General features: G+C 43.1%; 3 protein-coding genes across 3 annotated transcripts in view; all 3 read right to left on the bottom strand.

Moving 5' to 3' along the window:
- VSTM5 (V-set and transmembrane domain containing 5) overlaps positions 1-680 on the bottom strand; it is a 14,721-nt gene extending 14,041 nt beyond the window's left edge. Inside the window, exon 1 of the mRNA XM_026052936.1 lies at positions 602-680. Within this exon, the coding sequence (XP_025908721.1) occupies positions 602-680 (79 nt within the window). The remainder of the gene's footprint in view (positions 1-601) is intronic.
- A 12,643-nt stretch (positions 681-13,323) lies between these two features.
- On the bottom strand, positions 13,324-21,416 carry LOC112959008 (high affinity choline transporter 1-like). Its single transcript, XM_026052957.1, has 8 exons — positions 21,239-21,416; positions 20,069-20,182; positions 18,438-18,593; positions 17,525-17,673; positions 16,879-17,022; positions 16,145-16,298; positions 14,346-14,563; positions 13,324-13,845 (listed from the first exon to the last, which is right to left on the bottom strand). The coding sequence occupies exons 1-8, from the start codon at positions 21,414-21,416 to the stop codon at positions 13,324-13,326; spliced, it is 1,635 nt and encodes a 544-aa protein (XP_025908742.1).
- A 3,735-nt stretch (positions 21,417-25,151) lies between these two features.
- Positions 25,152-40,707, bottom strand: LOC112958984 (transmembrane 4 L6 family member 1-like). Its single transcript, XM_026052932.1, has 6 exons — positions 40,643-40,707; positions 37,571-37,750; positions 33,553-33,618; positions 27,959-28,104; positions 26,985-27,171; positions 25,152-26,800 (listed from the first exon to the last, which is right to left on the bottom strand). Exons 2-6 carry the CDS (start codon positions 37,739-37,741, stop codon positions 26,780-26,782), a joined length of 591 nt encoding a protein of 196 aa, XP_025908717.1. The 5' UTR covers positions 37,742-37,750; positions 40,643-40,707; the 3' UTR covers positions 25,152-26,779.
- Positions 40,708-65,823: the final 25,116 nt, after the last annotated feature.

Below are 65,823 nucleotides of genomic sequence, written 5' to 3'. Positions count from 1 at the left end.
GGGAAGGAGGACACGGGGCAGCGTGTCCCGTTGTGCGGCCGCGGGAAGGAGGACACGGGGCAGCGTGTCCCGTCGTGCGGCCGTGGGAAGGAGGACACGGGGCAGCGCGTCCCTCCGGCCAGCCCCGCACCCCCGTCCCCGTACGGGTGCTGGAGGCGGCTCCCTGGACGCTGCCGTGGCCAGGATCTGCAGCGAGCTGTCCCTGGCAGGAGCTGCCCCTGGCAGGAGCTGTCGCTCCGCATGCCCACCCGCTCCCACCCTCCCTCCCTGCTCGCTGCGGCCACGTTTCTCGGCTCGCCCGGAGCCGCCCGAACGGGCTCTCTCCGCGCTGCTCCTCCTCACTCCCTGCGGGTGCTGCAGGACGGGGGACACCCGCTCCCCGCGACGCCGTCCCCACAGCCCCCGCACACCCGCAGCCCGCGGGGAGCAGCAGGGCGGGCGCCGTGTCCCCAGGCGCACGCGTGGGGGCCGCTCGCCGGGCCCCAGGGCGCGGAGCTCCCACCCAGCAGCGCCGCCCGAGGCCCCGCAGCCTCCGAGGCGGCTCCCCCGCCACGGCCGTGGCCACGGCCACGGACAGGGACGCGCAGGGCCCCGCACTCACCCTGCAGGGCGCAGCCGGCCGCCAGGCAGAGCGCCACGGTGCCCACGAGCGCGGCGCGGCAGCCCCGCAGCGGCCTCATGCRCGGCGCGCCGGGCCCCGCGGGGCCGCACGCCGGGCCTCCTCCTCCTCCTCTTCCTCCTCCTGCTCCTCCTCGCCCAGCGCCTCCCTCCCTCCCTTCCCGCCAGCCTCCGGGGCCCATTGGATGAGAAGGGATCCCCTGCGCTCCCTGGAGATGCTGCCCAGGGTCCTGTCCCACTTGTGCTGCTCTGTCTGCAATTCCCTTGTGCCTTCCTGCCCGGATKTCCTGGTGGGCCAAAGGAGCTGGGACTCCATGAGGATTAGGTGTCCGCAGAGGGAGGCGAGGGCAGCTCCCGGGCGGGAGGAGGGCTGCGGGATGCAGCGTCCCGCTTGCTGGAGGCACTCGGAGAGGCTCCGGGATGCATTTCTRCATGCAGGACAGCGTTTCCCACCTGCAAGGAGACACCAGGGAAAGGGGAGCTGGAGGCAGGCAAATTGCAGGGGCTCTAATGGCCCCAAGTGGGCTCTGAGCTGGAGTGGGGCTGGGCTCACCCGTGGGTGCGAGGGTCCCGTGAGGCTGCCACCAGCACAGGGCAGAGGGACCCCTGCTTACCCCGTACCCTTCCTCAGACCCACACTGAGCTGCTCCCGTGGGGCGACCCAGCAGCTGTGACACTATCATGGGTGCCAGGAGAAAACTCTGGGGTRGAGCTTGTAAGATTTGGGTTTCTTATCCACACAGCTCGGTGGCGGTTCAAGGGAGTTAGTCCAGGCTTGGGAAGGCTGCATGGACCTCAGAGCCCTTCCTCATTCAAGATGCAGTAAAATCCCCAGCTCCCAGCAGTCTGTTTTGGAACAGGCTGCCCAGGGAGGTTGTGGATCTGCAGATYTCCCAAAGGCGCCTGGCTGCCACCCTGTGCCCCGTGCTCTGGGTGTCCCTGCTGGAGCAGGGGGGTAGGAATRGATGGTCTCTAGAGGGTGGGATCTAGATCATCTCTAGAGGTCCCTTCCAACCTCAACCATTCTCTGATTCYCCCAGTTTCTGGTGGGTCYCTTGAGCAAGGGGAATCAGCTGGAGATATGGGGGAGAAAGAAGCCAATGAAGACCTATTACCCAAATATTTGCCTTTAAATAAGTTTTGCAGCCCACACTGATTTGGGCACTTAGTGCTGGGGACATCTGGACATCTGGTGACACTTCATCCATAAAGGCAGCGTTGGGGGAGTTCCCTGGTGCACCGATCTGCTTGATCCCATTCCTGTGGTTTGCCAGGTCCCTCTTGTGCAGTCCATGTGCCCTTGCTGAGAATGAAATTACAGAAAAAAAAGAGTCCTTCCCCCAAAGGACTTTATGGTGACTTAATTCCTCGAAGTGTTAAAGAAGATCTCATGGTAGTGTGTCATTTTCCTTCTTCATTTTTTGAAGTGATATTATTATATTATTGTTTGGAGCTCTTGGCTCTGTAGCCTGCTTTGGCAGCACAGCACATGGGGCATATGCTTGTGCAAAATTAATTTAACTTTGAGTAATTTAAAATGTATCTCACTGGTTCCATTGTTTTAATCTGCTCTGCTGGAAGGACAGATGTTGCTCATGAAATTCAAATTTCAAGCTCTTCCAGAAACAGTGGCTTTGCGGTATAGGTCAAATGTTTAGTCTTAGGCTACATGTTTTTTAAGCACCAGTGTACATTTGGCAAAGAAGGGTCCCTTCTGTTTAGAAGCAAAACTGTAAAATATCTAGAGCAGCTCAATTAGCCACGTTATTAGTTAGCAGTTCACCGATGTGTGTTGGCTGGTGGAGCCCCTACTTGGCCTTGGATGCCCAAGAGCCTCATCCRAGTGCCCCGGGTGGGCTCAGCCCTGGAGCTCTGCACCTCGGAGCGTCCCCAGCACGTGTCTGCCTCGCCATTCCCGAAATGTCCCTGTGGGATGTGGAACAAAACGTGCAAGAGTTTGGCAGTGGGCTTCCCCRCATCACAAGGGAGTGAGTGGAGCATCCCCTGCCCAGCTCTTCCACAGCAGGGTTGTTTCGGCCACGCATTTAGAGGAATTTCACAGAAAATGCGTGTGACAGTGTTAGCTGTGCGATTGCTCACCCCAGCTTCATCCYGATGTATTTTCCTAAAAAAATTCCCTCTGGAAATCCCATCCTTACGTGATGAGGGGAGACAAATGACACTCTGYTGTGGACATTTTGTGCGCTGCTCTTGCCCTGACATTTTCCTTTTCTCTTCAGAGCCAGCAAATAGGAGCATATCAAACCACAAAGTACAGCCYGGAGAGAATTAGTTTTCCTTTTTTAATTACAAAGTGCCTGGAAACCAGCAGGAGAGATTTACAAGCTTTATAAAAGAGTCATTTTGCCATCCACACAGTGCTACAGGGGACTGGAAATTTTTATTGCTACATGCTTCGTTTCAGTATTTTAAGGGTTTTTCTGCCTTCTCTTTGCTGCCTGCGATCCTCTCAAGTTTGGCAGGCCCGATTTCTCTTTCTGGAGTCATTAATAATGGAAGGAAACCACATTAACAACAGCAGCAACAGCCAGACAGGAGCCAAGAAGCTCCTTTTGCTCTTTAATATGCTGCACGAGTACCTTTAAATGCTTTGTACRAAGTATTCTAGTTTTTCTTGCCCTTTCCTTTGATCTTTTTTGATTTCTTTTTCCCAGAAACAAATGCTTGACCTTGTCTTTTGCTAAAGAGAAGAAAAATTACGCCCAAGTTAAAATTCACAGAGATTCCAACCCCCTATCCAGCAACCTGCAGTAGCATTTTAGGGGCAAACACACCTTGAGAGAAACCTTGGGAGAAAATACAGAGGAGAAATGTTAACAGAGATTTCAGGGCATTTCATCTGCAAGGCCCAGGGGGTTCAGTGACTAAGCAGCCTCTTTGCCAGATGCTTTTGGTAGCTGCAGGCTGCCCAAGTGACTACCCAAACGCAGGCAAAGAGGTAGAAGAAGAAAGCAGGTAACATCAGGCACGGAGCAGCCCAATCCTGCCTTATTCCCCCCCCCAAAAAGCCTCAGGAGGATGAGGAGGATTTCACTGTGTTTAAAAAGTCCTTTTCAGCATTTAACAAGACTTTTTCAGCATCTGAAGTGGGAAGCGGCCAAAATCCTGCGCTTTGTCGGTGGTTTCTTCCTAGCTTTTAACTTTTTGGCAAGGGCACRGTACAAGGTGTCCTTTATCTTATCCCAAACTGATCGATGTTTCCAAGAGGAGTGATTATGGGACATCCTGGTTTGTCTGCATTCCTCCGCTTTTTGAGCTATCCGTAGTCTCYGAGTCTCTGTGGTTTCAGGTTTGTGGTTTTGGGGTATTAGGAAAAAAGGAGGGAAAAAAAGAATGAAGAGAAATGCAGCTTTCAAAAGCACAGAAATGTGTATCTGGGGGGGCTTAGTATAAGCAGAAGTGGAATAAATTTTAATAGATGAGAGATATAGCTCATATGCTGCCAATAACACCCAAAAACAGCTTTACCCCAGCAAGTACCCAGTGCACCAGTCAGCACTGGTGTGATAAACATGAAAACAYACCCAAACTCTCCAAAATGAGAGGGATATGGCTGCAAAAACCTCTGGAAATGAAGGTCTTCCCGGGGACAAGGGAAGGCATTAATGCAGCCGTGGGTCACGTTTGCTGAGGCTGGCGGGGATCTCCAGCCTCCTGCAGTCCCTGTGGGTCTCTGGGGACCTTGGAGACGTGGTGCTTAATGGCACAAGCAGACAGTGTCTCCCAGAAAGCTGCACAAGTGTCACTTYCCAGAACTTCCCAAGTTCTGTAGCCCAGCTCTAAAATATCAGAAAGGTTTAAAGAATATCAGGAGTCACCCAGGAGAATATCAGAATCTAGCTTTGTTTGACCTAAAGCTTTCCATTAATTTAAACATAATTTGCTAAACATTTTCAGAGTTCTCCTCCTCCAGGACAGATGGTGAACCCCCCTCATGGGCCTTTGGGTAGATCCCAAAAGGGATCTTGGGATTTGGGTAGATCCCAAAGGCCCATGAGAGGGGGTCACCATATGTCCTGTCCCGTCTTGTCTTTTATTTTGTAGTTCAGTCTTTGAACACCCCAACTCAGGAAATGGGAGACTCAGTTCAAGCACGGGCACTTCTTTGGGATGGAGATGTGAGATGGAGGAGAGTAACTGGATACCTGTTTTCTTCACCTGAAAAATTAACCTCAAAAGACAAGGTAGGTTTTTATTTCAGAAAAGAAAAACAAAGTTACACCAAGTTAAAAAAAAAAAAAATAAATTTCAATATTTCAATTAAATAAATTATTTATGTTCCAGTTTAGCTATGATATCAGAAGGTACGTTGCTGATATAACCCTTCAGCTGACATGAATGCATCTTTGGAAGAATAAAATCTGACATTGTTATGTGTTGCCTGGGGATTGTCTCTATGAAAGTGGGTCTCCAGAAAGGGGCTGCAGTGTTGCACCATATAAAGGAAAGATAAGGAAGCAGCTCTTATTATCACTTTTAGGAACTTATTTAAGCATTTTCCAGGATACTCCTAGTGCTGGTCATGGCACTTTGTATATTCATTATTAAGAGTATAATGATTTGCAAATGCAGAATTCATCAAAGTATGCAGCATGAAATAAGTCTCAAAAAGGGGCAAATACACAAATGAATCCTTGTTTTCCCTCTTCTCCCTGTAATTTGCCATTTCCCCTCCTCGTTTCCAATGTAGCACAAGGTTTTGTCATGACCAATACCAGGATGTTGAGGAGAATGACCATACCTCTCCTTTCTAATTGTGCCAATGCAGGAGGAGAGATATGCTCAGATTGGGGTCAAGAACTTCATTGCAATTAAGCTAGACCTATAATTAAGCCAGGCAATAATTAAGCATGATTAAGCTGGTTTAAATGGACCATTTAAGTATCTTCACCATAGTCTCAATTGCTCTTTTTATGTCAATCACCTAGTACCTCTCCAGTGCATTCAGTGTAAATTTGGTGCAAAGAATTTCCTTCTATGTGCCCCGTTAGCACCTCTGTGTCCTGTCAGCACCTCTGTGTCCTYGCTTGGTCGGATGGAGCCATGGAAGCCAGGAACCTCTTCCCCTGAGGCTGCTTTGGGCTTCCTCCAAGCTTGCCGAAGGGTTGAGCAGGTGTCGTTGGAGCGGGATGCTCTGGAGACCCACATCCATGAGGGGCAGCTCCCCTCTCCTGACCTCGTGCTCCAGGTTCTCCAGATTGATCCTAGTACTGCAGCATCGGTGGACCTTCAAAGAGACCACATCGCTGGTAGCACAAGACCGCCCAGAAAGACTAGTGGACGTGCCTGGACCATGGGGACYCGGCAAGGGCGGCAGGGTGCCCTAGTGGAGCCTGGAGGACACCTGGCACTTTGGGAGATGGATTTCTGACAAGCAAGTGGCAGAAGATGGTGCCTGGTGTCCGCAGACAGACACATGGGAGGATGTTAGAAGGCTGCGAGTGGGAGGCAGGGAATGACGCGCTCCCAAGCGCTGATTTGTGTTACTGGGAGCTGGGGTTAGGTGGTGCTAGAGGGTAAATAATTCAAAATTCTCCAATTTGGTGCCTGAAATGGGAGCTGGGGGGAATGTGTCCCAAAAACATTTTGTGAAGAGCTGTAGGAAGATTGATTCACAGAATCACAGAATCACAGAATCAGAGAGGGTCGAGGTTGGAAGATCCAGCACTGCAGCGGTCACATCAGGCACAACTCACAGGCCATGCCAGGCTGGCAGCATTTAAGGAAAAAATCTTAGTTTATTTGATCTCCTTAGTGCTTTCTCAAAACCTAGTTTGAAGAAAGAGAATATTTTTTTTGTCACTAGTTTTAACAAGTGTCAAAATCCCTGACTGACCCTCCCACTAGAGGGTTGTTTAGAGTGGTGCAGTCCAAATAAAAAGGAAAACTCCAAACCTTGGCTTACACATTCACCCCGAAGACTGCAGCCGGGAGGAGCAGAGAGCACAGCCTCTACCATAGTGCTGAGACACATCACTTTTCTTCCAAATTTCCAAGAAACTTGATTCCTCTTTCTTGCCTTGCAAATCAGAATTGTCACTATGGGTTTGCCMTGCAAGTCACGCAAGGGAGATAAGGGCTGGCTAGTGTGGCATCCCTAGAGCACACGTGGACTGCTYTGATACCCAATTCACCTGCAGGAATTTGGACTGAGTGAGTTCTAGTATCTCATGTGTGTGTTGAAGCTAAGCACCCTTCCCCACATGGGCTTTTTATGGTCCTATTCACAGCCTTCAGGTGAGGGCTCTAGGATTTTCTGAAACATGGTACTTGCCTAATTAAAAATGTTTAGGATCCAGGATTTGTCCCTTCCTAGCAGAAGGGCTGGCACATGGTGCTGTTGGACCCAATAGTGAAAGTACAGCCAGAAATTTCACATTTTATTATAACTGATTTAGGACTGACCTTTATCTCCCTGAGTGATTAAAAAGAAGGGGTAGCAGGCGAGTCTGGGATTGAGACATCAATGTTGAACAAATTAAATTCTTTCTGAATATCAGATGGCACTAGTTTTTTTACATATATATATGTCCTTTGTGAATAACTTGTGCATATTTTCCTGTGCATAAAGTGYATTTTATGCTTAGAATTACTAATCAGATAGTGGGTCTGAAAAATTAAAGAATCCTCCAAGCCAATTTCAATATGTAAAAGAGTCCTCTTTCCATTATTTCTATTTCACTTTTTTCAGATGCCTGGGTGGTGGACAGGCCTCACCAATGTGGCCATCACAGACACCAACTCCTGCCAAGCAGGCAGGAGAGTCTCCAGGACTCCCCAGGAAAGCGCAGGACATAGTGCTCCCTGGTGACACAATGGCAGCTGCGTGCATAAAAAATTAAAGGTCTGTGTCTGCGTGATATTTGAGTATATTGGAAAGCATAATGGTTCTCCTTCACTATCCATGAGCTTTCTCATCCTAAAAGCCAGTTCTCCTTTAATTAGCAATTGCTAATTAATTGAAGCTGAGAGGTGAATTTGTGCAACACAGACTATTCACCGGTGTCGGGTTTGGAAAAAGGTGTGTGTTAATGGTAGCTGAACGTCTGGCTATTTGTCACTTTAAGCATTTCCTAGGTGGACATTTTTCCACACGGCAGAGAAGAGTGGGCATTTTTCCACACAGCTCACATCTAGCACTCTGTCTGTGACTCTCCTGTGTGCTTTCCTCAGTCCAGTGTTTCCTCATTCCAATGTTCCCTTTGTRTTTCTCTCTCCTTACTGCCTTCTGCTGTGGCTCGGCCTGTGACTCTTCTGCTTTTTCCTCCCGTTTCCTTCCCTATAGCAATGGCTGCTTTCATACAGGCAGGATTCCTTACCGGTCCCTTCTTAATCTGCTCTAAGAAGATAATCACCAATTAAAGAGTTAATGTTTTCAATTAATTATCGTAGTTGGTCTTGAAAATTTAGTATGATTAAGGGAGGTGCAGGGAAGTCACCTCTTTTAGATACCATTTCAAACTATCCCATTCTGTTCTATATCAATCCTCAATATATCTCATCACACTATGATTCTAGTTCTTCCCACAGGTGCATTATGCAATATACAGCATGTACACAGAACACTGTGTGAGTTCACCAGAATTGTTAAAGTAAGGAAAAATTGGGATTTTTTCTTTTCTTTCTTTTTTTTTTTTTTTTTCTAGTTCTATGGTGTAAATTCTCTCTCACATCATGTAATCATATCAAGGTCTGTTATTCCTGAGTTGAAAGAGAATGGCTGAACTCTAGAAGAAAACAAATACCTTGTGTGTATTCAACAAAACTCTCTGTCCTGTGAGGATATTGTGGGATACAGAGTCCAAAGCCTCACTAAAGACAACCAACATACACTGGTTAAGGATTATGAATTAAACGTAAGAGGAAGACTGTACTCCAGACAGGGACAGAACTTCTCATCTCRTGTGTTAAACTGGTACTCTCTGTACAAAATGGAGCTTCTAAAAATCTCAAAATCCTTCTTGGAGTCAGCTGCCCAAGACTAAACCATAAAAATGAGTCAAAAGAGTATCCCTGCAAGGTCTAACCTGTCCAKCAGTACCTCTATGGACAGGAGAGGAGAGCTGCTGTGGGGAAACTAGAGGAGAAAACCAAGAGGCTCTGCCAAGACACATCCTGTATTACTTCTAGACAACCACCAAAACATCAAAAATAAAAAATTTGGCCAAAGAACTGAAACAGAGTACTGGTTGTTCTTGAAGTTACTTAATGTTGAAAGAAGACATTTAAGAGCAGACTTAGAGAAAACCTTAGCTTGGAGCTTGTTACAAAGGAAAACAGGTTAAGACACAGCTCACCTTTGGGAGTGCTCACATTTCTGCAGGTGATAGTGGAAACCTCACTCTGGCTCATGTTTTTCACCTGCTTTTGATGATTCCAAGCAGCCCAGACCCSGGTCACCGGCATCGTCCTGGCCCTCACTGGGAGGCTGCATGCTGAGCAGTGTTGCCCTYCTTGGGGTGAAGGCAAAGCTCAGCAGTGCTGCCTTCCTCTCCTGCTCCCTGCTCACAGTCACAGATGTCCTGTTGGTGGGGCCATGCCTGGGGATTGGGTTCTTCCTRTGTTATAGGGACACGAAGAGCAGAGGTGGCCTAGGGCAGGAGAAATTATTGCAAGAGCTGAGGTCTCTGTTAGCTGAGCTAGTGTATTCTCCAACAGCTTATGCTAAGGCTGAGTTTTGCAAGGGAAGATTTCTGTGAGGATAAAAGTAGGAGTGTGGCATTTGTGTAGAGGTCATGAAAGCATCATGCTGGTCCCAAACAACATAAAACCTAGGGGAAGCATCTTCCAGGCACTTTCAGAAATGTCTGACAGATCTATGAGAGTTATTCTTTGCTCCCTTACTGGAGCAGAGCTCCAACTCCCAGCTGTTAATCTAGTGAGGACACACTTAGGAAACCCTAAAATGGAGCATAAGGGCAGAGAGGAGGATATATAGGGTTCCCTTCAGGAAGTGCCATGTTCCTGTCTTTTCTTATCTATGTATCCTAGTCATCCAAATGTGCCCGGTGAGGAATTAGTGAGATGCTGAGAGCTCACTCAAGCCAAATGTTTCCCAGATTGCATATTTTGACATATATATTCATATKTATTATATATTTATATATTCATATTTRTTATAGGAATACATATCTATTTTTATAAATGTATCTATATAGAGACATAAATGTATAAACATAGATATATAACTATAGCTACAGCTATCTATATTTTTAATTTATTTTTAATTAGGCATAGCAGGGTATTTCTAACCTCAAAAATGCCAGAAATATGTAGCATCTGTACAGACTGAGAAATTAAAAACAAATGTCCCAGTCATGGATGTATGTAKGGGACAAAGGAGGTAAAGCACCAAGTAGAAAGGTACAGTAGAGCCCTTGAGTGCCTGATCACATTTTTTTGATAGAAAAGGGTCCAGGAAAAAAATATGTRTACAGAACTGGAAGATAAATGTTTTCATGAGACCTGTGTCATTATCCACCGGGCTTTGGGTGTGCTGGGCTGGAAGAACTAGGCATTTTGTCGTTAACTATAGGCTAGAACTACTTTTATTTATTTTACTTGCAACTAATTGTTTCCAAAACTTTACCTGACCTTGACAAATGTTTTCTTTCTGAGCTTGCTGGGGAATGTTCTGAAGTAGAGTCATGTGGGGATGGAAAATAGCAGCTGTTCTCTGGAATTGCAGTAATTGCTTCTTTGCCATTTTAGTCTCTTCACACAAGGTAGAAAATATTTCAGTGGTAGGAAATTCATAGAAGATGTGTAAGGACAAACTGTCCCTGTTGGGTATGGCAGATACCCCTTACAGCACTAAAGCCCTCRTATTTGAAGTGTTCTGCGGTGACGCCAGGTGGTGACGTGGTTGTGGTGGTGACACTCCTCAGCAATGTTCTACCCCAGAGAGCGGCACTTTGAAGTTGTCATGGGAAGCCATGAATCTGCTGCCTGCTGGGCTAAATATGTGAAGTGCTGAAAAGTTTTAACATGAAAATTTGGGGCTACGAAGCAGAACATCAGAGGACGCTGGGCCTAGTGGTATGTAGTAAAGGCCTGTTCACATGCGGTCATTTGCCCTCTGGAGCCCTTGGCAGGAAGGTCTGGGGGCTGGGTGCTGACCTTCACATGAGGAAAGTGGAATTCCGTCTCGTCTGTGCCATGGAGCAAGCCTGCGCCCTTGCACAAGCGAGTTCTATAAGCTCAGATCTACCCACATGGAGCTGCACAGGTATTCAAACCAGGTCATCCCCAAATCCGACGGGGAAATTTAGCTCAGTCAGCACATACAAAGAGCCTAGCTAGTGCAAGGATGGTGCTGGGGTCTCCCGTGTCTCCCTGAGCTAAGTGGTACCTCACATGTTCCCACTTGGATTACAGGCAGGTCAGAGACTTCAGCGGGTGACAGCCTGGGCCTGTAGATAATGATAATGCTTTTCATCTTCAAAACAGCTGAAGAGATACCCTGGACACAATTTCTGATTTAACAAAGGCAAATCTGTGAACTGGGAGTGAAGTAAGTCCAATAATTTTAGTAACATTGAAGCAAAGTAGAAGGTTACCTGTTTTTTAATATTTATTTATTCATTTATGTATTTATCTTTTCCTGGATGTATTTATTATGTATTTATCTTTACCAGGATGATTAAGGGAATGGAACATCTCTCRTATGAAGAGAGGCTGAGTGAGCTGGGCCTKTTTTCTCTGGAGAAGAGACGGCTCAGAGGGGATATGATTAATATGTATAAGTTCAGGAAGGGAGAATGCAGGGAGGAAGGGGACAGGCTGTTCTCACTGGTGGCCAGCRATAGGACGAGGGGTAATGGCCACAAGCTGAARCACAAGAAGTTCCGTCTCCAGGTGAGGAGCAACTTCTTTACTGTTAGGGTRACAGAGCAGTGGAACAGGCTGYCCAGGGAGGTTGTGGAGTCTCCTACTCTGGAGGTCTTCAAAACCCGCCTGGATGCCACCCTGTGCCACATGCTCTAGGTGTGCCTGCTTGAGCAGGAAGGTTGGACTAGATGATCTCTAGAGGTCCCTTCCAACCTTAAATATTCTGTGAATCTGTGAATCTGTGAATCTGGTGAGAAGCAGACTCTCCACCTGGCTGAGGATGATGCTGGGGAATGGATTTGAGAGGGGACGGCTGGAGGCAGGATTATCAGAGCTGTATCTAGGGCTCAGGGCTTCCAGTCCTCTTTGGAGCCATGACAGCTCATCCCGCTGCAGTTCGGAGTGACAAGTGGCTCCCCACCGGGTGTGCTGGGGACACTCTGTCATCTGCAGCTCACCCGGCCACCAGGGCTGCTCTGCTCAGGGGTATTTTGGGCAYGTAGGTGGGTATCTTCCCTCCAAGGTGCTTCCATGCATGGTGGCTCCTACCATTGGGTGCTAAAGGGCAGCCCTGAGCGCGTTTCCTGACGGCCGTTGCAGGTGGATGGTGACTAACCCTCAGAAACCAATGCACAGCTGCTGAGGAAATTTAAAATAGCAGCCAATTTCAGGCTTACTTGTGGTATATATGTTCACTTTCTGTATCTTTGCTTCAACTCCTGCCTCACACCTGAGGGATGATGTCTGTCTGAGGAGCACGGATGAGCTGAGCTGCTGCAGTCAGCTTCTGCTGCAGTTCATTTTTGTGGCTTTTCTCCCCCTGCCACTGACCTAGTAGGGTTTTTTTGCAGTCAAGGTACCTGGCCTTTTCTGTGAAGGCCTTTTAGCTGGAATTTTTTGGGATCTCATTCTCAGGATTTAGCGTCCTTACAGGCAGATTTAGTATCACTTTCCAGCACCTTGCAGTCATTGCAGTCTTCTGAGGTCTCACGCATCTGCTTAGGTATTTGTCTCACAGCATCCCACAGTTCTGCTGGGGTGATACTTTCACACGAGCAATCTAACCAGGTGCATTCAAGAACCTCTTGAGTATCTCATTTTTTTCCATCTGATCCTGGTTTTGTAAATGGTGGCTGTGTATTTTTTTCTTTAATCCTGTAAWTAAGGGATGATGCAACCTCTCATTCCTATCATATAATCTGTTAGGGCAGAAGTGTATGGGGATGTTCTCTCCTCAGGCACATGCTGGCAGACTGGCTGCGTGGCTGGGGAGAAGTATGTTCAAAAGGTTTGGGAAGGTCAAGAAAAGCTCTAAAGTATACAAAAAATGGTATAWAAATGATATTATTTTTGTATTGTGATTGTGTTACATTCAGTAATCTATACATATTTTTTACAGATCTCAAGGCCTACCTCGCAAAGTCTATGGTAAAGCTCTACCTACTGCAATGCAAACAGGTTTGCTCTACTTTTTTTTTTTTTTTAAATTAAATACCCCCAAATATTAACTTGTCTCCTTTGTGGTGGGAGCAGCATGGGCTTTGACAATGTCATAAATGCTGAAACATGAACTTGCCTTCTGGTGGGACAGCAGAAACCCCCCAAAGCAAATCCTGCTGGGACCCAGGATACCCCTTGGTCATCATTAGAATGACACCAAGCTCCATCCCCACCCACCTTTAATCACCGCAGACTTTGAGCTCACTCATTCTCCTGGCATAATTGGACTGTGTCTTTGTTACTCTAAGGGCTTTATAATATTCATTACTGGAGAAAGAAAAGGGAACAGCAGTGCTGTTTGTGCCAGACCTTAATTGCAGAACGTACCGTGTCCTTTCAAATGAGGCCCCACATTTAATCATGATGCTCTTCTAGTGCAATCATTTGCAAACCCATCTGTTTCTCCATCTGCTGCAGGGGAATGAGAGTGTTGGCTTCCTTGATGATGTTGCAAACATCCCATCTGCGGGGAAGGAGGTTTCTCTTAAACAAAAATGCAGCCAGGTATGAAACAGCAATGATTGTCCCCAAGGTGAGGAGCATGGTGAGCGTTTTAAAGGGGAACAGCTGAACGTAGATCCCATTCACGAGGGAGCAGGCTGGGTACTGGATAACAGGGGGGATTTTTAGGGCAGGCTCCCCTGCTAGCAGCCTTAGGAGGAGCCCAACCAAGAAGCCAGTAGCGGAGCCATAGGTGTTAGTGTTGGGAATGAAGAGGGCACAGCACAGCTGAGGGAAGAGCAGAGCATACACCAGCTCTCCACTGAGGAACCAGAGGTCGTAGACGGAATGGGAGTAAAAAGCCAGGCCAGCAGCTCCAGCCCCAAAAACCAGCATGGAGGCCCTCATGGTCCATAAGACTTCTCTCTCAGTAGCCTGTAAAATAGGAGATTGCAAAGTTACAGGCGCTGGGAATTTCATTAAATAATGTTAGTATTGCTGAGGAACACACAACTAGTCCCGGCTACTTGGGATGATTTCAGCTGACAGCCTCAAGCATTGTCCCCTGCCGCCATGACACTGCTTCTGGGGGGAAACAACAGCATTTGGGGTTCATCAAAGCATCCTCTTCTGCTCCAGGCAGGCATCCAGGGCAGAGGTTTAACCAGAGCCCTGAGAMGAAAGAGGGGCTCCCACCCCTGGCCACACTTAAAGAGACTAGCACTGCTCTGCAGGGTCCCACTCCAGGCTAGTTTGTGCCAAGCTCTGGCTTCATCCAGGTCGTGCTCACCTCCAACAGCTGCTGAAGCTACAAAAACTGCATCTATTTTGTCCCACTACAGATATGGTCCTGGCCTAATGTTCTRTAGTTCTAAGGCTCGTGGCTTTATGTCTCTGTCCTGGTACAAAAGCTTCGAAATGCTGTAACCTAATACCTTTTTCCTCAGGATTTTTCTGTAGATRTTGTGAGAAAACATGGAGCTGGCAGAGAGAAGTGCTGAGTCTGCAGAAGACATTGCAGCAGCAGAGATGGCTCCCAAACCAACAACGGAGACATATGCTGGACAGAGGTAACGTAAAACRAACGGCAGTATCATGGCTGATTCTCCTCTCTCTGCTGGGCTTGGAAGACCATAGCTTGTCTGGTTCCAGTCTTCAAAAGAGAACAAGGAAAGACCATACTAAATCTTTCATTAATATTTCTGCTGTCTTCGAAGGCTTCTTTTCACAGTGATCAGAGAAGGACTGAGACCSACTCAATATTTTAGGATTTAGATTCATTTTTTTGGATTCTTTTGGATCCCTACAGGTTCTGAAGTAAGGGAATGAAAGGACAGGGGACCGCACATCTATGCAGAAACCACCTACGTTGATTATCATCTCTTTATGCAATGATGAAGGCCMCAGTAACTCAGTCCTAGATGCAAATGGACTCTTTTGATCTTACGAATAGTAGGTTTGATGCACGATGAGGCAATTCATGAAGTCAGAGAAAACAGGGCTGCAAGGTACTTACGGAGGTTGTCTATTCCAACCCTGTTCTAAAGTGGGGTCAGAGCTGCCRTGTGACTTCTGCCATACTTACAATTTTTAAGAACTTTTCTGGTGAAGATTTCACATCATCTCCTAATAGAAGTCATTATTTTGTCTCAGTCTCACTAGAAATTATTCTTCAAAACTTATCCCACAAAATCTCTTGTTGGATATGTGAGCTACTTCCATATCCATAGCAGGAATAGTGAAAATCCCACCTAAACTCAGGTTTGCCCCCCCATCTGTTAAATCCCAGCCAACCGTTCATTTTGCCTTCTTTCTGGAGATGTATTTTCTTATAGGTAGTTAAACTAATTAGGAACCTCTTTGCTTAGTCTGAGAGCTTCTCTGGTGACTACCTTTCATTAAGGTATGTTTAAGAGGCGGCTGACTTGGGAAAGCACAGTCTGAGTTCTGKGCTCACTCATCTCTGCAGAGTTTTGCCAGGGGCAGAACATGTCACCCACCCTGTCAGGGGGCTCTGCTTGCAAACCAATGCCCTTCATCTGAGCCTCTTCAGCGTGGAAGGAGCTGAGAGTCAAAGCTTGGATGCTTTGACTGCACAGATACTAGCACACACAGAGTGCTGGGTATGCTGATTAAAAAACAATTATATGCCTGCTGTACTCGTAGGGGAAGAGCAGAATCCTAACATGAGCATGACCAGCTTGCTCTCTGGAGCAACTATACCATGGASACAAAAGAGTTGCCTACCCTAAATAACTTTTTGATTCCTTCAAGTGTTTAATTTTCTCTTGATTTTTGTTAACAATCAATGGTTTCATTACTGATGCAGAAGATAATACCAGAATAACACCATGAGGAGAAAATAATTTTATAGTATTTTAAAAATCTTTCTGAAGCATGGGCACCATACCAGACATAGCTGAGGACAGATTTCATCTTTTATTATCAGAAGGTCCATGAAAGCCATTTCACCATAATGAAATGGCTTTAAGCAGGTCTTATAGCTATTTAGACATCACTACGTAGCTGTGTGTTGAACCACATAGGTCTCCAAGTGCCTAATTCAGGTTTTTAACTTAGTAGCTAAATCTCCCACTGAAAACTTTTAGGTATACTTGACTCCTGAGAGTCTGGACTGTGTAATTGMAAGACTAAATCAGGACTTTTGGGGGTCTCTCTTTAATCATATGACAAAAACATGTTCATTATTCAGGGATAAATCATTTAGTTTTACCTGTTGATGCTGCAGCTGCCCCAATGAGCACAGGGGGGATGGCCATGAGGAAGCAGCCCAGTCCGGAGAGATAGGAAATGAGCCTTGCCTGTCCCAGCGAGGTGGAGGAGAGGACTCTCTGGAAGTAGGTTTGCCATGGGATGCTCCCAAGCACCTGAAACATTCATATGTCAGCAGTGTTCCCTGCCTGACTCCTGGCTGCCAGGGTTCTTTATTGCTAATCTAGCAAGAGAAAGCAGCCTGTGGCACCTCTTGTTTATACTGGTAGTCCAAAAGTTGAGTTGTGCAGTGGAACTAATGTCACCAAGCATGCAGTACTGTTTTTTAAACATTTTTTTTTTTTTAATAAAGAGAATTATACATATTTAAGCTGGAAGTTCATTACTGAGTGCAAGACAAACTTCTCAAAAGATAGGAAATGGCTAATGGCTAATGGAACTAGTTGTCTGGATGGTCTTACTGAAGAAGCACCCTTCTTTCGCATGGGTTCTGGGTTTAAGGAGACTGTAGGTCATAGTGCCCCGACCTCTTCTATCCAAACAAAAGCTGAGACCTGAATATCCCCAACCCATTCAAAGTGCTGCCAAGTGGCTGAGAAAAAGTGTTTGAACTGCATCTCGSCTTTGCTGACTGTGCAGAATTGCGAGCTCCTGCCCAGAAGAACCTATAAGCTTCCCAAACAGGAAGACCATCCATTCCTTTTCTCAACCAGCTGTTCAAGAAATATTTYCTACCAGATAGACGAAGTCATCCAGCCATCTTCCAAGATACTGTTTTTCTATTTTCCCAATCCAAGGTGCTTGGTAGGATTTTTGTGTTGCAGTGTAGTAAATACTTTCTGTTGCCGAGTTCATCAGGGCAAAGGGGATACAGACCCACTAGGATAGAAATGGAAATAGTCAGCCAGTTCACTAGGATCCTTGCTCTTGAGGGAACCTCTCACATATAGACACTAAGATATATGCATATAGAAGACAAGTTATGGAATTATAGTTAAGTAAATTACGTAATTAATCTCAGACTAAGAATTTTCTTCTACCTCCCCCTTACTTACTCTAAATCTTCACATTTCTGATTGATAGCATCATCTAGAGCTTGAGTCTCAATATCAGGTCAATTGATGCCTTCAGTAATCATATCTCTTTCTTTTCCAGGCATGATCATTCTGGAGAGATGCTGCAGACCTTTTAGGCAGCTGCCTTTACCCRGCAAGGCTAATAGATTACATAAGTCATATACAATGACTTTTGGTCACTTTTACACACTTTTGACTTTTGGTCACACAGTTACTTTTGGTCTCACCCATGCTGAAAAGAAGAGTAGGATTTTGGCCCTTATCTTAGCCGGGAAACTGATAACAAAGAAATACAGAGGACTTGCCAGGCCGARGGTAATGAAAACCAACTGGATGAGATCCGTGTACGCGACAGAGTAGAGGCCTCCCAGTAGAGTGTAGACTATGACGGTGATGGCTGAGATGATGATAGCCAGAGAGCTTCCAATATCCAAGATGACCCTGACTGTTGCTCCTGCAGAAAAGCAAAGCACCCCTCTACTTAGCAATATACTATTCACATCAATGGAGTAGCCCTCTTTCTGTTTTCTCACAGTTCCTCTCCTTCCATCAATATCTCCTTAGCTGCTTTGGTTCACTCCAGAGTCTCATGTTGTTTCCTTCTCTTGCTCTGGCAAGAACCCGCTCACCTGGACTCTCAGCACAGCCAAATCCCACAGCACTGCCTTCCCAAGCCTTCTCTTGGACCTGCCCTGCACTTTGCTTCCATAACCCCTGTCCATACAAACTGTTCCTGTGCATGCAGCCTCTTGGTAGGAGCACCAAAGCCAGGGGCAGATCCCCTCTGCAGCTCTGCCAAGTATCTGCACATCTTTCTGGCKGAGGAGCACATGGTCTAGCAGAGAGCAGGCAGAGCTAAGACTCAGGCTCTTGCCTGCTCCTGCTACCACCTTTCTGCCTGGCCCTAAACAGGTCACTTTTTATCTCCTTGCATCTGCTCTGCCACAGGTGGTAAGATCAAGGTAACAAATAATATTGCCAAAATTTTCTAGGATAATAAGTATATACAATAGCCAAAGTTGAGACATTCCAATCAATTTGGTTCTAAATGTAAAGAAAATATTTTTCAGAAATTGGAGATTGTTGTGTTTCTCTTAAAAAAGGAGCATAAAACAGAACTTTTCACCCCTTAGTCTAATACAACTCCTACATCTGTATTATACTGTGCTTATTGTACCACATAATCTTCAAAAATATAACAGYAAGGTAAATATTTACCTAGAGAAGCCAGGATAGCTGCAAACCAGAACACTTCTCCTAGCAGTGGTGGAATGAAAAGCAAACTTCCCATCATGTTCCCGTATATTTCTTGGAGCGGGTCCATTACTGTCATGTAATTCCTGGATCTCATTGGATTTACAAAGAAGAAACCACCTACCAGAAATGATAATATTTAGATAGAACTTTGGATGTATAATCTTCAAGAAAAATGTCAGAATTCTATGGCATTTTGGTGTATATCAGACACATGCAGCTGGCCAGACACAAGGAGCTTGATTCCCTTGCCTAAATGTGAGGTTTTATATTGTCAGGGACATCTGCCTGTGGCTGGCAGTTATGACTCAAAACTTTTGGGAGACCTACATCTTGATGTATTGGCTACTCAAGGTGAAACAGGATCCACTAGGACATCCCAAATGAGACAAGATACCTGGATTTAGGTAATTGAACTGTGCTTGTAAATATCTGCTTAAGCCTAAACTGAAATTTAGGTACATTGTATCCAGTACAGCTCCACTGAAGTGGAAATGTAGCTCACAAGATATGTGTTTGTAGATTCCCCTTCATTTACMATGATCTATCAACCTATGTTCTGCAAGACACTATTTTCTGAAATGCTTACCTAGGCAGAAAACAATAGGCAGAGAGAGATATGTTAGAGACCTGTAYTTGGTGAAAAAAACTGAATATTTTGTCCTTGACCTCCTGATGCACCATACATTCCTTTTATATTTTCAGTTTGGTGGCTTCGTTGTCTCTTCCCAGAGTTATATTGTTTTAATCTGCACACTCGGCTGAGTCCCACCCACCTTCATCTAAATATTAGACCTCAATCACACAGTAGCCTCATTAAAACCAAGGAATGTGTATTGTGTCTAAGACCAAAGCCAAGAGGACTGCTTGTCTGGGCACTACTGACCTGAGTAAAGATTGCAGGATCAGACCTGCACTCCCCAGTTTCATTAGTTAGAATTACTCACATAGGAAAGGCTGGCAGTATATTTCTAAGCCTGATTCATATTCACGCTAGCTGGACTCTTTTCTCTGACTTGAGAATAAAGGTTATTGCAGTTTAAAAAAATCTTGTGCAAGGTCTGCACATGTATCCTTACTTTAATCTTCATGTCTCCTTGGAGAATTACAGCAAAATCTAATGTGAATTGGAAGAAACTTTGGTCTTTATAGTCCCACTTTGCACAGAAAGGAGATAAGGAGGACAGCTCAACCTCAGCACGAGGCAAAAGTCCTTGGAGTCAGAAACAAGTATAGGATGCTGCAAGTCTAGCTGGCACAGGAAGGTATGGGGTCTCTATTTCAACTCAACAGCAAATGCCTGTTAGGTGGCACTTAGCAGTATCCGTCACAAATTAATCTTGGGATAAGGCTGGTCAGATTTTAGACCTATAAATTGTTCCAGGCAGGCAAAACTGCACCTGTTTCAATCCGATCTGGTTTCAAATGTTTCATCTTASAGGATAGGATTGTAAATGCCTATTCTGAATCTACCAGAGCCTGAAAAAAAAATCACCTTTAAAACGTTTTTTTACGTGCTATTACATGTTGTAATAAACGCAGACATTTTTTAAAAAGAGTTTTACAATATCCTGATTACTATGTTAATTATTTACCGATAAGAAGGGACAAGGCAAATCCCACCGGTGCCTGGACCCACAGTAGTCCTTTAGAAGGCAAGTAGACTATTTCAGCTGTGCCRTTGATATACGCCCCTCCAACCCAGGTGGCTGTGGACAGAAAAGATGTGGAGGTAAGAGTTATGGCATGTATAACGTGCCATAATATATTCTCAACTAGTCACATAAGTAACATTGAGACCTTGTAAACCTTTAGCTCATACAAATATATAAGCACACACCTGTTTGCTTTCATAAATCTTCTCTCATAGTGAAAGGTACMTTTGAGTGGGGGTAACAATATTAGAATATCAGAATATCAGAATATTAGAATCCCATCCTAACTCCTACCTAACCTTAAATTCAGGTTAGGTTCAAGAATGGATATCTACGTGCACATGGGAAAGCTCGTTAGTGCTTAGGCATTTAAAAGCAATTTGAAAATGCCCATTCATTTGTCTCAGTGGAAGATGCTTGCTAGGGCAGGCAGAATGGCCCTCGTTTTCTGCTGGGGCTGATAGATCATCCCCCCAAGTCTGCCCTGCCCAGGCTAAGACAACAGACCTTGGGGAAGAAAAAATGCAAGCAGGCATTGCAGTCAGAATAGCAAACTTAAGCATGGGCTTAACCAAATATATTAGCTAGACAAATATCACCCCTTGCCAAAAAAATAAGCAGGGAAGCAAATTCCAGCTGATGTCATGCAGCTGGGGAGGAAGAGGACAGAGAGGAGCAGCCGGCAGTGAGGAAACCTCTCCTTACTGCTCCCACCAGCCAAGAGCCCAGATCAAATTGTGGGGAGCAAATTGTTCCACCCAGGACTGGGTTATTCCACAAGCAGGGCACTTCTGCTACAGCGGATAACAGAAACTGGTCTAAGATGAAGACCACACGCCTCCCTCATGAGAAGTATCGCATTCTTCAGGCCACACACTTTAATTTAAAAGTATCTACATAAATATCAGGTTCTGCACAGTGAAAAGAGGTTCAAAAAAATCCATCCCCAAATGATTCTCAAAACCATATCCCTTTAAAGCCATGCTCAGCTTAAATTCCTCTGGACATTAAGGAAGACAACTTGCTTTGAMAGGGAAAAACAAAGCCCCCCAACTACATGTCATGTATGTATTTTAAGAAGAAATAAATAATTCCTTTAAGAAAACTTACCAGTAGCAGTAAACAAGCCAATGAAAACATTTATATTCCTGCCTCCAACTATGGCCATTTCAGTGGGGTTTCTGTTCTTCWGATCTTTTTTGCTCCTCCAAGAAGCCCAAACTCCAGTAGCTAAAGTTAAGGTGTAAAACACACTCAGAGATATTACACCTGGCATGTTGAGAGCCATCTTCTGTTGTTCAGTTTAGATCATGGAGAGGAACAATGGATTTGTGACTATATCCCCTGGCAGAGCTTACAATTAGAGAAAAATAGAAAAATCAAAACAAAAAAAAATCCACTAGTTATTAAGTTACTGGACTGTGGGAGAAATTATGTAGTCTGAAACAGAGCTGTAATCCCAGGAGTCTGAGAGCTGGATGTAGAGACTACTGGTCATCCTTCATCTTCTACCCTTCTTAGCACAATAATTTCATGGACAACAGAGAATAAGTGAGCAGGAATAAGTACTGATAACAGTAAATGAACACTGATGAGAGGGATAATGTCAGCTTGGTTTAAAGGAGGGTAAATGTTATATTTGGTCTTGTAGGGAATGGTATGTAAATAATCTGTACCCATTTCTCTAGGGTTCTATTTACAAGGTTAACCCAAAAGATATTGCTAAGAATTTGTCTGTTTAARTTTGACTGAACTAAATCTACCATAATAATCAAAAGAAAGTCAGGAAATGGTGAAAGATTTACCAGTGATCAACTGACAGAGCTATGTTCTAATATTCAACGCAAGTACATGATTACTTGATTTCTGAAAAAAGACAGGACTGTGTGGTAGACACCTAAAATACATAATATATAAAATATACTTAGAATGTAGGAAAACGGAAAGAATACTGACTTCACKACTTTCAGAAGCTCCCTTTAAATTGACAAAACTCTGAGGAAAAACCCACATATGCATTGAGGAATAAGTTGTAGACATTTGTTATAGAGTTGCCATACAGCTGGCTGCTTAGTTGTCCTGTGAATCTTTTTCATCTGCTTTGGTGTCATTCTAAATAACTGAGTCTATGGTCAAACAAACAAACAAAAAACACTTTAACAATGCTGGCCTGGTGCCTGTATTTATCTGTGGAGCACAGCGGGGCAGAGCCAGTAGCAYCAGGGACCAGAGCAGGGACCAGCAGCACCAGGGACCAGAGCTCCAGCTCCAGCTCCACCAGCACTCGCTGCTTCGCGAGGGCCACCAGCTCCAAGTGCAGGTAACCAAATGGGAAGGGTTTCCTCAAATCCCTGCCAGAGCAGATCTGGCTTTAAATCCTATGTTCATGACAAAGTGCATAGAGAATTGGAAGGGAAAATGAGGTTTTGGGTAAGCTCTGTGGTGATGTGGCACTACTGTTGTATCAAGAGTGTTTAAGAAAAGCTGAAATGAAAATACATGAAAAAGATGAAATTAAAATATATGAAAAATCCTGATAGCCAGGATATTCCCTCCTTTAGGAAAAATCCTACTTTGTATTTAGAAACAAATACTGTTTTGACTGATAAAGGTTTTTAACTTTTACTTAATTATTCATGTACAAAATGCTGGAAAAGAGATACAGTGCATTTTAAAGGCACATTTTCTGGGTGGCACTTAGGAATACACACTTCCACTTTGACTTCAGCTGCCACAGTCATATAAGCTGGACCTGGAGCGGCCACGAAGCCTCTGGTTTCTCTAGAATGTCTCCTCTACTCAAAACAGGACGTCTCAAAACCTTAAAGCACCATTTATGCACATGTGGATTAACTAAGTGTTTTTCTGGGTACAACAGTTTCCAGGTAGGAAAACAAGCGGATGAATGTCCCATCCATTGCAGGTGGATTCCACACCGTTCAGTAGCCAGGTACACAAAGAGCTACCCAGCGTCACATCCAACCTGGTCCAGTCCTGCGGGACTCAACCAACATTGACTTTAATGCATTGGAAGAAAAAATTGAGTTTGTTTTTTTTCAACATCTGCAGTGAAAGTCTGCTTCAACTCTACCTCCTATCAGCTCTTGAATTAAAAAAACAAAGGAGAAGTAGASTTAAAATCTCCAGGGAGACTTCCTTTAAAGATCAAGGTATAGGACAGACCTCTGAAAGAACAAACTGTAAGTGAAAACTTTACACAATGGGATGTAGGAGACTCAGAGAAAGGGTGTGCATATGGTAATTCTCATCTTTTTTWTTTTTTTCCTCCTTTGGCTGAGATACAATGCTTGAAAGAAGAACTCATGCWTATAAGCAAGAGTTTATATTATAAAAACGATTTCCTCACTCAATCTGTTATGATGCTCTTTTGCCACTAGGTGACTCTCAGCTAATGTAGCTATTTTACAAAAATAAATAAATAAGTAAATAAATAAAAAGAAATCTTATCAACAGGAAGGTGTCAAAATGGATTTCATTTCCAGCTCATGCAGAAATCTGCAACTTAAGAGTGACATCTCACAGCTTATGGCTCATCACTGCAAGCTCCTTACATAGCTGATGGGGAGATACACACAATTTTAGGATGTGATTCACTCCCCTATCTTAGGTCACCCTGGAAGTAAGCCAGGAAGAGGACAGTTCTTTTAAAAGCAGTGTCAATGTAGCCAGAAAACACTTCAGGGTWTGATTTAGCCACTCGCATAGAGGTGTCTGGTGTCATCTGAGATGCTCTAAAACATCTGAGCTGTCCACACAGGCAGGCAGATATTACAGAGCACCTATGGAGGACACATGTCCTGMTGGACCAGGACCTGGGGTATTCCTGGGTTTAGTTATCCACATGTGGGATATTCAACTGAGGGCTGAATTTCAAGCTAACCAGCTGGAAGGACGAGAGGCSAAGGGGATGTGGTGGTTTCTCTGCCTTTGAAAGAGCTCTATCCCTGCTGCTGTGTGTTCRGCGTGTCATGTTGTGGTCGATGGTCGGCTTTCAGATGGTCCCTCTGCACCCTGGGCCCTGGAGGAAAGGAGATCTGGAAGGGACGACAGAGGCATTGCAGGAGGCAGGCTGCCCTGGAGACACCCCCAGGTAGGGGAAAGTGCAGAGATGCTCTATAGGAAAAGAAACAAACTCTCCAGAGGAGCTGGAAATGTCTTGTGCTTTAAATTTCCTCTGAGATTTTTTTTTAAAAAWYYYYTTTTWAAAAAAAAAAATGAAGCAAGGATGGGGAAGGGGCAGTTAAACCAGAGCTTGGAGAGTCATGGAATGGGGGGTTTCTGAGATGACCAGCCTATCCACTGCTTTTGCTCCATGGGCCAAGGAAAACAAAGCACCAGGGCAAGGAGGATGCCAGGCAGGATATTTCAGTGCATTTCTTGCACTATATRTTCTTGTCCAGTGTGGAGAACTGGGCCGTGCCTGGAGATATAATTCCTCCCATCTGCTTAAAGCACTGCTTTCCAAACRGGCTAAGAGAAACCTGTCTTTCTTCAAAGCCTATTGGACTTGACACCTACCTCCAAAGAAGTCCGATCAAGGTTCAAGTTAGATAAGATGAATTTCTCTCTGCTTTCTATGTATTTATGTGTTACTGGTTCTCACTGGAGCTAGATAGAAGGCAGCCCACACAAATCAAACCAGCAAATAACTTCAGAATAGCAATATTTAATATTTACAAACATCAGTAAAGCCAGCGATTGACAGTGGTCAGGATAGAGAGTGTTTCCCATTAACACATAGACATGACACTAAGAGTCCCCAGGGCAGGACAGCTTGCAGACAACAGCAGTGTGTAGACTTCCTTGCTTGAAATGGGACGTGCCACTGGGTATCTCCCTCTCTCCCAGTGCTGACGCTGCAAACTGGCTTCATCAAGGAGATGCCAGGGCTGATATTGAGGGAAGAGCTGGGAGAGCTCCTCTTCTGACGGTGCACTGACTATATGCTGAGTAGCATTTCTTCTAGCTACCTCCCTGTCTCTTTTCCTGGTTGAATTAGTTGGCTTTCTTTTGATGTCCTCTTTGTTCGGGCTTCACAGATTAAAATGAGCATCATTTTTTTAAGCCAGCTAGTGGGTTTGGGTGCACTGAGTTACGCTTCCAAACTTCAGCCAGCTTGTCTGTTCTTTTATGCGTTCTTTACAGAATGTACTTCTCAGTTTTACGGGACAAATTTCCTGTGTCTAGTGGTGAAACACTACACCCATAGCTCATCTTTATACTCTTCTGGCATTTCCAGCAGCAGTTTGTATGAAGGACTCTGTACGCTGCAGGAGACAGTAGCACAAACAGCTATGCCCATTCATAAAGTCTAAATGTGTTCAAATAACATGCTGCTATGCTACCACCTAGAAATATAAGCAACTTTTGACCAGGAAAATATAAATGCCTCTTTTTGAGATACATACTTCAAGTACTTCATATAAATCCAGGTTTCCATAACTGCACACCTGCACTTAGGACAGACAAAAGTTATCTCACAATTTGGCTGACTCAGAGAACCCTGAGATGCCTAAAAATTAGTCTTTGAAGAAGCCACAGAAATGATGGAATATATGAAATTTGCCAGTCATGGATTTTAGCATCCAGAGCTTGATCTTGAGCGATGACGGTAAATTACGCAGTTCCTTGTAGGACTGCTGCTTGCTGTAACACTAACATTGATGCAATTTGTTTCCTTTCAGGTTATATCTCTTACATCTCTATTGTTACTAAGCTGCACATAATTATAACCTTTACTGCTTTAATGCTTATCTTTACTGGTTAACTACTTATCCATGAGATCTGTTCTAGCACCATCATATAGATCTTCACAGATTGTAGTGAATCTCCTATGCAGTCTCATGAGGGCAAAAATGTGGTGAGGTTTTCCTCCTTTTTGTTAAATGTGACACTGTTGAACTCTTGCTCAAGAGCCTATATTCCTTGTTGATGGAAGGAAATGCACCTCCACAGCTACCACATYGGTCAGATGCTCCTGGGAGGATGATTTTGACGTGTATTGGATCCTATCAAGTATGACAGCAAGCTATGGAATAAGCACAAGACGATTCCGCTCCGGGGTGTCTCAGGAGATGAACTCTTTCCTTCAGTTGCTTCTGCATTGTCACCAATGCTGCTCAATATATTCTTCACAGATCCTAGCTAAGGTCTGGGAGCGCTCAGTCAGCAAGTCAATTGGAACAGGCAGGCAGGATCAAGCCTAGATTTTGAGGGGACCAGAAGCTATTTACATCCAGCCAGAGAGCACCAGTTAAGTGCAGCTGATAAATGTGTATATTAACAAAGATTCCATTTCCCACGTGAACCACAGGGTAAGTAGTGAACTTCCACCTGAGAACTGTTGTATTTTATGGCCAAGCAGGGTGCTTGGGGCTAAACAGATGAGTGCTTTTCTTCTGGACCAGGGATTTAGCAAGAGCATTTAGACATAAGAAAATTTGGAATCTCAGATCCTAAATTATCTAATCCTTTTCCACCTTTATAAAAGGCTTTGAAAAATCCAGGTCACCCCCTCCCTGAAAATCCTGAATATTTTGATTTTCTTTGTCTTCCCCACTATAAATACAACTCAGTGCATGAGACTTATTGCATGAGAATCTGCAGCTTGGAGTTYGTCTTGTCAGTCAATCACATTCCGGAAATATTTGTCTGAAAGGCAATGAATGAAAGATGATTAGTTAATAGTCCAGATGGATACCAGACCCACTGCAGGCACCTTGTTCAATGAAAATAAACAGTGAGAAGAAACTGGTTGGGTTCAAAGAGTCTGAGAAAGAGAACTAGCAGGAATGCAAGTGCCCTACATTTTAAATACTTTTCTCTGCATACTGACCTTTCGTTTTCTCATGCATGTGCCACATATGAAGCCAGTAAGCCCATTGATGACTTGAATGAAACAAAGGACAGCTTCAATCACACCAATCACCAGGAGAATAGAGAAAAGGACAATATTCCAAAGGATGATGTTTTCAGGTTCTTGGCAAATGCTCCATGTTGTCTGATTGAACAAATAATTGTCTCTGTGATTGAGAAAAATAAATGGCAATATATTAGAAAACAAAAATATGAAAAAGCTTTGACTTGCATAGCAATAAAAAGAGGCTTTGCATCTTCAGACATGACATTTTTTGAGCTCATTTGCTAGATGTAAAGTGAGTCTCAGGTTCTACTGATATTTTTTTTTTTGAGAATCCACTTAGTCGATGACTGGAGAGGAGAGCTAGTCCTGTGCTGTGCTGCATCAACAAGAATCCTCCTTATGTTTTATGACAAAGTTAGTTACTAAAGGGAAAGGTCCCTAATGGTTTTGAAATGCATTTCCATATCCTACATTCCTGCCATTGTATCTCTACTCAGCCTATCCACAGTCCCCAGCTCTGCCATGAAAAGAGTAGTTCCCAAGGCTAACTTTAAAAGRAAGTCAGGCACTTTGTTCTCCAGAAGTAGGTAGGATAGATTCAGCTCAGTGTGGTTTTGCAGACTGCTGTGACATACCTATCAAATATTTCCTTTGACTTTGATGAGAGTCACAGCTCACAAATCAGCAGTCTTCTAAAAGCCTGGTGCAACTTTCACAAAGGGTGTTGACAAGCACAACACAGCAAACTGTAAGTTTGCCTAAAGATGAGCCCTTGGTCAAGGAGACGACCAGCCCAAACATGCTGGCTCAGAGAAATGTGAATTCAAGTTTAACCAGGAAAGTTTAACCACAATTCACTCACTATGGAAAACTCAAAATTTCATATGAAAAATGTGTATAGGGAGGCTGGCAATGTGAAGTTGGAAGAGTCTGTAAATCATACTCACTGCAGAGTGTCATTCCTGAAAGGGTAAATGTACTCTCCATCACCCGTGTCACACAGAGGTCCACCAACCAGCCCCAGCGAGGAGATGACSGCACAGTACACACCTCCCGCGAACCCCAGCACAGCCAGAACCACCGACAGCAGCATCTGAAAGGGTGGAAAACCTTCAACATGGTATTCACAGATACACAAAACTTATGCTGAATGCGAAGGAAACCAACTTTATCTGACTCCTACAACACGCAGAAACTAATAACAGTAGCATGATATTTGTGGGAATAACAGGCAGGTCAATTCTGACTAGTGCAGCTATCCTGGGAGTTGAAAGATTTCAACTTGTATCTGCTCTTCTGTTAGAAGTGAGTAAGCATAAGGCTTTCTGAGTTTCATATTTATCTTGTTAATTAAAAAAAAAMCCACAAAACTCATGGGTTTTCTTTCATAAAGCCAGTACGAAGCCACCACATCTTGGCTTGATGTGGTCTGTATCTTCAGTGCTTTGGCATTTCCAGCTCTTCAGCCAATGGCACTTYACTACAAGCAGAAACCAAGAGGCAATCAATTACTGAACCAGGAGTGAAAGCAATAGCAAACACGTTAGCTGTTTTTAACAACTGATGAAGAATGCAAAAGAGTCCTGCAATTGTGGCTTTCCTTTGCTTTTCAACAGTATGAAATGATAGTGCCACAACTCACAATGAGAAATCTAAATGAGCTGAATGTGGCAACAAATATTGTCTTTGAATGACATGTAAGGTGCCCACGTCTCACATTGGTCACTCCCACAGAAGTTTTAATTTTGCTCTCTTTCGACATACTTTTAATGGATGAGATGTATTTCATTGCTGTTTGCATTTAAAAACAAGCTTTTCCACCTGGTGCTACCAGCTTATATCCAATAAATGTAGCCCACTCGTCCTGTCCCTCCTTGGCATCACACACAGCTCTTCCAAGAAGCAGAAGAGAGAAGTTGTTTGTGGCGGAGACAGGCAGAGCTGGTGGAAGGCCTGACTAGAAGAGAGGAGCGAGCCAGCGTAGGAGATAGGGCCCTGGGAGCGGGGGCAGAGACACTTGTGTACAGAAGTACACAAGAAATGTTCCCATCCAGGACCTGAATTTGAAAACAAATATCTCAGGCCTCACATTTTCCTGTTGACAGCAAACACCAGTGAACACCAGGAAAGAAGGTAGCCGTTCAGCACTGCTACCAGCAGCTCCACAGAGCTCTGTGTTGCAGCGACAAACGCGAGTTCCCTCTATCCATGGATCCTAGTTCAATACCCAAACTTGTCTAAGCTGGTGAATGCAGCTTCCAKCTTGCCAGCTGATGACATGACTGCCTTTTGTACATCCCTGCCTGTCACTGGAGTGAGAATTGTCTCAATGTGTGCACTTCTTCACCTTGAAAGAGATACTTCAGTTCGCACCTGCTGGGATTTTTCCTGGGATTTATTTAAACATAAATGATTACTAATTCTGTCTTTTTTTGAAAAGCTACACACTCTTTCAGTTTTTATTTGCATATTGGCTGAGTTGCCTCTTAACAGAGCTTCACTGTCAACAAAATGAAGATAATTTAGTATATTGTTATAGTCCACAGTGCTTCAGTTGTAACTGATGCACTGTCTCTCTCAAAATAAGATCACCAGTGATACCTTGCAGTAGAATGAGAGACTGATACCCTGAAACTCCTGTCTATGCTGAGCCATTTCCCCCCATCTGTTTTCTCACTTACCTCAATGGTGCATTCTGCAGCTTGATTTAAGGATCTTGATTATGCTGATCATTTCTTCTAGCACAATGTARCAGTGCAAAGTCAATTATAACAGAAAGAGCCAAATAGCCTCCTGCTATTCCTAAGTACAGTTATAGTGGTTATACTAGACAGTGCTATCGTGGATAATTATTCTTTAACTTTTTTTTTTCTGATTTGAAATGTGCTGACTGTGCAGTTAGCTTCATCTCATCATCATCTCATCATTGTCTTAAGTATCTGCTTAGTAATTACAAACTACCTCGAAAATTAATTCCAATTCCAAATTCAATTTACCATGTCAAATTTCTCACTCAAATGGGAGTCTCAGGTTGTAACTGTTAGATTGCCTGTCCTAGGCATTATTTATGGACATAATGGCATTTCCTCATTTTTCCTACTTTATGCAAACTTCACTTGTTTCTTTCACTGCAAATTAAGTTTAAGCTGAGATGTTTGAGTTCCTTGTTCTCATCATTTCCGACATTACGGCTTGTTCTGTACTTCTTGCAAAGCTTTTGCTGATTGTTCTCTTTGGTGATTTCCTTGTAAAGTCTTCCTTGATTTCCCTCTTACACAATGGCTTGTCTTTGTTGGGCTGATGAGGAGTTTCAGTACTCATTGTTGGAGCATTTGAACCAGCGGATTTGATGAAGTTACCAAGTTCCTCTTGTCCCAGCTTGTACCACTCTATACTAGTCTTTGATGCCCTGGTSCTTGTTTCATCAAGATTTTTTTTTCTTCTTTCTCTGGAGATTTTTTTTTTTTAATGAATTAATATCCTCTGTGGTTATCTAGATATCTTTGCTTACCTAGATTTATTTGTCTACAAAGCTGCTAATGCAATTCATGTTCTATTAGTGACTCTTAAGGAAGGCTTAGAGGGAAGTATTAGAATATGTGTGCTATATATTTAGGAGGGTTTTTTTTTCCTCATTGTGCCTTTGAAGTGTATGTTTTTAGATACGCACATGCTAAGCTTTAGGACATGGAGGATTTCTAAATCTGTTACCTTCCAAAATCATGACTTTATAATGCAAGAACAAGAAGGCATCTAGGGATGCCTACAGACAATATTTTGAAATGGATTAATGGAAAAAGTTACTCAACGTGGCACATAATTAGAATGTAAAAAAAAAAGTGAATTGAAGAATTCAATAAGATGAATGAAGGGATGAGAAATATAGTAATTGCAGTAACTGCTATTGCTTTCTTTGTTGATACATTGGCAGCATGTAAAGGCTGTGATGAAGCCTGGATCTATTAAACCAAGAATTGCACAAAACACCAGGACAGTCCCTATCCTAAGGAACTTGATTGTGTTCTCATTTAACAATAATTCTAAATAATGTTGTCTCCTTAGTCTTGTTTCCAAACCAGCCATGAAAACCAATGCTGAGTGTTCTCTGTAAACCTATTTTTTTACATGCAAGGTCCTCAAAGCAGAAAGGTGGTCAGACTAGTTTTTGGACCATGCTAGCTCCCAAGTAGTTCTAGTGTGGGCTATTTCCCTGCCAGAAGGGTTGTGCAGGGGAGGAGCTGACGAATAATTCACCAAGAGCTTGGGCCTGGCCTCAGGTCCACCCTGGACCCAGCTTGCAAGGAAAGCTGACACCTGGGGAAAGCGCTGTCGTTGTGCATGTTTGAACCGGTCCTGGAGCTCCTGCTCTCCAGMCTGGTGGCTCACACCATACTCAGGCTTGGGTTTACAGCTCATACAGTCAGGAAGGCTGAGCAACCCTAATGTGGATCTTTGCACTATTCCTCCTACTATCCTCCAAGCTCTCTTCCTCCGAGGGAACACATCAGCCTTCAGATGCACCTGCAAAATTCAACTCTTATTCCATGAGTGGAAGTCACTTTTTCCCAAGAACTRTCTGTGCGTGTGGGACTGTTGTTTTTAACACTCTTCATAGTTGCTCACTCTTTATTCATGTCTCCATCTCGTCTCTACAGAGAACTACATTCCGTTTAAGCCATAGGCTAATTTGGAGAACTGTACCTCTTTCCATCCTAGGAAGGAGGGCAATCCCCATGGTCTCAGAAAACAACAATTTCAAAGATTAATAATTGTCACTATTTTTTTCTCTAGTTTTGTTTGAGCAGCTTCATCACTTAGTACTGTCTTTCTTTATACAGAAAGTATACTCTAACAGAATCTGTTTTCTCTAGAAAGTCTAGAGAAACTCTCACAGTTTTCTCAGAGTTGGTTGTTACTGTTCTTGTACCATAACATAGAGGAGGAGCAGCTCATATATAACTTGTCAGTACTGAGAAGGTGCTGTCAGAAGCCTTGAGCARCTTCTCAAAGGACAGAGGATGCCAAGCAGAGTGGCAGAGGGCAGGCAGCCTGCAGATGTGGGCTGCCAAGTAGAGCGGGCTACTGGCCGAGTCAGCAGATGGAGGGAGTCAGATAAGGCAACCAACCCAACCTGTCTGCAGTAGTTTGACTCTTGGCACAGATTTAATCTGGGGGGACCAGTAGAATATTTACCATGGAGATGGAAGGTTGAGGAGGGAGACCCTACACWTCACGTTGCAACTGAGCCCTGTTCAGCTGAATTTCCCTGCAGCCTGTTCTGCAGAGCATGTGAGCACCCACAGTACTACCCAGAACTGTCTTTTTTGATCTCATTTTTTTATATTACTCAAAATTAGGGGAAGCAGCTGGCTAAGGCTTTGGATTCTGGGGGTTGAGGCTCACCTCCCAGCTCTGTAGCTGGCCTACTTGGCAATCCTTAGCAAATCCTCCCCACTGTGCACGTCGTATTTGGTAAAATCTGTGTCATGGCAYGTCCTTTGTGATGTACTTGTTGGCATCTTAATGAAGAATGCAATTTGGTATTATTAATAACAAATTAACTGAAGTAAAACAACTTGAAGAGGCAAAGGTAGCATGGATCAAACCTAATATTAATTGAAATGTACAGAAGAGAACCTCTTTACTGTATGGAATCCACTTACAAATTGTTTTGGGGAAGTCTGAAGATTAGGCAAGCCTTTCTCATTCAATTTATTCTTGTTAATGAGAATGGCCACATAGCAGTCTGTTCCCAAGGCTTGAAAATAACTGAGATACCTGTATAAAGCCTGTTGCTTTATAATATTCTTAATTACCAAAAAAAGAAATTCTGTCCTTCATTTGCATGACAAAAAGCCCAAATGGCATTTGCACCACTTATGTCCATAACCTTTGGGCAAATGTGTGCTACACATCAAAGCTTCGGCAGGATCAGTCCCCAGAGCACCTGAGGCTGGGGCCAACCTCAGTGAAACAGCCCCTGTTCCTCTGCGCCCACCAGAGCAGCTCAAGTGTTGGCACTCAGGGAATTCCTTTTTGCCCCCATAGTGGTGGCCAACGAGGCAGCCAATTAATCTGTCCATTCAGGGGTAAGGAAGAATGAATCTGTGGAAAAGGAAATCACCACAAAAGAGTATGGGGGGAAAGCACCAGATGAMAGTAGAAGAAATGGGCAGCTGCCTTGGCTCTTAGGATCTCCTTGAGCAGGAAGAAGCCGGATCAGTATTTTACATTGTGGAGGATAAATAAAGCAATGTTGTGCCCCTTGAAACTCAGTATCATGGTTAAAGGCACCAGTACCTGTCCGGGCTATGTATAATTTCAGTGACTTATATCAGTGGCTGCAATATCATAACATTCTTGCTTGCTAACTGATTTTTTAGCCTCAGCCCAGAGACGCTGTAGATCAAGCTCTGCTTCTTCATTTTCCTGACTTGACTGCCCATGGTTTGTCATTGTACCTTTCCACATGCTAAGCAGCCATTTAAGAGCTATTGTGCAAAACCTATAGTGACGTTTCAACACATAAATGTCCACTTACCCCACATTTGTTAGCGCAACATCCTGCTCCGCCTGCTCCCAGCATCATAAATGCCGGCAACATAACCTGCGAGAAAAGCACAAGCTGTTTATTTTTTTTTTGCAGTGTTTTGGGACTTTTATTAAAGTCTAAGAGCTGAGATGTGACTCAAATCTAAACCATCTGCTGCCCCGTTGTGAGTTATACCTGCTTAGACATTASTGCTTACAGTAGGAAGCAAGATCAGGAGGAAGTGTGGGAGGACAGCTGGAACTTGCTGGCAAATTTCTAAAACATACAATAATTTCTTTCACATGGGGTGAATTTCTTTCACATGGGTTTTTTTTTTTTTCCCCGAGGGACAGATATCAATTCTGACAAAATGGAAGTTCTGCCCTTATAGGATTTCCTCCTGCTCCAGTGTAGCCAATAGATTTGCTGTTGGGGCTATGGAAGTGGGAGGCCAACTTTCATATCTTTTTTTCTGGTCTCGAACATGAATATTAGTCTTCCACCCTCCACATGGGTGTGCTGAACACTGCAGATTAAGGTCAGTCACTTTCCCTGGCCATACCAGGACAGGTCTGACAGAAAAGCTGTCAGAGAATGTCAAAACATCTGCTCTGTAGAAAGTGGTCAGGACACCGGGGCTTAGAGATCACCATTCAAATGTCTCGTTTGAGTAAGGCCCAGTGGTAGCTTAAGCTTTACCCATGCTCCTGTGTCTTAATTGAATGTTTTAATCATTGGGATCCTATCAGAGTGAGATTTTCATGTATCTATGTAAACAACAACAACAACAACAACAACAACAACAAAATCATGATCATACAGATATATATTTTTTAAATAGTGTAGATTTCCATGAGGCAAAGAAAATCTTTCCCACTCAGCTCTCTCTTCAGCAGACTCTGAAGAATTTTAATGAACTACCGGGGTAAGAATTGTTTATAAGCAACCTGATCCAGATTAGAATTCAGAAATTAAACTTCCTGAAGCATGATTTTGTGATACTTCTGGAAATACTACAAAATAGACTTCACTGAGTGGGTATCTCTCAATTCACAGGAATTTTCAGCATAGTGATYAGCAGATGGAGCAGGACTGCTCCAATGAAGTCAGCAGTAATTCRTGTCTCAGGGTATAACAGCGGCCCATGCAGACATGCTGGAATGGGAAGGCTGCATTTARTTTGGTAGCTATAGGGAAATAAAGGTTTTTCTGGGTCTAGCTATCAGCCAGAGCCTTCCTGTTGCTTTGCTTCTGCCAACCCATTTGTKCAGACACTTCACAGAGCAATGTAAGAAAAGAAGTATTTGATAAAGTAGGAAATTTTACTTGTACAGTAAACCAAAGAAGAACAGAAAAACAACAAYAAAAACAACAAAAGGCTCTGCTATACCACTCTTAACCCAGTTTCTTAACACAACCTGAGTAGATTTTAGATTGATGGAGTTTTAGGRCAAAATTAACAGGATGTCCATTATAAGTGAAGCATGGGACATATATGTATAGAGTATGCCTGTCCATGTCAGATTGTGAAGGACAGAGTTATGAAGCCTTTTTGGATTTGCMGACACCCAAACATTTTCCAGTGGATTTTGCTCTTTTTAGTTACCTTTTATGCACCCCTTAGAATCCTCAGTGGTCCCTGACCACAGTTTGAGGACAGTAGAGGCAGAGCACTGAGGTTAAAAAGACATTTTTCTTCCTGGAAAGAGTCATTTCTTGAATATCCATAGGTGGTCCATAGGCAGCATAGGCCCAGAGTCACAGCCTAGCCCTCTAGAGACTAATGCTTCAAACCAGCACTCCCTTTCCTCCAGGGCCATCTTTCTTTTTTGGAGGTTTCCTGACTCAGCTGTGAGCACTTTTCGTTTATTTATTAGCCTGGCTCAGGATGAAGGGTTTGTTTGGCAGCTTTCTTTTTTTATAGTGTCTGATTAGTGGAACAGGCTGCCYAGGGGGGTTGTGGAGTCTCCTTCTCTGGAGGTCTTCAAAACCCGCCTGGATGCCRCCCTGTGTCACATGCYGTAGGTGTGCCTGCTTGAGCAGGAAGGTTGGACTAGATRATCTCTAGAGGTGCCTTCCAATCTTGAATATTCTGTGATTCTGTGATTATAAATGTTTGCTTTTTGGCACTGGAATGAGAATTTGCTAGATTTGTTTCTTGTCAGTAAAATGAGGACCACGTGGCTCATACAGGCATTTTCCCRATCTGCATGTAGAATTTCTGTCAGGAAAGACATTGCTATGACACAGTCCTCTCCTTACACCCTAGATTTCTGAAATGAGGAAACTGAGAAGCTCTCAAATTATATAAAATTCCACCAGAAAAGTGGTGGCGGAGGAGGAAAGATATTCTGGTTGATGGAGCAAAGCAAGGATGTCTGATATGAAGTTYCCCTCACTGTGTTCCCCTCACTGTCCTGGCTCCAGGAGGCTCCAAGTGTCTTGTGTGCAGAGAAGCTACCAAGTTAGGTGACCTACTCCAGGGACTTTCTCCTCTGGCCCTGGGTTTCCCTGGGGAGCTACCTGGGTGCATGGGGGAATGGGCTGCAGCCCAGTCTGTCCTTGCTAGGGAGTCAGGATATGGCCTGGGCTCAGGCTGGGAACAGGATTGCTGAGAGCATCGTGGAGCACCCCTTGCCCTTGGGTTATTTCTCTGCCTGTCCTCTTTTCTCCTTGTTTCAGCTCCCTCCACCCTGGAAAATGGCACCAATGCTCTCTTCCTCCTGCTTTTCACCTGTGGGCATCTGTCATGCTGTTTTCTGGAAAACATGCACACTCAACAGCATTTTCTCTGCAATTACCATAATCAATAATTGCTCCTAGTGCTGCTGTCTTTGTTTTAAAGAATAGTGTGTTTTTTTCCTCCCCTCTCACTTGCTGCTCTCGGTTTTGATGTGCACAGTGCTGGCCACAGGCAACCTTTTGGTGGAGGCCTCAAAGGAAGGCACGGTCTGAATGAGCTTGTCATGTTCTCATGCTAAACATCTGCCTTTCCTTTCATGGAAAGCCAATGACTCCTGGGCTTGCAGTGATAGGGCTTTTGCACAGGTGTCTCGTAGTTCCCCTTCTTCCTTTAGGCTTCCTCCACACACTCATGCTTACGTTCAAGCTCAGCATGAGTAACAGGCCCAAGTGCTAGCTAAAAGAAGAAGCAGACAAGCTGCTGGTGATGACCAATTTGTTGAATGCTCTTATACAACGCTTCTGCTTTGGGAAATACAAGTCTGAACCATGTCCATTGTTAGTTTTTCTATAGACTTAAGCAGTGACTGCGTCAGAGGGTGAGATTTGCTTTTCTCATAAATTAGTTTTTCTTAGGCAGTCAGTTAATGACATGCAGGTAGCCAGCTTGGTGCTAATTTATCCTCTGTCTAGACTGTACAKTCATTATATAGGCAATATGCAGCTGGTCATATTATTTTTGCTTGGCTTTTTAGCTGCATTTGTGTTGGACAATTGAAAGGGTGCAAAGGCAGCAGTTCTTCTAATAAGCCAGGAATAGACCAATATAGCAGAACATGTCCCATGCTGATTATGGATATTCACTTAAAAACAGTGGAATGGAGAATTGGTAACAGAACAGTAAAATAAAACCCAAAGCAAACCCAACAGGATGTGAATGTGGAGGAACATACAGCATTTACCCTTAGCATTCTTGGGAAATAGGTGAGAAAAAAATCAGACAGAGTAGTACCAAGGGAGTTCAGGCTTAAGTAAAAACTCACTACCTCAACCCTGCTTTGATCCACCAAGATATGAGCACCCACGTTACCCCACAGCAAAAGCCAGCCTGATTCCTTCTCTGTGACTTGCAAAACATTCATTTTCAGAAATAAACTGTATTCCTATAATTAAGGACCTAAATGGTATTGAACACATTTTTTTTTCTTTTTATACACCACTTTCCCAGACAAGGTTTCCAGAAAAAAAAATTAAAAAGACATTGCTATGATGTTTTTTTCATTAAATTAGCAGAGGTTTTCTTAGTTAACAAACAGAAGTGACAAGAGCAACACTTTTCTCTTACCAGTATCCCAGCTCCCACAATGCCATTGAAAAACCAGACCAGGTCAGTTATCTCACTTGGCTGCAGAACTTGTCCATTGGGAAAGTACAGGAGAAGATTGGAGACTATGGCACAYGTAGCCAGTGGGAACAGGGTGATCCCAATGCACTTTGAACACTTCCGTGTGCACATGGTAGCTCACTGCTGAGGAAAGACATAGAAAGTTTGAGTAACTGCAACACTTAAAGCATGAGATTTCAGCAGTTTTATTCTTTAATGAGAGAAGAACTTGTTTTAAGCAGGAAATATTCCAGATAAGAMTTACACAGATAATATTCCTCTACAGAGCCTGTTCCCTCCAGAGTCTTTATTCAAAATGGAATTATTAAGAAATATACTTAAGGGTTTTTTAATTGCAAGAAGTAAAAATGTTGATATGAAATGAGCTGATAGTTTTACATTAATTGTTAACAGACATTTTTCTGAGCTATTTGGGAACATCATTGTGGCTGCACAAACTGATACCCAGGCTGGCAGACTTTTTGGTAGGGTGAAGGTCTAGGTAAATGGGGAGATGGATTCTACAGGATGTCAGAGTGAATGTTTTGGGAGGCTAATTTGAAATCCCCATTACTGGAGGTCTTTAAGAGCAGGAAATGTCCTAGAAGAAGTCAGTCCAGCTCTGGGAGCTGGGCAGACCAGAGTTCCTCTTCTGGTGCCTCACCAGCTTCAGCTGAGGTTACACTGCCAGCTGGAATTGGAGCAGCTTTCAATGCTGTTTTCTGTGCTGTGCCTATCCTATAGATAAAGGCAAATAAGGTTATGGGTTGCAAGACTCTTTTGTTGCCTATGTTAAAGTATCAAAAAGAGTAGAAACATGGATAATCTTGTGCTATTTGTTAAGGATAAGTTATTGGTGGGACGCACCAAGTCACTGAACCACCCTACCTCATTTTCAGAAATTAGGCAGAATATGAAAAACAGTGGCTTTTATTTCACAATCATTGGATTTTTCTTTTGAAATCAAGAAATCATAGAGTGGAGAGGGACCTCTGCAGGCCCTTAGTCCAACCTTCCATTGAAAACTTCACAACCACCAACACCAGGTCATGCTTTCAGCAATGGTTTTCTGTAGATGAGCCTTAAAATATACCAAGGATGTAGATACTGTCACTTCTCAGGGTCACCTGATGGGGCACTGCCATAACCCCTCGGTGGAGAAGTCTTTCCTAGTGACTAGCCTGAACCTCCAAAGCTCTAAATGTGACTGTTTCTCCTTGTCATATCCTCTGCCAGCACAGAGGAGAATTTGGCTCCATCATCTCTGTTAACTCCACATCTGGATTTGGCCTGGGCAGCTGTGAGATTCCCCTTCACCAGCCTGAGCAATCCCAGCTCACAGAGCACCTATGCTGTGATAGATAGCTAGAACAGAAAAGGCTGGTCAATACTAAAGTGGAGCTACTGTTATTTCTCCATGACATGTTGGAAATTGAACTCAAATTCCTGGTACTGAGATTCTTGAGCTTTCACATTGTCGTTAACTTTGTAGCACAAACTGATTAAAGCTTCTTCATTATCAATTTAATCATTGCTTCCCTCCAGCTCAGGGCTTGCAACTGCATAAAATCACAAAATATCACCTACGGTTTTCTTTCCTCAAAGGAGGCTGACAAAAGGAGCTGTGGCAAATATGGTTTTGCTCCCTAACACATAGGTTGTAAAATGCAAGAGTAGGAAGGTGACCCACCTGCACAGCCACATTACAGTCATGTACATGCTCCCATACATGCACGCACACCGGTGCTTGCATACAAATAGTTTTTGTGACAACAAAGGCAGCAAACTGCAAAATGCCCCTCAAATTAGTCATGTGCATTGGCTAATCTTGAATGTTTTGTGGCAGAAGTCAGTGCTGAGAAGGTATTAAGCAGACCAGGAGTAAACAAAATCCATCCAKCCTGGACGGATTTCTCCAAGTATAAAGGTCCAAGTAAAAGAGAGTGTGAAGATGTTTCAGAAAGCCAGAGATGGGCTGCATCTGGCTTTGCTGACAGGAGGACAGCGAAATGGTGAGGTAAGGCCTGAAGACAGGCTGCTGTGCTCAGACATGTGTAACTGAGAGAGAAAACAGAAAGATTTAAGGGATGATGTATGTTGCTGTGAGGTAGTTGAGGTTGACAGGGACTTCTTCTGAGCTTGCACTTCTACAGAGAAAAATTTGCATTGTCCTCTGCTGCTGTGAATGTAATAAGAGCACTGTGCTTATACAGTTTCTCCTCTGAGCACTTTACAGTCGCATTATATATATTGCACTGCAGTTCTAAAACAAGTTAGCTGAGATTAACCTATTTCAGAAAGGTGAATTTAACAGAGGTACTTCTTATTTTATGGCCATGAACTACTACTTATATAATGCTCAAGGCTGGGATATTTTACTTCTTTTTCTTCCAAATGTTCACAGTGTTTGCACATAGAAGCAAAGTGTTTTTATACTGCCTTTTTTCCTGCCTGTTTTCTCTACTTTCCCATTTCATTCCAGCCCTTGCTTTTGCATGCATTCACCCAGGTCACCTATTCCCCTTGCAGAGAGGAGCAAATAAGGACAGGCACAACCTCACCTCCTTCTCCAAAACTTAGATCTCATAGGTGAGCTACAAATCCTCTTCTACATCGCTCCCATATAGCCAGAGGGCTCATTTCTCGCCCGGTGTGAAGCAACATGRTGCTGATCTGACTGGTTTCCATGGTGGGGGAAGGATCTGGCCCATTTTCTCTGACCTATCTCAATACCACTTCAAATTGCAGGGACAATTTACCTGAGGATCAACCACCAGATCTAATGAGAGTTTCKACCACCAAAATCAACACTGCTTTGCTACCTGTTTACATCAGAGGATCCGGCTGTATTATTACAGCTTAGGAAAACAACCTAGATTGCCAGAAGCACTCAAAATGCTTCATTAATTCAGCAAAGGTGCTWTCCACAGCTTCGTTAAGCAAGGCAGCTAGAGCAAGCTTCTAATTTTTAACCAGTGTTTTAGAAAGTTTGCTTCGTAATGCTGAGAGAAGTCAGTAAATAACTTTGCTTACCTTCTCTACAGGGCTAGAATGTCCTCCTGGCTTCACAGTTGCCCTCAGCTGGTTTCAAGCTCTTTATTTCTCCTGTCTTCACATGTGCTAGTTGGAGAGAGCTGCAAAAATGTTCCCAAGTGCAGAGTTTTATTAAGCAAACGGTTGTTTCTCTCCAGCGAATGAGGAAATACCCCAAACTATCCCTGGTTGGCCGGGCGAGCTTTGCGTGTCACCCTGCACTATTGATTATTTTGAGGCCGTGTTCCAGTGGTCAATGCCTCAGCCTCACAGGACACAGCGATCAGATCCGTGGAGTCCTCGTTACCGCCACATCCATTTCTGTTGTGCACAATTTCACGGGAGAGGAGAGGACAGGGATGGCAGGAGAGCAAGTGTGCAAAGAGAACCACCGTGCACAGTGTGCATGGAGCACAAGCTGGGGGCCCAGCAAAGCAAAGCAGCTGGTGTGAGGTTGCCTGCTGCCAGGTGGGGCTTTGGCTGTTAAAATCCCACGCCCGCTTTGCTCCAAAATGTGCTGCCCTTAGCCTGTATAGGAGGCAGGGGGCACGGCTCAGGCTCCCATGGGCCAATGCTCATGGGTAGGTAATGATCTTGTGGTGAGGAATGGGTGCTGCTCCTTATRAAACCACCACAGGCTGGAAACACACATCCCTCCAGCACTTTTGGATGATTTGTTAGATGYCAAAGTGTTGGAAAGCTGCCCCTTGGCACTAGCAGCTCTTGGGATGTTGTAAAGAACCATGTCAGTGAACTGGGCAGGGAAGGTGGTAGGGACAGGAGGGCAGGAGCACTGGGTCAGGGAGTGCATAGGGGTTGTAGGAGGATCTGCAAGAGAGGTTCTTGTGAGAGAGAAAAAATCAACCTAAGTACTGCAGATGCAAGAGCAGGTGGAGCAGCATGTCAAACCTGCCGTGACTAAGAGCTGGGAATGCGATCTAAAGAAAACTGCCAATAAAGACTGGGAAAGAAAGAGGAAGAAGGATGGAAGAGCTTGAAAACGGGAGAGATGTGACTAAGTGGGAGAGCAAGGAAAGCTCCATTCCCTTCAGCGGAGTGAGAATACAGAAGGGAATCTGCATATTTGCTTTGGCTAAAGAGAGAGAACAGGTAGGAGGCAATGAGAGGCCTTGCAGAGGTACAAGTGATCGACCAAGATATGGAAAACATGGTGAAAAGTTTGAAGAAATGTTAAAGTTATACTGGGAGAGGACACATACCGAGGAAAGAGGGAAGCAGTGAGAGAGTTTCTATTGTAGAAAATATGATAATAATAACAGTTGAAATATATGCAAGCATGTTAAAACATAAACGCATACGCAACCCTGCAGGTTAGATTAGGTCCTATGTAGGTTGGGAATGTCCTAAAGTCTCCCTCTGGTTAAAAACATTTTCCCCTTGGCTACCACACAGCAATCACTTCCTCTGCTGCTTGATGATCCCCGTCCTTTGCTCCCTTTGTCATGGTCTGTGGGGACATAAACAGCCATTTGACCACATGCTGGCCATGCAACGTGTTTCCATCATTATGTGTGTTTGATGGAGACACCCATCGCATTGAATAAATCTGCCAATTAAGCACACAGAGGGAGAGAGGGTTTGCTAAGGACAGCGCGCTGGGCTGGGATTCGGTACTGCAGACTCTAATCCTGACTCYACCGCTCGCCAACACGGTGACTGCAAGTGAACTGCATGTCCAGTTCCCTTGTGCCCATTGTCCTCAAGACAGAAGGAAGACTCGCTYGTAGAAATGTCAGAGACCAAAAAAGTCAGACATTGATCTGTCAGACCCGTTCAYGTCTGTTCAAAATTATGCGAATGAAAGTAAAGATGCAAAATACTCCAACATCCACCCTATTGGCTTTCTATTTTCTATAGCCCCTTCTCACCTTTGGAGAAGATTTCTAGATACCAAAGACTGATTCTGTAGGGTGGAATTCATCTCACACAGCTTCAGATATCTGTAAGGGAAATATCAGCCTAGACTGACTTTATAACTCCTGAGAGAATGGGCACTTTTAAGGAGTAATCTTCTTCCCTAATTTAGGAGTCACTTTAGAGTTATAATGGAGYATTAACTGTACAGTTGGACATTGTAAAGTCTAGACATTGATGTGAGCATCAGTCAGTGAAAGCGTAAAAAACCCTCAGGCAAAACCCTCTCAGGGAAATAAATTTCAGCACGGTGAAAACAGGGAAACTGAGCTGAGCCCACTGAATCCGAAGTCCCAAACTTCAGCTAATGTCAGCGGTAATATCATTTCTCCAAGTGATAACGTCATTTCTCCATGCGGATTTTCAGTGGTTTTTCAACACCAAAGAAAAAGAACAAAAAACGAATAGGAGAGGTGAGGCTACAAGTAAATCTCAAAAACTCTTGACATTGTATTAGTTTTGGGCTTTCCCACTATCTTATGGAAATCTATTGCCTTTTGTTCTGCTGCAAAGATTTTAAACCGCTTGGGATGAGCTCAGAGTTTTTGCCTGTTTGTACAACACTTTGCACTTAAGAGGGCTTAACCAGTGATTAGGGCTTCTAGCCATTACAGAACAATAAGAAAACTAATAAGCTAAATTAAATGCAATTCTATCTTACTGCTCTTGATCTAAAATGTCTTTAGATTTACAGATTATTGTGTAAGCATCTATTCTCAGCGTGTGATGGAAAGTCGGCTAAGCTCTTTTGCAAAGAATGGGTGACTTTACTACTAAGAATTAACGAGATTTCATATATAATAAGATAAGGACCAGAGGAATAGCTTAATTCTCATTWAAAAAAAAAGAATAAGAATTTCATTCTGAAATGTAGACTTCTGAGTGCCAGCAATGCCACTTAGTCTCTGGGATTTTGTACCACTGTTCTGAGCTTGAAGTCCTGATCCTTTAGGGATATCCAAAGGAAGAGCACAGTAAAAATACTCAGATATATCAGATAACTTGAAATTCCTTTTTGATAGGTGCCAAAAAAATGGTTTCCTCACTGATTAGTCTAACTAGAGACTAAAGTTACATCAACATTAAGGAAAAAAAAGTATTATGATTATTATTATTATTACTAGGTCATCATAATTTTACTCTTTTTTGAAGGACAGCAAGCTTCAACTTCTTTTTAAAACTCCCTAAAAATGATAAGCCTAGTTGTGAAGTACAGAAAACTATGCATATTTTTCTTCCCTTCCTATCCGTCCTTATCATCTCCAAAGCAAGGGAGATTAAAATATAGGAGAAAAAACAGTTTATACAGGTTGAAATTTGTTCTCTATTTTTTTTGAAATGAGCATAGCAAAAGCAGAGCATGGGCAAGTTGCTCTGATGCCCAAATTGATAATCTCTATTAGCTGTCAGTTGCTCTGATGCCCAAATTGATAATCTCTATTAGCTGTCAGACTCTTTAGAGCCTTACCTGGGTTTCCTATGTAACAGAAGAACCCCAAGGAAATGGGGCATGGGGAAGCCCTAAATATTTAGGAAAATTCTGAATTTTCTGTGTTTAGTAGCCAAGCTGCATGTATATGTTTGTGTACATCTGTTTTTTCCCTTCAGTATTGATTTTGATGGCAACAAAAGCATTTTGTGTTCCACTGATCGATGCCTCCTGATTATATTGATTTACTGAGCTTATTACATCAGCTCTGATCTGCCTGTTATTTCTATCCTTTTAGCCATTAACTCTTCATTAATTTCTCTGCTCCTCCTAGCAGCATAGGTACTGAGAGAGGAAATATAAGTATGTGAAAATCCTGTACGCCATGCTGGGAATGAAAACAATTCCAACCCTGCTATTTCCCTGGGTGGTGCAACATGTCATTTAGGAACTGGAGAACTGCAGCAGCACTCGGGTTGCTGAAGGGCATATCTGACTGCCCACTTATTTGGTTAATAGATCTGCTCCATTTGGAGGGCAGTTGTACTGTATGAACTAGAATAAGCCCTTCTTGGTGCTGGTACTCCCTATAGAAAGGAGATGGTCATTGCCTCACTTGTTTATAGTAGAGTAAGTCTTAAGCCAAAACATTATTCCAAGTTCCCCTGAAGCCAGAACATTTTTCCAGGTACACACTGATAGTCTACTCAATTCAATTTATTCCACCTTGGCACCATAGTGCAGACGATCTCTTCTCGCTGTGTGTTTTTTGGTGACAGTCTATGGTTAATGCTTCCATCAATCGAGGGGCAGAAGCGGTTAATTTTTCTGAGGTGGAATTGGCTCTTATGCTGACCAAGCTAGTGTTAAGGGTTTTTTTCAGGGATGAGCTAGAAGTGGGGAGGTTTCCTAGGTCAGCCCATGCACCACGGGAATGCAGATAACCTGCCCTGGAGCCCCAGCCGGCTCTCCCTGTTCTTGCAGAAGGTACCCAGTTTAACAGCCCTGTTTCTATCCAGCGGTGAGTGATGCTCTGCAAAGGTAGAAACAGAAAGGTAGAAAAAGCAGTAGCAGCAATCTTATTTTATCTAGAGCATCTTAGTCACAAATCACCCCAGTTGAGAGTTGACCCTACAKTTAGAGCACAGCAGACATTGAAGAAGAACTCAGGTGAAAAAAAGACCCATGTCTTCCTTCTTTGAATTGGAGCAATAGCAAATATCGACAGATACCTAAATGGTGTAGGTTACTGTGCTTAAATGAAGAATATATAGGAGTCTGAAGAGAAGGAAGTTGTTGTGGACAAAGTTTGAAATAGAATCTCCACACCCTGGAAAAACATTTGCTACAAGGTACTGACATATATGCATCGTCTCCACGCAGCTTGTTCTGGAGGGGCACTTCTCAGTGGAAATACCTCAAGTATCACATGTCTAGAAATTTCATTCACTTCTATTTTACCTATTTTTTGTATGTGTGAATTGCATTCCTTTTGTCTTTTCCTGTCTCTTCTTTTCATGGTTTATTTCATATCCTCCTTCACTACATGTTTACACTGTCTTTCCGTCTCCAGAAAAGGCCAGTACAATGCTGAGCATATGTCCAGGTTACCAACTCGGGGGTACCAGCAGCTCCATGAGCCCAGGGACACCCCACGTTTGCACAACCAAGGTGCTTCAGGAGTATCACCATGCAGCAAACCATGGGGACCCCGCGATGAGCCTAGCACTCGCTTGTATGAATGTGTGTCCATCTCATTTAGCACAAAACTCATTTATTTCCTGACCAGAATGTTTTGTACAGAGACAGCACTGTGCTAGCGCCACGGTTTTCTGAAATGGTAATGAACCATGACCTGTGGCCAAGGGTTGTTTGTGCACCTAACAGAGACTAACACTGGCGCTGTCCAGTATTAAGATAATTAGAGCTTTGTGCCCTCATTTTGCAGGTTTCGTGTAATAATTTTTTTTCTGGTTTTGACTCAAAGGCCTGTGCCTCATCTTGCCACAGGGGTTTGTCCCGGCAACTATCTGCTCAAAGTGCAGAAGAATTAGAAGCTAAAATCAGTACTCACCAGAAAATGTCCCTATTTACCAGACTACATGGGAGAAATGCTACTTCTTCAGCTGATTTCGTAATTCAAGCACCATCCTGCATCTGAACTTTCCCTGAAATGCCCTGTTTTTCCCAGGAAGCCTTCAGTCATGAAGAGTGAATATTGGGAATATTCCAAAGAAATGYGTGTTTTGTTAAAACCTGTAGATTGCATTTGTCAGAGCCATTTGGCATTTTCAGGAGGAAAAGTTTCTGCTCAATATGCTCAAACTGAGCAAGACACCTAGTTTGGCCAAGAAGCCTGTGGCTCACACAGARAAATTAAAAACTCCAGTGCAGGTCCCTTGGCTGAGGCACCTAGAGCAGCCACTCCATCAAGATCAAAGAGCAGGACAACAGCCTAAAGGTTAAGGGACATTATTCAGTATTGTGTTGTTCTGAGGGGGACTCACTCTCACCATCTGATTTACTGCTAAGAGAAAAGGAAAAGAAAAAAGTAATACCAGTTGTGGTATAAAAGAAACAAATATAGGTAGAAAAATCAGATGAACTTTCGGAAATATAACTAGTTTTCACATCCTGAAGTCTGTCTATTTTTTCCCAGCTCTTTTGGGCTGGTTTAAGGAAGGACAGAACATCCTCCTGCTGACCCTGAAATTGTTGCTATGGGGTCATCATGAGATGGAAGAATATTTTAAGTCTCAACATATCATATGCAGCAGAAGAGCCCAAGATATGGAAAGTTCTGTTAAATATTTTTTAGTACTACCTGGATTTCTGAAAGTGTCAGTCTATTTACATGATCACATCATACAATTTTCCAAGAAATCAAGCAAATGTCACTTTAGACTAGCTACRCTTTTCTGTTCCCGTGTCCACTGAGAGGGCATTCCAGGCTTTTTTTAATGGGATTGAGGAAGGTTGACACCTAACTAGGTATTTTTATTTGTTCTCTAAAATTACGTACCCCAAGGAGACATAATTAGAGGCCCCTCCTGAACACGTGTGGACTGTCCATCTCCACTTCCCACATATTGGACAGGGATAACAGCGTAGTGCTGGTGCAACTCCTCACGCTGTTACTCGCCCCGAGGCTCTGTGGCCCCTCAGCTGCGGTGGTGCCAAGGAGAACCACTCCACAGCATCTCCTAGGGAGATGTCAAAATGCTGCTCTTAAAAGAAGTCTAACCAACTGCCTGGCACATGGGGCTTCTACTCTGTAACGGTGCCATCTGTCCTTCCTTCCTCCCATGGGACATGGGTCAACCTCAGCCAAAGTAGCAGGAGCATGAACAAGTCTGAGAGGTCTGTGAGAAAGGGAAGAGTCAGGAGAAGAATTAAGAGGGAAGATACTGAGTGGACACAGCATTGTAGAAGAGCACTGGATGAGAGATTGACCCACGCACACTGAAAATAAATAGAAGCCTGGAGGGCCTTTTTACGCCCATCCAACCCCACACACAGTGGGGAAACACATCGTCTCTGGCCATTCTCCCCTCTGAGAGGACAGAAGCACTGTTGGCTGTTCCTTCTGAGAATTTCTTTTCATAGAGGCTGGAATTCCTGTAAGAGAAGTTGAATAGTTTCAGAGTAGATAATATCTGATAATAGCTTCCATCAGACATCTTSTGTCTTGCAATAAACTGCCAAAAACCACAGCTGGAGTTGTCTCAAACCTTTTCACCAGCTGGCCCTGCTACCCCAGCAGGTCTTGGCCACATTTTAGAGAGTCACAGAATAACTGGCATAGATTGAGACCTCTGGAGATCGTTCAGTACAACCCCCTGCTCAAGCAGGGCCACCTAGAGCGGGCTGCCCAGGTCCCTGCCCAGGTCAGTTTTGAATATCTCCAAGGATGGAGACTCCACAGCCGATCTGGACATCCCATGTCCTTGTGCCAGTGCCAGCCTTTTTGCAGCTGCCTGTTTCAGCATCTGGCTGGGAATTTCTCTGGGTTGTTCCCCTCCTCTGTCCTGTCATCCATCTAGTTAGAGATTAGATAAAGGAACAAATTGGTGTGGAGCGTCCCRGCACTGCATGCAAGCCTTCTGTGATGTGCACACGTGTGCTGCGGGGAGTGAAAACCAATAGGGACTGCTTTGCCCGCTGCTTAGAGGAGGTGAGATAGTTCCTGGATGTGTGGCAGGAGGAGGAGGTGGGACAAGCTGCTGCCACCGAGCACACAGGCACATGCAGACTGTTCCTGTCAAGCAGCTGGGACAGAGCCAACTGTTACTGCTGTTGGTCTGTGTTGCACATCCAAGCACTTCTACTGCACGTGGAGAATAAGTGAAATATTTTCAATTATCACRGCTGTGGAGAAAAACTTGAAATCTTGATCTTCAGTGGTCAAAAAGCAGAAACTAAATAAGAAGTACCTTTCACTATAGTACTCTTGATTGTTGGGAGCTTCTGTGGTTTTTAAATACCTTAAAATGGCAATATTGTGTTTTTGGCCAGCAGAACATATTTTAAAGGCAAGTGTTGCCAAAAAAAAAAAAAAAAATGTGTGGTAAGTTGTCACATCCACTGCTTTTCTCTGGACTTGTGCTTCTTTCCTAGCTCTTTGTTTGGTTTATCATCTGGCTTGCAAGATTAGGAGCACTGCAGGGCAGGGATGGACCCTTGTCTGTATATTTGTACTGTGTCTTGCCACTTGTAAAGGAAGCAAGTAATCATCACTCTTGCTGCTTTTATGTCTACTTGCACAATAGAAATGATTAATAGTAATAGCAGTGCTTTGCCTATCTGCGGCTCCTTTCATCTGAAGACCTTTAAAGTGCTTGACAAGCACTAATTAAATTAGCTTCCAAGTACCTGCAGAGTGAGTCACATATAATGATCCCCACTTTGCAGATGAGCATGCGGGTGGCACAGAGAGAAGCGCAGCCTAACTGGGTGCTTACAGTTAGTCAGCTGAGGCCATGTTTCCTTCATGGATGGAGGTTGCTCAGCACTTCTGAGGCTCTGGGTGGTTTCTCCAGTGCTCAAAGGTGAGTTTTGATGGTCCATTTTTTATTTCCGAAGCAGAGAGATACTGGACCTGCATGATCTGCCCGAAGTCTTGCAGGAGGTGCGAGAAGGCATTTCAGGCACCGTGATTCATGAAGCCTGCCATTCGAAATGCTAGCCTGGATTGAGAAAGGAGGAAGCTCTCCTTATGCCATGTCGCCATCAGTGGGAGTAGGCACGGATGAGGTGACTCTGCTTGAGTTATTCCTGGTTTCACAAACGTAAGTGGACTCCAATGCAGAAACACCCTGGCAGCCTGGGGCAAGCCAGCCTCGACTCAGCCTGGCACAGCCACTCTTGCCTGGCACTGCCTTGCACTTCGTAAGTCTTTTGGAGAAGGATCAGTATACGGGCTGCTAAATTTGCTCAATGGTGTATGCATGGTGTGGACTTACCAGACTGCCTCTGTCAGTGCTTACAAGACCCTACTTATAAGGAAAGTTGCCCAGAGCCATAACCCAACACTTAGGGTTTAGGACTTATTCCACAACTTATTCCACAACTGTCTTCTCTCTTGTATGTCTTGCTGAAACTAAGACAGTGCTCTGCTCCTCCCAGGGTTAAATTCATCAGGGGAAAGGAGRGATGTGGTAAGCGCAGAGGAGAGGAAGGATCCTTCAGTAGGAACTATGTAAGATTTGACACTAGTTCTGAATGATTAAACAGACAAATTACATTTTGGAAGACCACAGCAAGTTCTTACAGGCAAGACTTTAGCGCTGTTTGGTTGTTTTGGGGAACAACTGTGTGGAGGGAAGAGAAAGCTCTTTTTCCATACACTTTTTTTCTTATTTAGTACTAGCCTTGGAACCTTTCCGCTCTGTCTGGTGGGATTCTGGCTATAGGAAAGGTTTGTTTTTATAGGATGCAACAGAATCAGTGAAGAATAGTCTAAATTGTAAGCTTTGCAGACACAAATGAAAGACTTTCYAAGTGTTGAGAGTCACCTGCACAGATCATGCCTTTTCATTACAGACAACCATCCAGGCTTCCAGAAAGCCATGGCATATTTCCCACTTGCTCCTTTTCAAAGAGAGGAACTGGACAGGAGTTAWCCAGACAGCAGTTGCCCCTTGTTATCTCCATCAGCACACACAGCAGACCCCTTGTGAAGTATCTTTTGATGGTAGGAATTTGGTGTTTCATAGCTTTCTTTGCAATTCCTCGTAGAGGAATGCCTGCTAAATAAAATATTTTGGAGGCTTTTTGTCATATATAATAACATCATTTCTTTCTTTCTTTTATTTTTTTTTCCTAGCAATACTCCTTGCCTTCCTTTCTACTTTCTGCTTTAAACACTCATGATTAGTTTTCCAGTGCTGCCATTTCTTACCACAACTCTCCTATTTACCTGGAGAGAAAACGGGGCAATGATCTCATAGCAGGAAGTCAAAAGAGCCAAATTCTCTCTAGAGTAAGTAGGTCAGCACCATGAGAGGCAGTCGAAGGGGATCCCACGAGGCCCATGGCGAGGCTGGAGGAGAGTTGGGCCTGTGGTGGAGCTACTAAGGGGAAAACCAAGGTGGCCCTGGGCACTGACACTCCTCCAAGGCAGGCAGCCAAGGCAGGCCTGGTGGGGATGGAAAGAGCTCCTTGTGCAACCAAGTCACCAACAGGCATCACTGCTGGGAAGAGGAAAGGTTGAGCGGGACCTCAACCTCCACCTCCACCGTGTGCTCATAGGAAGGGAGGTGGGCAGGGAGGAGGGCTATTACTCTGCCTAATATGTTGGAAAGTGCCAGGAGRCTGTTCCCTTCATGCACAAGCACATGGAAGTTACCTAACCTTCTTAAATTTCCTCATTTGTATAATAGGGTTAATGAAGAGTGATGACGTAAAGTTAAGCTCTTTCATGTTTGTTAGGAACTACAATGGGCAGCACCATAGAAACCCATAAATAATGTACCTTGAAGTTCTGTCGAGGTATTAGTCTTGTTTTAACAGTGCAGATATTACATGAGTTGCTACATGCAAGAAGCTTCCCTTAATTAGGATCAAAACTTCCTTTTTTTTTAAGATTTGCTTTAATGGCTTTTGAGACCGAACACATTTCACTTGCTCTGTCCTTCTGGCAGTGTATTATAATCTCTTTTTGAAATTTACAGCTCCCTTTTTGTCCAGTGTTAGGCACCCTACTTATCATTATTGCCTCCTTTCACTATCTTTGACTTTTAGTTTCTTGCTCTCTCATGTATGATCAGTTTCTCTAAAGCCTGAATTCATCTTTGAAATTTCTCTGAGCCCTCATCAGGGCAGCTGTGGTGTTCAAACACAGAATGAAAAAGAAATGAGCTGTGGGGCAGGTTCTCATAAAATGGGATCTCTCTTTTTCATACCTTGGCTCAAGGCCTATCTGCAACTGCAAATGTACCAAAATAGCTATTCTGCAAGAAGAATGTGTACAGAGATGCAGGGAGAAAATTAATCTGCTATAATCATCTCCAGACAGCCCTTGTGAAATTTCCAATTGTGACCCTGACTTTGGTACATGGACTAAGCCCAGATGGCTGGAGGGCAACACCGGGGAGCTCTTCGGGTCCTGACATGGGAGTCTGGAGGGCTGGAGCCAGCCTCAGTCCTGCCACAGGGACTTCTGGATGGAAGTGAGTCAGACTGGATCTCTGGGCCAACTGCAATGCGCGTTACAGTTGCTTTTCTAAAATCTATTCCCAGTTTTCTTCCTTCAGCTCCATGTAACTATTCTTTGAAGTTATAGTGCGTACATCACTTTTCAACACTTTTTTTTTTTTTTGGTCTTTCTGTCTCTAACAGACTTGTAGCATACCTGGGAATAAGGAGCTATGCATGTCAAGAAAGGCTTTCTTGACAAAGCCCCATCCAGCATTGCAAACAGAAGTGCCAAAAATCTTGGAGGAAAGACTCCAAATGACCAGTTCATACTCAAAAGATTCAGCTAATTCAAATAAACCTTGTCTTGCTGTTCAAGAATATGAAGTAAGATTTGCCTTCCAATCACTTCTGTTGCAACTGAAAAGATTATTAGAAAGTGCAAGAGGAATTGTTTTGCACTGAGCTACTATGGAGTTTTTGTATTTAATAAGAGTTGGAAATGGCTGGAAAGTGTGAGGAAAAAAAAGGGGAAGGAGAAGAATGTCTTAGTTCAAAGCCCGGTGTGGAGCTTGGGTGGGTGCAACTCAGATCCCAGCTATGCYAAGGGCACTCTTCATCTCCTTGAAGTAGTCACTACAGGTATGACTCCAGCTTTGGTGGCAACATCAGTTGACAGAAGTCTTATGTTGGAATCAGATGGAACAGTTCTCCACCCTGGGCTGCAGCTGACGCAAACTGACATAGCAGAAGGCCCAGGGATGAGTGTATAGGAACAGGATCTGTACTGCGATCCAGAAAAAGCAGAGAGACCAGCGGAGTTACTCTGCTTGAGCTTCAGCTCACCATCTGCTAAAAGGAAGATACAAGTTGGTCTTCGGTAGTTGGTTGTCTGAATAAAGGGCTCATTTCTGAACTTGTGTCACCAAATTTCAAGGAACTGAGGTAAAAATTCAAAAATATCTCTTCATTGACCTAACAGTCATCATGATGTTAACTTCTAGTTAATTCAGTAAAATTAGATGAAAACAAGTATGGACTTTAGAGGATTAAGTTGAGCCAATTATTGCAAGCTTATTCCTGTTGTACCTGAGAAGCTCCATTACTGATTTTTTCAGGGTTCCTTCATAGATTAGCAGTCAAGATGCTAATGTCCTTCACACCTGTGAACATCACTGCAAAACCAGAGAACCCAAACTTGCACTAATTTTAGGCTTCAGAGGCACAGAAGCTCTCGGAGGAGCTAGTTTCCAGCCATTTTTTTTTTTTTGCTGAAAGTATCCTCAACAGAGGGACAAACTTAATCCCATTACCTTCCTGCCTGAAGGGAATTATCCAGAAATTTTCCTGATGCAAGGAAGCTGTTCTTTCATCTCTTTTTCTGAGTCATGCCTACAGCACCTGTCCGGAATGTAAATGTGTCTGCTTTTAATGATGTGACAAGGTAATTAAGTGCTAATGCATGGATGCAAAGGGTATACAAGGTGCCAGATCTAGTAAATACTGAAGCCAAGCTAAGGCGTTTACCAGATTTACAAGACTTTTGCAGATATAAGGTGTTAATGTTCAGACATTATTACTGTTACATGAAGAAATTTCATAGTAAGAGACAAAGATATTAACTTCCTATTTGCATTTTGAATATGTATTCTGGCAAACATGCAACAGGGCCCCAATCCTGGTCACATGAGGAGCAATAGGAAAACTAGGACATAGCACTATTATTATTTAAATGACAAAAGGGCAGTCAGATGTCAGCTCAGAATTAGACACTCCCCCTTCCTATTCACCATTAGCTTGGTGTAATATGAGCTAGATGAGCTTATATACATAATTTCATGTTAGATATATAATAGAAACCTTTAGTTACAAAAAAATAAAGCAAGATAAAGTCAAAGTTAATTTGTCTGGATGAAATTTGCCCTGTATCAGGCCTTTAAATTTCTCCATTAACTTTAAAGGGTTGATTTAAGCAGCTAAGTGTATGCAATCTCATTCAAGGTGCATGTTATCCTCTAACTAAACATATTTCCTATTCAAATACAAACCCCAGACTATATTATAACAACAGTCATTTACATAACAAGTACCCAGCTCTGTAAACTCAGTTACTTGTGTGACAGCGTTGACACTCAGAGTTTGCCTGGGCCCAGAGGACAGCTGTTCTGGATGATGGATGAATGCACTGTGGCAGGATGCAGGGTCCTCAGCCCTGTCAAAGACCACAGTAAGATCCTGTCAACCTCTAAGTGTCACCTTGGCCTTCGCACAGCTCCAGAGCCCAGCATCTGGCCTGTAATTCCCAATAGCATTACATATTTGACAGCTAGTGGAAAAAAATCTCTTCCTGTCCTGCACTCATTGCCTCTTCTTTTGCTTTCTAATTATGCCTTTTAGAATCKCAATGCTATTAGCCGGCATCATTTGAGTAACAAATGAGGACACAACAAAGCAATGGAAAAGGAAGATGATTTTTAAGTAATGGTATTGAAAAGGAGAGAACACAGAATGACCAAAGATGCTGAAAGTCTGAGCAGTGTGTGATTTAAAAAGAAAAAAAAAAAAAAGTAAAGAGAGGACAGCATTGCAAAGATGATCAAGAAATCAGTATCTGTCAGATCAAGGACCTTTTTACAGCATCTATGTCACTACATCACTTCCCTTCCCACTGTCTGTCAGTTTATTGACTTGAGACAGAGAACTTCATCTTGTATCGGAGTGGCTTCCCTCCGAGGGGCTCTAACTTTTAAAACTATGTAAAGCTCATCATTTGCAATTATCAGACTATATTTTTAGCCATGTATGATGGGCTTTCAGTAATCATATCTAAAGAGATGCAATACATCATAGCCTAAAGAAACKGAAAACTTCCTTAATAAGCTCCTCTGCATAATTTCTGAATGTAGTTGAGACTCACCATGGACCAGGTGGCTAGAAAAAGTGTTGATGTGAATTGCATTTGCTTTCTGAGTGAGATATGTGTGATTTCAGAGAAACATGCACTTCAGAGAGAGGCATTTAGTGCAGCCAACTCTATGTGTAGATGTAGCTGTAGCATGAAGCCAGAGCCAACTGGAGCCAACTTCATGCAACCACCATCTAAAAATCCATTCATTCTGCTGCACTGGATTTTGCCTCATGTTGTTTAACGTGTCACCACCAAGTTCACTTGAGAAGCCCCTAATAACTTCACCAATGAATAAACATTAACTTGGAGAAGAAGAGGTCAAAAGGGGAATTTCACAACTGTTAAACCTGTGAATGAATCTTAGGTGAAATACTGCATTTAAAAGTCTTTAATCAGCTAAAAATGARTATGATTTTGCAAAGTGTTTTGATACTTATGTGAATTCTTGGGGATGTTAAGTTTAGAGTTCATACTCATAGTGTTTTGACAGGATATAATACAGATGTCCTCTTAGAGAAAGTTAGGCTGAAAGGAAGAGAGATTTTCTAGAGAGCTATGTGGATATGTTAATTAATAAGTACAATAAAAAAAAGTAATCACTGCATACTTTAAATTTTAGGTATCAAAATGGAAAATCTTTAAGAAATCTCTGGTTTTCAGAAATCTTTGTTACAAAGTATCTCACTGTAAAAATGAATACATCCAGATCGCTCTTCATATCAACAGATAGGTCAGAAAAGCCTAGAAACTGGAACAATAATGACAAAGTTTCTCTTTTTTTTTCTCTGATAATCATGGAGTGCAATATATAGTCACTGAATATAACACTATCATTGAATTAAGTCTGCAAGATGTTAGTTTTAGAAATCTCAGAAGGGTTAATAAAGTGACCTAAGGAAATCTTTAAAAGAAGAGCAACAACAATGAAAAGGATTCTGAAAGACCAGAAAAAAAAAGAAAAATGTCAAAAGAAAAAGCAAAATGTCCCAGCTTAAAAAAAAAAAAAAAAAAAAAAAAAAAAAAAAACACCGACTGACTGGCTGACTGTCCCCTGACAGGTAAGTGAGCAATTTAGGCATTCACTGAAGGACTGGCAAGAGCCCTGTCATGGTATCACCCTCCTCCCTAGCCCTGCTCTACATAGCCAGGCTCTCTACCTATCCCAGTCCTAACTTGTTGAAAAGGAGGAGCTTTGCTCTGTCCATTCCTTATTTATAACTTGTTGAGAGCCGGGAGGGAGGGGTGAGCTCCCTGTGGTGCATCCTGCTGCTGCCTGCCCGCTGCCAGCCTTGCAGGCAGAATTACAAATGCCTTCTGTGCAGCTTGGAGGCTGCCTTCGCACGCTCGGGTTCCTCTGGCTGTTTGCACTCGGAGAAGCAAGGGTCAGGACCTATTACATCGGGATCGTGGAAGAGAACTGGGACTATGCACCAAGCGGGAAAAATCTGATCACAGGACAAAGTCTCTTGGAGGACAAGTAAGTCACTGGGACCTTTGCTAACTCGGAGATATATTCATGAGTTCAAAGAAAATTGACTGTACTGTTAATTTAGCTGTCAATGTCTTAAGCTGGTTTCTATTTGTTCTTCTGATATTGTTGTGAACTGCAGGATTTCAAGTTCAAGGTAAGAAGRGACATTGACTGAACTTCCCTTCTGTCATGGTTGATTTAGCAGGGTGGTAGTAATTGTGCATTTGAAGGGACATTAAGGAACGGATMTTTGTCCAAGAAGTGTCATGCAGCTTGTTTCACAGACGCAGAGGTATTTCTAGGAATGATTTTCTCAGCTGGAATTGCAATTTTGCCATAATTGASCACAATTCTTAACAATGAGGCATGGAGGTCTGTTCCATGGTTCACCTATTCCTTAGGTCAGCGTGCAGACTTTTGTTTAGGAAACCTAAACAACTTAGGTAGATACTTAAACACCCAACTGAGAATGGCTGCACTGAAGCCCCTATCACCACCTGTGCTGAAAGCAGAGCAGGTAAGCGCCTTGCGGCGTCCTGTCCCGGCCAGAGGAGGACAAGACACACACTTGTCACTTATCCTGCTGAGCTTAGCTGCCTGTCTGTCCCGTGTCGAGACACTGGCTTGGATGCTGCATGGACATGGCAGAGACCTTTGGTGCCTCTGTATGTCATTTATTGGAAACACGTGTGGGGCTTGAGGATCTTGAAGTTCTCTTCCAACCATTACGATACTATGAATGCTTTTACGAATTGCCATCATTGACAACCTTAAAGTCTTTACTCTGTGTCTGTGATTTGGGTTGRGAGCCAGGCACGTGTGAGGAGATCCACGTGCCCATACAAGCTGGTCTTGAGCTCAAAGACTTGTCCCAGGATTTAGAAATAGAAACGTCCTTTCTGGCTTCTTAGGCAATCCCAGGAAATGCAGATTGTTTTGCTAGCAGGTAGTAACTTGAGAATCACTATTAACTCTATTTCATAAAGAACAGTCAAGGAAATGTTTTATGTTTTAATTCAAACTGAAGAGGCTTGTGCTCTTCATAACCAAAGGTCCCAGATAGCATCCAAGTCAAAGGTGTAATGCTTATAGGTAAGTGTCTGAATAATAGTTTGTTCCCAAACCATAGAAATAGGTTTCAGAGGGAAGGTTATTCTTCTGTTGTTTTAAACATTGGAACTTCTCACTTTCCTATTATTTTTATTAGGGGATATATTCCCCTTCTGGATAAACTGGAAAGAGCTTATCTTCACTGAAGAGGAACTATCTATTAGGGGATATATTCTCCTTGTGGATACACTGGAAAGAGCTTATCTTTATTGAAGAGGAACTGTCTGTAAATGTTCTCCAACGCTGCAGAGAGACTTTCAATCTCTTTTGTTAAATGTACTTCTACTTCTGTCCACATTTTGAATTCTCCTAACGTAAATGGCACATTTACTATAAGCTCTGTGACACTAATGTGATGTTTTTTCCATGACATGACTGGGAGGAAGGATAGTGTATGTCTTCAGCCACTGTTGTAGGGTAATAGTTACAGAATGTTAATTCCAAAGGCTTTGCTCAGAGAGGAAATATTCTCTGTATTTTAAGTCAGCTTCAAAGCTGGGGAACTGTTCTGATGAGACTACAAAATAATGAAGTGATACCTGTAAGTAGTTTAGCCCATGCCCAAGCTGCTTCAAATTAAGCCAGACTAAAACTCCTATGCTTTGTAATGTCTGCACAGGTTAAACAGTGACATGATAATAACTTTTTTGGATTTTTAACTCTTTAGAGTAATCCCTAATGTAAATTTAAAACTGAATACAAATAATCAGCTTTTCAGCTAATAAATCTATACGTGTGGCTATTAAGCAAAATGTAGTTCTGTGAAGTTAGGATCAGTCCTTATGTAGGAGCAAGTTACTTAAGCCAGCTATGTACTACAAGAAGCAGTGCTCAGTCTCGCTGAGCCTAGCACTTCCCATGCTGTGAGGCATCCTCACAGCATCCATTTGATGAGCATTATCCCAGCTTTATTGATAGGGAACTGCAGATAAAGAGGTTACAGACAAAATGGTATCTTTAAAGGATTGCTGCATACACCTCTCTTTGATTCCAGCTAGCCCAAAGAGATATAATCAAAACTACTTATTCTTAGCCACTCAATAAAAATGCTGAATTAACAGTTATGTAATGGAAAGTGTCACATCACCTGGATCAGATAATAAGATTTAAGAGATGTGTTTCATTTTGCCTATGTTGATAGCATCTTCCAAAGTCTTTGGAGTTTACCAGTGATGAGGCTGCTTTACAGAAGGCAGACTCAGGTAGCTGAGGCTTGGGGCTGGAAATGGGGAGAGCTGGTTGTGTCACCAGGCTCTGCCCCTGCTCACATGCACTTGTGCCCATGCTGAGTGAGCTGCCTCCAGACCAGCACCTCGAGAGCTGCCTCAGCACCTCCCTGGGTGGGAGCTGAAAGCGCTGCCTCTCATCAGAGCTGATCGACCCATATGTAGCACCAAGTTAACGTAGCTAGCCAGCTTGGGTGCCGGTTTTTATTATGACTTGAACTCTACTTTATTATACTCTAGTACTCAAGGGCCAGCATGCTGTTTGCACAGGATAAATCTCTCTCTCTCTGCAGCAGTTCTCCTTATGCAAAGTGAGAATAATGAAGCTATTTGCCTCTACCATTAGTCCTACTTGAAGCCTCAAGCTGTTCAGCTAATTCACATCATTCAAACTGCTATGGATAAGGTGAAGACATTTCACTGCYATTTCCTTCTTCAAATATTGAGCTCACAGATTTTCTGAAATACACAGGACTTGGGAAGCTACAGAAAGAGCTGAACTGTGGTCACTGAAGGCAGATGAGCTGGGAAAATGCCCAGCATCCCTGTCTATCTGATACAGCTCATGAAAGAGCTGGCATGGTTAAACCATGGTGGTTTGGACACATAGGGTGCAAGGCAGGGTCAGTGCTGCTGGACATGGTGCAGATTCCAGTGAGATTTTATGCGTAGAAGATGACTGTCACCCAGACAGCTTCAGGAGGAGGGTAAGATGAGACATTGTTCCCTTTAATGTCTGTGTAGGCAAGGACCTTTCAAAAATGCATATATGTGTAGGTGTCACAGTTTGATGTATATAACTATTTCTCTCCTCATTGTGGCTCAGCTCTTGGGATAAAAGTTTGGTTTGTTATACCTGTAAATTAACTTGGTGCTAGTTTGTGTGATGGACACTTAAGTCTTGCTCTGCTTGTGGAATATATTATAGGTTTTAGCTAATGAGAAATCTCATCCTTTCTCTTTGGACCATCATTGCTACATTTACCTGGGCCAGCTCTTCAACCTAACAACAGTAATGGGTGATTTGTTACCATTTGTGCAATTTGCCTACAAGGAGATCCCACCTCAGGGAGATGACAGTGAAAATGTCATCATAGATGCTAAACTAATAGCCAAGTCATTATGTGGTCAAATGACCCAATTGCATCATCAGAGGAGATCACTGTGAGAAGGGTCAACATTCAAAGTTCGATCAAGGCAAAATCCTGGCCCTAACAAAGCTTCGGGGGAGATTTATTGTTAACTTCAGTGAACACAGAAGTTTATCACACAGAATCACAGAATGGTTGAGGTTGGAAGGGACCTCTAAAAATGAATTAGTCCAACCCCCTGCTCCAACAGGGACACTCAGAGCACGGGGCACAAGGTGGCAGTCAGGTGGGGTTTGGACGACCTCCAGAGAAGGAGACTCCACAACCTCCCTGGGCAGCCTGTTCCAGGGCTCTGTCACCCCCACGGGAAAGTTCTTCCTCACATGGAGATGGAACTTCCTGTGGTTCAACTTATACCCACCACTCCTTGTTCTATCACTGGCCAACACCAACAAGAGTTTGGCCTCTTTCTCCCTACATTCTGCCCTCAGGTACTTATACATATTGATCAGATCCCCTCTCAGCCTTCTCTTCTCCAGGTTAAACAAGCCCAGCTCACTTAGTCTTTCCTCATGTAACAGGTGCTCCAGTCCCTTAATCATCTTTGTTGCACTACTCTGGACCCTCTCTAGAAGCTCCACGTCCCTCTTGTCCAGGGGAGCCTAGAACTGCACCCAATACTCCAGGTGCGGCCTGACCAGAGCTGAGTAGAGGGGCAGGATCCCCTCCCTTGACCTGCTGGCCACACTAATTGTAAGAGAGAACCTATCCTAGGAGAGAACTAATCTTAGGACATGAACCAATACAGCCACAATCAACCAACCTCAGAGTTTCCTCTAAGGTRTTACAGATTTGGTTGACTTCTCCTGTTGCCAGTGTGGGTCAGGAATGGACTAAAACATGTCTTTCAAAATCACGGAATCACAGAATCTGGTTAAGGTTGGATGGGACCTCTACAGATCATCTAGTTCAACCTTCCTGCTCAAGCAGGGATGCCTAGAGCACGTGGTGTCCCTGCTTGACACACACAATGTGCTTTGGTATTTGATGCTGTATGGCAGGAAATCTATAAATAGGGGTTGACGCCACTGGTCCACCTTTACTCAGCGTTCTGTCCAGTCACTATGTGGCCTTTAGCACAGCAGCCACCACCTGGCAAAGGGTCATTTCTTCTGAACAAGATGCCTGACCAGGGTCTAAGCTGGGCAGCCTGTAGGTATTGCTCTTGCCACAACAAAATGGGAGAACTTTGATGGGAAGAAAAAAAACCTAGCAAATCTTGTTGTAGACTCAGTCAAAGAATATGTGGAGAAGGAAGAACGTAAGGAATATTTTAAACACTAGCAGATTTTAGGAAAAAAAAAATAAAGAATTGATTTAAAAATTGTTAATGCAAAATCCATGGGACATTAATGGGACAATAACAAAGAAAGAAGTCAACTGCTTGCCCCTTTTACTGTAGGTATTAGGCATGTTAACTTCAGGAGAAAATTCAAGAATTCACATATGGTAGCTGGAAGTGTTGATTTCTCAGCAGTGATTACAGTGGCAAACAAGTTTTGAAGTTTTAAAATTTTATCAAGGAGGGATCTAGTTCCAATGCACTGTGGGACTCTGTGTTTTGCCATGCATAATGTGTAGCTATCTCCCCACTTCTTACTATACTTTGTAATATAGTACGCATGTGAGCACTTCACAAAATACCTAATATCTGTTGATTCTAACACTTAAGAAATTAAGATCAAAGGTAACATAAATAAGGTAAAAGCCTTTAAAAACTTCTTTATGATAAAAGAAATAGATGTATAAACTATACTTAACTCACAGTCCTACCCTGAGATGTCAGATTATCTGCAAGTAGAGTCTTGAATTCACTGAAATTAAATCTACCTGATACTCTTGTTTCACCCTTCCTCTAGTCTGGAGGAATTGTAGGGCTTATCATTGCAGGAAGATAGTTGACTGTAATTATATTAATACTAACTAACACTGTCTTTAAGGAGGAGGAGCTCATTTCCCTCTAAAGAAGCATATCCCCCATCCCACTCATAGTGCGTAGCAGTTCTTTTTTTGAGTATAAAAACTGCTGGGAATCATCGACTGGGAAAATAAAATCACATCCAGAAATAAGCAAAGGATTTTMATGGATTTCCCAGTCTGAATAAGGGTTTATTTATGTCATTATTCACAAACATGCTTACTTCTACATGTATCCTTAGGGAAGGACTACTTGGAGACTAGGGAATAACTTTGTGCAACTGTAAGGTTTCTGAAGTAAACTAGGACATTCACACAAGTATAATTCCAGGAGATGGAAAATTCCCATTACAAGCAGATGGATTAGCTGATCCTGAAGGCTTTCTGCACACAAAGTGCAGGCTGTCCACTGGGCTGGAGGATCAGATGGAAGATWTGGAAGGGCAGTTCTTAAATCTGTATAAGAGGATGGAAGAGATCCAGGAAGCAATACTGCAACTCTTCCAGGAGAATAAAATTATTTAAAGAAAGCAGGAAAGCTTGAAGAAGCAGGGAGAAAGATTATTAACTTGTGACCAGGGAAGAATGAGGGATATGAGACATTTTATTTGACAGTTGGAAGGGGGGTAATAGTTTGAAGAAAGAGGCAAAGGCAGATTCATAGAAGTAGACATTTTTAACATTTATATCATTTGGAGCAGCAGCAGCTGCTGCAGTAACATGTTTAAAGTCAGTTAGAGGTAAGAAACAAAGCAGGAAATGCAGCTGAAGGGGATGTTTAACTCAGTGATTGAGAMTGTGGAGTGTTACCCAAGGAAGATGCCACCAGAAGAAGGTAGGTAGAGATCTGCGTGACCACTGATGTCAAAGAGAGATAATGAAAGCAACTTCAGCTTCCAAGGGGTTCTGCGAATAGATGGCAGGGAACCACAGGCTTGGAGATGCACTGATGCAGATACATCAGGGGAGACAGTGAGGAGGAGGGGGCGGCCTCTTTTCAGTGGTGGACAGCGATAGGACTAGAGGAAATGACTACAAAGCGAAGCATTGGAAGTTCCACAGGAACGTAAGGAAATATTTCTTGCCAGTGAGGGTGCCAAAGCCCTGGAATAGGCTGCCCAGGGAGGCTGTGGAGTCTCCTTCTGTGGAGATCTTTAAAACCCACTTGGACGCAGTCCTGTGCCACGTGCTCTAGGTGACCCTGAGCGTGCAGGGGAGATGGACTAGGTGACCTATGGAGGTTCCTTCCAACCTTAAGCATTCTATGATTCTATGGTTCTATGATTCTATGCTGAAGTTTCTATTTGTGCATACGTAGAATGACTGGGTTCTGGACCTTCCCAGCCAAAAGGAAGAATGAATTTGGAACTTCTGTGTTCCAACAAACTCCCAAATCTTGAGCATGTAGGATAGGAAATGTCTCCATCCTGTAGAGATTGTGAGTCTCTCAAAGAAGAAGAAATGGAGTGAGTCTGAAACTTTAAAACAGTGTTTACGTTGTGCTGTTAATATTGTGTTTTTTTTTTTTTTTTTTTTTTAGCACAGTTAAATAAAAAATTTAATTAAACAGGGTTGCAAATATAAAATCTTTGCTGGCTCCATTGCTCTTGGTGCCCTGAGCAGAAGAGCCACGCCAGTGTTTTGACTGCCATAGCAGCTGCATTGACAGCAGGCAATGCCACTACAAAACCACTGCCTTTTGAGTGGATGGAGGATTTGAGTAGGGCTCCTKTCAGAAAGCTCCAGGAAGAGCTTTTTTCTCCCAGCTCATAAATGTTTTTAAGTAGAAGGTTGGCACAGATCCTAGAGATGCTACTGAACAAGACCTGTAGTACAGCGTTAGGTGCCCAGAAAGGCTCTGGTACTTGAAGCACAAAAGTTTTCAGAATATATTCTTGCACATGGTACCTAAGTGGATTTGGGGATTCCTGCTCTATGTTCATGTCAAACATTTCACCAAGGCAGCTCAAAAGGTGTTAATTTTCCCAAGGCACAATTCTCCTCTAGAGGACAGTCAGCATATCCCAGGGCTCTGAAGTTAAGAAAAAGCACACACATGTTATCTGCCAGAAAGCCAGGGGATAGAGGGATTGTCATCAGGTAGAAAGCACAGTGGCATTGCAGAAACTGATTTCAAATATTTGGTAGCTTATGAAAAAGAAAAGATTTTGGCCAAAAACCCCAAGTCCTAAGAATGATTTTTTTTTTCCATTCAAATTCTTTTCTAGAGAAAAAAATATTTCTAATAATTTTTAACATTAAGTTGTCATTTGAATTATGGCATGGACCTATAAATACACTGCCATGAGGTAAGGATGTGTGTGTATTTGCACTGCATTACTGCTATCACTTACTGCTCTGTGGTAACTTCCTAGTGCTATCTCTTGCCCCCAGGCAATGAAGATATCTCCTACCCTTGAGTGAACAGGAGATGACAACTTGCTAGGCCGTGCTGTGCACATTATATCATGAAGTAGTTAATTCACTGAAAATTCAGACTTCTTGGCACTGGATCCTTAATCACGCTTTTGGGGTCTATCTGATATTATGGGGTCTATCTGATATCTATCCGATAAGTTTTTCGTGTGTGTGTACGGTAGGATGGAGAAACCTCTATCCCTTGCACTCTATCCTAGATGAGTGTTTCTGTCACTGTGGTATCCTTGGTTATGCTTTGTCTGTGCCAAAATAACTCTAGGTTGTCTATGTCTTGAATCATATTTTTCAAATAAAAAAAAATCTTTATGGAAGCTTTTAAATTTGAATCCCTTTGGGGATTTAGTTTAAATGGTAGAGATGCTGTGAATCATAGTGTCAGATAGGGATGGCTTGCCAGGGAGAAAACTGTAGGTCTTATGGTAAAGAAAATACAGCATACAGCTGCACCTTTCAAGTCATATTTCAGCCAGTGTTCATCAATGCTGTAAAAAAGCAGCAAAAGGAAAATGAGATAAAACTGTCACTTACGAAAATCCCCAATAAGTGGAGAATTGTCATATTACTGCCAATGATATCTCATGAGTACTTAGCTCATTTCTTATGAGTTTATTGGAAAGTATAAAAGTTCAAACAATTTTCAGGGGAAGCAAAAAACCCATGGATCATTGAATTAGGTTAAATCAGTCATATAGTCTACGCTTAGTTGTGTGGTAAAGAGGGGTAATTTGAACATCATGTGAAAGATATAGGCTTGAAGTATATGTATCTCACTCAAAAGACATGCTAGAGAAAAGTAAAGATTTAAGGGGAGGTAGACTGAATGTGGGTTGCCAGTATGACATTTTAGATAAAAGGGCAAATCTAATTCCTAGTTGTATAAGCAAAGGAATATTGACTAGAAGCATCTCTGTCTGGAGTATTACTTGCGTATTGTGTGAAGTTCTTGTGTTCAGACTTCAAAGGAGATATTGAAATATTAGAAAGCTTTCAGAAAAGAACTTCAGAAAAAAATAGCGGAACAAAGAGTCTCAGTGTACTTGGTTTGTCCAAAAGAAGTGTCCAAAAGAAGTGTAGGAGGTAATTTAATCAGAGTATACAAGTGCCTGCATGGAAAAGAAGTTTTTAACAGTACGTGGCCTCTTTGATCTAAGAAAGAAAAGAAATGATGGAAACCAGTGGTTGGAGTTTGATTTAGATTRCAAATAAAATTCTAGATTCTAACAAAGCAAATATTTAATAGCTATAATATGTTAACCAATGACCATGTGGTGGCTTCTACATCACTTGAAGTTGCTATAARACATAGGCTCTAAAATGTGGAAGTCATGGATTTCAGTCAAAAAATATTCTATCCTTTTTTTTTTTTTTTTWAAGAATATCTGGCAGATTACAGTTGCTGTTATTGGTTTTAGAATTAATCCTTGAATTAGAATTATTTTCTCTCTGATCAATTATTTGGATGTGAGGTTTCAGTCATGCAAAAGAGGGAGAAGGTACTAAAACTCTACAGAAAGACCTGAGAAGCTGCTCCTCAAGTGGAGACTTATACTAGCTGTGCTAATGACCAGACTTGCTAGTAGARTAACCTTTAGAGCACAAAATTGCCTTGTAGCTTGTTAGTGTTGTCCAGGTTGATTCCTCAGCCTCTGTTCCATCAGCTATATGATACATCTCAGGTTATCTGAACTGCCAGCCTTTTTTTTTTCTGAACTGTAAGTTTTTTAATATCTCCAAAAGAGCTTTTTGTCTTTAAATTATTTTCCCTTCCTAACACTAGGTTTGCAAGTGTATATGCCACAAGAGGAGCCAACCGGATAGGGCGTGTGTACAAAAAGGCCATTTTTAGACAATTTACAGATGACACTTACTCCCAGGAGATCCCTAAAGCAGCCTGGCTGGGTTTTCTGGGGCCAGTGTTGAAGGCTGAAGAAGAGGATGTCTTTATCATCCACTTAAAGAA

Source organism: Nothoprocta perdicaria, unplaced genomic scaffold, assembly GCF_003342845.1.
Source record: "Nothoprocta perdicaria isolate Ctin4 unplaced genomic scaffold, notPer1 scaffold_94, whole genome shotgun sequence".
Lineage (NCBI taxonomy): Eukaryota > Metazoa > Chordata > Aves > Tinamiformes > Tinamidae > Nothoprocta > Nothoprocta perdicaria.
The sequence above is the reverse complement of the archived record's forward strand: the minus strand, read 5'-3'. Positions and strand labels throughout refer to the sequence as shown.